At 42.5% G+C, this 72,089-nt stretch overlaps 1 protein-coding gene and 1 long non-coding RNA gene across 3 annotated transcripts; one reads left to right on the plus strand and one right to left on the minus strand.

Annotated features, from left to right (window-relative positions):
- Positions 1-25,746: 25,746 nt before the first annotated feature.
- CENPW (centromere protein W) lies at positions 25,747-36,290 on the minus strand. 2 transcript variants are annotated; one of them, XM_077300082.1, is made up of 3 exons: positions 36,061-36,290; positions 29,331-29,444; positions 25,747-26,948 (listed from the first exon to the last, which is right to left on the minus strand). In XM_077300082.1, the coding sequence occupies exons 1-3, from the start codon at positions 36,148-36,150 to the stop codon at positions 26,922-26,924; spliced, it is 231 nt and encodes a 76-aa protein (XP_077156197.1). In that variant the 5' UTR covers positions 36,151-36,290; the 3' UTR covers positions 25,747-26,921. The 2 variants fall into 2 exon arrangements, with proteins under 2 accessions (XP_077156197.1, XP_077156187.1); XM_077300072.1 differs by lacking the exon at positions 36,061-36,290 and adding an exon at positions 34,767-35,824.
- A 4,150-nt stretch (positions 36,291-40,440) lies between these two features.
- LOC143841498 (uncharacterized) lies at positions 40,441-48,955 on the plus strand. The gene is made up of 3 exons (XR_013232713.1): positions 40,441-40,510; positions 42,989-43,089; positions 46,790-48,955. It is a non-coding gene; the product is annotated as an uncharacterized LOC143841498 (long non-coding RNA).
- Positions 48,956-72,089: the final 23,134 nt, after the last annotated feature.

Below are 72,089 nucleotides of genomic sequence, written 5' to 3' on the forward strand. Positions count from 1 at the left end.
ACACATAAGATCCTTGGAGCCCACAGAGGGCATGTAGTCTCCACATTTTTAAAAACAGCCCATGATCAGAGTGATGGTGTAGGATCTAGGAGATCCAGGTTTATGACTTTAGACCAGTCACACACACTCAATTTAACCCACAGGATCATAAATGTTAGGATTAAAAGGAGGATAAATTTATGTAAATGGCTTCATAATCTCATTAGGAAGAATGGTGGGGTATAAATAAAGTAAGCAAATAATACACATCCTAGCATTTTGCCACATTGGAATATGCTCATCTGTACACAGCCCGTGGCGCCACGGACTGTATAAAGGAGTAAGGGGTGGTGGGGAGGAGTTAGGGCGGGACCGGTCCGGGATAAAAACTCGGAGAGGTCCAATCAGGAGCCGCGAAGCGGCTCCTGATTGGCCCCTCCAAGTGTCCATCCCGGCCCAAGCAGGCAATGCGCGGCTCCCCATTCCCTGCTTCACTGGCAAGGGAGCACCCGCCAGCCGCGCTATGCGCGGCTGGCGGGTGCTCCCTGCCCGGCGGACTGATGCGGCTGCCGGGGACTCCCGTCCGTTCTTCCGACGGACCTCTCAAAATGGCCGCCGCCCCCGACAGCCAGCAGCCGCCGCCGAAAATGGCCGCCGGCAGCTGGCCGCCGCCGAAAATGGCCGCCGCAGCCGCCGGCAGCCAGCCGCCGGCAGCCAGCCGCCGCCGAAAATGGCCGCCGTTACAGCCTGCTAGCCAGCTGCCGCCGCAGCCAGCGAGCCAGCCGCTGCCAAAAATCGCCAACCGCCCAAAATGGCCGCCCCGCCGCCAGCCGAGCCGCTACTGCCGTGACTGCCCCGCTGCCGTCCGTCAATACAGGTAGGCCGCTTCCCCACTGAACACCTTTTGAAAACCTTTTGTGCGTAGCGTTTATCCAAGCTACAAGCCGAGAGGCAGCAGAAAAAAAAACCCTGTAGGAGTCTTTCGCAGCTCCAAGCCGAGAGCCAGCAGAAAAAAAAACCCTGTAGGAGCCATTCGCAGCTCCAAGCCGAGAGCCAGCAGAAAAAAAACCCCTGTAGGAGCCATTCGCAGCTCCAAGCCGAGAGCCAGCAGAAAAAAAAACCCTGTAGGAGCCTTTCGCAGCTCCAAGCCGAGAGCCAGCAGAAAAAAAAACCCTGTAGGAGCCTTTCGCAGCTCCAAGCCGAGAGCCAGCAGAAAAAAAAACCCTGTAGGAGCCTTTCGCAGCTCCAAGCCGAGAGCCAGCAGAAAAAAAACCCTGTAGGAGCCTTTCGCAGCTCCAAGCCGAGAGCCAGCAGAAAGAAAAACCCTGTAGGAGCCTTTCGCAGTTCCAAGCCGAGAGCCAGCAGAAAAAAAACCCTGTAGGAGCCTTTCGCAGCTCCAAGCCGAGAGCCAGCAGAAAAAAAACCCTGTAGGAGCCTTTCGCAGCTCCAAGCCGAGAGCCAGCAGAAAGAAAAACCCTGTAGGAGCCTTTCGCAGCTCCAAGCCGAGAGCCAGCAGAAAAAAAACCCTGTAGGAGCCTTTCGCAGCTCCAAGCCGAGAGCCAGCAGAAAAAAAACCCTGTAGGAGCCTTTCGCAGCTCCAAGCCGGCACGCCCACGAGAGCCAGCAGAAAAACATTAACCCTGTAGGAGCCTTTCGCAGCTCCAAGCCGAGAGCCAGCAGAAAAAAAACCCTGTAGGAGCCTTTCGCACCTCCAAGCCGAGAGCCAGCAGAAAAAAAACCCTGTAGGAGCCTTTCGCACCTCCAAGCCGAGAGCCAGCAGAAAAAAAAACCCTGTAGGAGCCTTTCGCAGCTCCAAGCCGAGAGCCAGCAGAAAAAAAACCCTGTAGGAGCCTTTCGCAGCTCCAAGCCGAGAGCCAGCAGAAAGAAAAACCCTGTAGGAGCCTTTCGCAGCTCCAAGCCGAGAGCCAGCAGAAAGAAAACCCTGTAGGAGCCTTTCGCAGCTCCAAGCCGAGAGCCAGCAGAAAAAAAACCCTGTAGGAGCCTTTCGCACCTCCAAGCCGAGAGCCAGCAGAAAAAAAACCCTGTAGGAGCCTTTCGCAGCTCCAAGCCGAGAGCCAGCAGAAAAAAAACCCTGTAGGAGCCTTTCGCAGCTCCAAGCCGAGAGCCAGCAGAAAAAAAACCCTGTAGGAGCCTTTCGCAGCTCCAAGCCGAGAGCCAGCAGAAAAAAAACCCTGTAGGAGCCTTTCGCAGCTCCAAGCCGAGAGCCAGCAGAAAGAAAAACCCTGTAGGAGCCTTTCGCAGCTCCAAGCCGAGAGCCAGCAGAAAAAAAACCCTGTAGGAGCCTTTCGCAGCTCCAAGCCGAGAGCCAGCAGAAAAAAAACCCTGTAGGAGCCTTTCGCAGCTCCAAGCCGGCACGCCCACGAGAGCCAGCAGAAAAACATTAACCCTGTAGGAGCCTTTCGCAGCTCCAAGCCGAGAGCCAGCAGAAAAAAAACCCTGTAGGAGCCTTTCGCAGCTCCAAGCCGAGAGCCAGCAGAAAAAAAACCCTGTAGGAGCCTTTCGCACCTCCAAGCCGAGAGCCAGCAGAAAAAAAAACCCTGTAGGAGCCTTTCGCAGCTCCAAGCCGAGAGCCAGCAGAAAAAAAACCCTGTAGGAGCCTTTCGCAGCTCCAAGCCGAGAGCCAGCAGAAAGAAAAACCCTGTAGGAGCCTTTCGCAGCTCCAAGCCGAGAGCCAGCAGAAAGAAAACCCTGTAGGAGCCTTTCGCAGCTCCAAGCCGAGAGCCAGCAGAAAAAAAACCCTGTAGGAGCCTTTCGCACCTCCAAGCCGAGAGCCAGCAGAAAAAAAACCCTGTAGGAGCCTTTCGCAGCTCCAAGCCGAGAGCCAGCAGAAAAAAAACCCTGTAGGAGCCTTTCGCAGCTCCAAGCCGAGAGCCAGCAGAAAAAAAACCCTGTAGGAGCCTTTCCCAGCTCCAAGCCGAGAGCCAGCAGAAAAAAAACCCTGTAGGAGCCTTTCGCAGCTCCAAGCCGAGAGCCAGCAGAAAAAAAACCCTGTAGGAGCCTTTCGCAGCTCCAAGCCGGCACGCCCACGAGAGCCAGCAGAAAAACATTAACCCTGTAGGAGCCTTTCGCAGCTCCAAGCCGAGAGCCAGCAGAAAAAAAACCCTGTAGGAGCCTTTCGCAGCTCCAAGCCGAGAGCCAGCAGAAAAAAAAACCCTGTAGGAGCCTTTCGCACCTCCAAGCCGAGAGCCAGCAGAAAAAAAACCCTGTAGGAGCCTTTCGCAGCTCCAAGCCGAGAGCCAGCAGAAAAAAAACCCTGTAGGAGCCTTTCGCAGCTCCAAGCCAAGAGCCAGCAGAAAAAAAACCCTGTCGGAGCCTTTCCCAGCTCCAAGCCGAGAGCCAGCAGAAAAAAAACCCTGTAGGAGCCTTTCGCAGCTCCAAGCCGAGAGCCAGCAGAAAAAAAACCCTGTAGGAGCCTTTCGCAGCTCCAAGCCGGCACGCCCACGAGAGCCAGCAGAAAAACATTAACCCTGTAGGAGCCTTTCGCAGCTCCAAGCCGAGAGCCAGCAGAAAAAAAACCCTGTAGGAGCCTTTCGCAGCTCCAAGCCGAGAGCCAGCAGAAAAAAAAACCCTGTAGGAGTCTTTCGCAGCTCCAAGCCGAGAGCCAGCAGAAAAAAAAACCCTGTAGGAGCCTTTCGCAGCTCCAAGCCGAGAGCCAGCAGAAAAGCATTAACCCTGTAGGAGCCTTTCGCAGCTCCAAGCCGAGAGGCAGCAGAAAAAAAACAACCCTGGAGGAGCCTTTCGCCGCTTCAAGCCGGCGCCCTGGGAGCCCCGGCAGCCGCCCACAGCGCAGCTGCTGGGTGCTCCCTGCCCTCATGGCCCCAGAACACAATGGAGCCGCCGGGAAAGCCGCAGAAGAACAAAAAAATGCAGAGGAGCCGCCACAGCCCAGCGCACCACACCTGGGACTCCCCGGCAAAAACTACGAGACGCCGAGGAGCCGCCGCCCGCCTCCTCTTTCAGGTAGCCTGTCCCTCGCTCTGTCCCTCGCCTGCCGCTTGCTCTGGTCCCCACCTGCTAGCGCCCATTGTCTTCTTCATACAATGGGCTTTTTTACTAGTATTGAATAAAAGAGTTTAAGTCCAATTTTTCATTAAGCCATTTCAAAAGATAGACATAACAAGTCTCTTTAAAGCTGTAAATTAAAATGCTGCGTGATCACCATCTGACCTTGTTAAAAAAAACAACTATCCGATCAGTGTCATGTGAAAGCAAAGAAACAGGTTGTTATACTTTCTATGTAAATTATGTGCATGAATAAAGCAAGTTGGAAGAATACTCAATTTTGTTCTACTTGTTTTACTCAAAGTCAGCATACTTACTTGTTCAATTAAGGTTCTTTAAGGCCTTCAATGGTAAATCTAGACAGCATCCTAAAAAGCAGAGACATCACCCTGCCAACATAAGTGCGTTTAGTCAAGGCTATGGTATTCCCTGTTGCAATGTATGGCTGAGAATGTTGGACCATAAGGAAGGCCGAGCATCACAGAATTGAGGCTTTTGAACTCTGGTGCTGGAGAAGACTCTTGCGAGTCCCTTGGACTGCCAGGCGAACAAACCGGTCAGTCTTAGAGAAGATCAGCCCTGACTGCTCCTAAGAAGGCCAGATCCTGAAGATGAAACTCAAATACTTTGGCCACCTCATGAGAAAGAAGGACTCCCTGGAGAAGAGCCTAATGCTGGGAGCGATTGAGGGCAAAAGACAAAGGGGACGACAGAGAATGAGGTGGCTGGATGGAGTAACTGAAGCAGTAGATGCAAACTTAAATGGACTTTGGGGAATGGTAGAGGACAGGAAGGCCTGGAGGATCATTGTCCATGGGGTCGCGATGGGTCGGACACGACTTCGCACCTAACAACAACAACAACAAAGGCCTTCAAAACTTCTGGAGGTATAGAGGAAAGTAATAAAGAAATTCTGGCCCTCAATTCTCATCAAAACTGACTCCTTTTACCCAGGAAACAGCACATTTGTATTCTTAATGTAGAAGAAAACAGAAAAGGCAGCATATGGCTACCGTGTCTACGGGGGTGCAATGCAAATAACCTTACTATTTGGCCAGCTTTGTCTTAACGGGGTCTCTGCTGAAAGAGGCCACCTTTCACTATAGCTTCATTACCTCCTCCAGGTGATTTTTCTGGGGGACAGCCAAGAGCAGTGGAAGTATTTCCCCATTCGAAGTGAGAAGAAAGAATACAAGCAGGTACTAATAGGACTGACACCAAAACCCTAAAGCCACTGCCCTTCAGCAGTCCTTGCACAAACTAGTTGCTGTCCCCTAAGTAACCACAAGATTTGCTCCACAAAAGCCTATCATTGTCCAGTGGTTCTCATAAATGACAAGGTCGTATTAAAGACTATAAGAAACTCCACTTTGTGTTTGCATTGACATCCTAGTCACTTTTCCCCTCTGACCTTTCAATGGTGCCAAATACTTTATATCAGGAAAAGTAGAGATGTGCTCTCTTCTTTTGAGAGAGATGTTTAGCTGCCCAATACAGCTAGCATTTCAAAAAGAACCAAGGGGCCAGAAGAGGGGAAAGCATCTGATCCAATTAGCTTTTGGCATATTCTTCACTCTTTTTTTAACTCATTACTTGAAGAAAGGATCATGTAAACCTCTCACTATTCTGATGTTCTGTAGTAATCCCGCAAAGTGATGCTGTGCTATGTGAATCATGATACGACTGAATGTCACTGACACATCCGAAAGAGAGAGGTCACATCAAGGAAAGTATCAGCCAAAAAATCTGACAAGAAACAGCTTTCCTGGTGTTAATGGAGCCAAGAAAAGAGTCTGCTGTGGACAATAATAAGACTACTAGTGACCAATGTGTATTACACAATAGTTGCTGGATGATGAGAGAAAAGCCTGCTTAAAAGAGCAAGGATATGATGCAGCAACATGCACTTTGAAGGAAATGTTCTCTTTTTTCCTCATTTTCTTCCAGACCACATTAATTTATTCAGCCTTTGGAACAAACTGCACTGGAAAGTTGAAGGGAGCAGCCCGAAGCATGTCTATGCAGAATCCTGGTCAGCCCTACTGATTCTCATGAGTACTATGAAAATGTTGTTAGGGTTATACTGGAAATCAGTTGCAAATACATTGTGTGCAAAAGTGAGAAGGAGAAATCCTGCCCACTAGAAGGCCATTAAATAGCATTTTCACTCCCACAGAATTAGCTGCTTTCAAAATTTTCATGACCTGGGAAAAACAGGTGATGAGATGAAGAAGCCTCTGCTTGGTACTAGATTCCATTTAGATAATATGAGTAAGTTCTTAAATTTGACTTAAAGAGGCCACAAAATTATCCCTGTCAAAAGATTCTGAAGTGAAAGATAACATTTCAGCATAAATTAAAACAAACTCAGTGTTGGGACCATGGCTTAGTGGTAGAATATCTTGTTTGCTTGCAAAAGGGCCTAGAGAGAGCCAGTTTGGTGTAGTGGTTAGGAGTGTGGACTTGTAATCTGGCATGCCAGGTTCGATTCTGCGCTCCCCCACATGCAGCCAGCTGGGTGACCTTGGGCTCGCCACAGTACTGATAAAACTGTTCTGACCGGGCAGTGATATCAGGGCTCTCTCAGCCTCACCCACCCCACAGGGTGTCTGTTGTGGGGAGAGGAATGGGAAGGCAACTGTAAGCCGCTTTGAGCCTCCTTCGGGTAGGGAAAAGCGGCATATAAGAACCAACTCTTCTTCTTCTTCTTCTAGATTCAAATCCCCATTCCTTTTTTCTATGCCACTGAGGTACCTGCCATATCCAATAGGTGAGAAAAGAAACGATGATAGAAATATAGGGGAGGGGGGGTAGTTAGATATCTAGTTTGTTTTATTAGTTGCTAGATGGAGAATTGATTACATTAGTGTTTTGAATGTAAGAGTTTTAATCCTTATACATTGTTCCTCTTAATATTTGTGAAACAGCCTGGTGGTTGGAGCATGTCCAGGGTATCTAGGTTGAAATAGGGCCAGTCAGAGTGCGGCTCCCTACATTTACTAAATCAGGCTGAATATTGAAATGTACAAGGGATTGTATTAAGACATAGTATATACAACGCATAGTGGAGACTTAAATAACTTATTTTCAATAGATGGTTATCCGAGTACAAGAACCTCCCATAATTAAAATGCAGAGGTTGGATCTGCAATTCACTTGCATATAGGAATCCTTTCTCCTCTTCCCAATTTGTTGAGGCCTGAGGAAAGTTGATTCCCAGGGCTGCATGAGAACAGGCATGAATCCAATGTACAAATTGAAACATAAACAGACTTGCTGCACTTGCACAAGAATTTGTCCAACATTCATGCCAGCATTTTCCGTGCTATATTATTATAGCACCCAGACAACATGGTCATAGCACCCAGTTGCACAAGCCCTTGCATAAATGGCAATGCAACTTGAGATACAAAAAGCCTGCAAGCGGTGCCACATTTTTTTTCGTGCAAGTGCTCGGGAGCAAGTGGAAATTTTGTGGTGGATTCAACCCATAGTCATGCGAGTCGGTGGTCTGTAGCGCAAAAGGAGAGAAGATGGACGGTTGGATTTAGAAAGTTTGTATGATATCATTCACGATTGTTTTAAAACCTCTCCACTTCCTTGTAAGATGCACTTACCACAGGCAAATTTTGTTTTTCTTTTTAAGAAAGGAGGAGGCCTTAAAATGAACCTGGACAACCAAATCACATCCATATTCAAAATAACCTATTTTAAGTAGAGTTATTATGCAAAGTGTGCAGGACATGAATGTAATAAATAATAATCAAAGCAGTGAGGCAAAGAGAGAGAAGGAAAAAGTCATTCAGCTATAGGCCAGGACCCCAAAGGCTACGCAATAAAGTCTGTGCCCCCCCCCAAGAAAAACATTTGTGACTGGTTTGTGGCAGATTGTGATATTTGCATGAGGGCAACCTATTCAAACAAAAAGTTCTTTTTTTTTAATGACTGGTTAGGACCAAGCCCTTATATGTGCTGAAATAGCTCTTTAGATCTTAGTCATAACTTAAACCAATGGCATCATATGATCAGAATTTAATTTGTTAAAAAAAAATAAATGTCAGGGCTCTAGTCTCTCTACAGACACTCCAATCCGAAAAAGCATTTGTATTCCCAAATATTCTTGGAGGGGAAATACACATTTCTCAGGGGAACTATTAACTATTTTACTTTACAAATTTCAAAATGACAACCTGACATTTGAAAACAGTTACCAACTGAGGTTTGGTAAAAAAAAAAATTAAGCCCTGTAAATTAACAGGAATTTTGCTCCCTACATTTACTAATTTCTTCCAAAACTGCTATGAATATGATTGAAATAACACAAAGCTTTTAAATCTTTGCCATTTCATTCTTGAATCAGCTTGAATTATGTTTTTAACTGCCTTATGTAGACTAGGAAAGTGCCCAAGTCCAGTGATTTGACAGGTCCATGAGCATGGGTGATAAAATGTATCCCTCCACACAGATATTTAGACAGCTTTGTGATGACACCACACACATGTGCTGGGACTGTATCCGGCATTTATCCTGCTGGTTTTCCTATAAATCTTTTCTGTGTGGGGATGATGACTAGGGCTGCATAAGAGTTGGGTGGAAAAGTTGAGTAAGGAGGAATAACCACCATTTGAAAGAACTGCCAAGAATCTATTAAAATATAGCACAGCAAAGCTAATGTACTTTGATTATATCAAATATTTCTAAAAGATTCTAGAACTCCAAGGCAACTTGACCAGGCGGGCTGTAAAGTTACTGTAAAGTAAGTACAGGCTGAATGGTATGAGATATGTAAAGAAGCAAACCTTTTAATATACATAAGATCACAAAATGTTTAAATAAATTGGGTGTGTGATTTGATGACCGAAGAGTTCACTGGCCACTGAAAGCTTGTTATTGCCCTCACAACGGAGGGGGCATGAAATAAAGTTTTAAGTGTACTTTCACATGAAAAGTTCAATATTTGTGCAAATTTCTGTATAGGTAAATAAAATACCTGTATAGGAAAATAAAAATGAATGCAAAATATGCTAAGCAGCCCATACAGGATCATGTCTGCTTAGTTATCAACACAACAACCATTTCTTTTACCACCTCGACATTCAACCTAGATCATCTTTACATGGCAGTGGCATTGAAATATATGACATCTACAGCCTGGGCCTGTACAGGTTTACTCAGAAGTAAGTCACCTTGAATTCTTTCCTTGCAAATGGGTCAGTCCAGTAGGGAATGCAATTGGGGCTCACCCACATAATATCAATATTTGGGTGAATAGACAACAGCTTTGTAGGAGTACAAAGAGATTATAATGGTCATGGGATGGCACCATGGCTCACTCTCCAAGTATGAAGTAAACCTTCATTCCATCCAAGTGTGGCTAAAACTGATGCATTAATCTCTACTTTGCCACACACAAAAACAAACAAACCCTCTTCCTTCATAGTCCTTCAAAACAGCATTGGTAGTGGAAATAATTTTGTTTTATATCGGCTTAACATGTCATTTAATTTCCTTCCTTCTTAGAAACTGAACACACTCTTTTTTGTACTTTTTTAATAAAAGATTTTGCATGCCTAAATCAACTATTTTAACCTTTCTTCAGGGAAAAGATGAAGTGTAAAATAAACATAACTATGGCCAAATCTAAAAATGAATAGGCTTTGTTGGAAATGCTGGTAAACGCTAGAAGGGCCACACTTTCTAGAGTTCGGTGTATTATTAAATTAAGGAAATTGTAAAGAAGATTAACAATTTTCAGTGAATAACCAAAGTATGCAAGTCACAATATTAAATGAAAGTTCCGGTAAAGAATAAAACTTTTCTTTTTAAGAATTACAAATGACAGCCGGGTAGACTTTTTTGGTTTGTATGGCTACATTTTGTTGAGAACACTTGAACATCATTCATCCACACACTAAAACAATGGTAACATGCTGCTCCCAGTCTCTTGTGAGTAGTGAGTAGTGCCCAAGACAGACCGTGATGCTGAAGCCAAAGTGAGGATATAGATGAATATAAACCTTCAAGGCCAGCCGTATAGCACTGATAGTCAACAGAAACTCCATGGCTATTTCTTCATAATGGCCCACTCCAGGGCAGACCCTTTTTATAATTGTTGGAATATGCCGGATTCGAACAGCTTATGAAGAATACTCTACAGGGGGCATTGGATACCCTACAGAATACCTTACAGGGGCATTGTAGTTAGCATATTTAATAGGAACTTTCAAGTATTTTTCAAATAATCTGGGCTGAATCTGCACTTACTTTATTCATTCCGTTGTGGATCCTGCTGAATCCAGATTGATTTGAACTCGGGTCTTCCTCTCCCCCCCCCCCATTGAAGCAGAAAAGACAAGCTATCTTTTATCTGGCCAAGTTGATAAAGTATCATATAAAACCGCTCTTTTTGCTTTGGCTGCAAGGAAAATAAGGGCCAACACTGTTAAGGCAGGCTCTTAATACTCTTGCACTTTGTACTCATGTATGCTGCTTCAGTTCATTGGTCTTAAATTTTATATTTTTATACAGTTCTTTTATTCTATTTTACTGTTTATAGGTTTGTATTTTATATTTTGAAAAGGCCTATGGCTATATACAAATAAATATATCTCATAAAAAGGTATCTGACACCTCCCCCCCAGCATCCTAATATGCATATGTATGCATCTTAGTGGACCAATCAGTTAACAATTGAAAACAGCTGCAAATCTTCCAGACGGGATATTTATTTTTAGATGAAGTTTTTTTCCTTTGAGATCACAAAATGCTTGACAGGCAGAGTTTCCCAGCTCTTTTTGGTTCAAATAGAATTAGTCTATTCAAGCTTTATTGCACAGTAAACTGAATTTGAGTTTGTTTGCTCGGGGGGGCGGGGGGAGAGAAGTTATTATTTTACCTTCTTGGGCGAGATGAGCCAAAGGTGGGGAAGGTTGCCTGGGAGGGAAGAAGCAGAGCATGTAGTTAAATATCAACATATTGATGAAATGATATCATCAGGATTAAGTTCTTATGTGGTCTCACTGACTAGGTGTGTAGCCAGCCGCTAGGACGCTTGCCATTTCCTTAAATTGACCCAACAGACACAGTACTCTGCCTTTGCTCATCGGCCTGATCCTCTCCTGGCTGCTGACTTTGCACTATAGCCATATTACTGCAATCAGCTGAAATGTGTCTTTTGAAAATACAGTTACTCTGTACAAGATTTATAACAAGATATTACATGTTAGGCTTGTGTAGTATATAGATAAATGTACTCCAGATGAAATGGATCATCTGGTTGAAAATAGTTAAAGTTGAATTTTGTTCCTTACTCAAGCTGAACTAAGTCTAATAAGAAATGCTGTATTTCTTGCCATTCAATACAAGGTCATGTCACACAGATTGTACACGTATTTTGATTCAAATAGTTGAAACTCTGCAAGAAGTTTGCCATATGGACTTTACATTTCCACCTATAAGATTACATTAGGAACTGGTGGAAATGTGTAATGTGTCTGGGAGGTCTTTTCTCATGATTTCCCCAAGCATTATGCAATCTAACATTTTAGATCAACAAAACAAGTGGTACAGAAATTATATGTTACAGTATCAAAACATTAAAACAATCAAAAACAGCCAGAGCAATCTTTCTGGATTTTATTATTATTTTTTATTATTTATTAAATCTATTACTCACCTCTCCCCAAAGGCTCGAGGCAAGCTACGATGCTTAAAACCCCAATTAAAAACCCCTATACACAATAAAACAGAGTACAAAAATACACAATTTTTTGTGGGGATTAGATGTGGCAGTAAAGAACAATAGCTAACTACAGCCCACCTCAAAGAAACCATTCTGTTCTAGAGGAGAGGGAGACAGAGGGCACTGTTGGCATTCACTGCTGCTACTCCGATCACTCCTATAGTGGGGCCCCGATCTTCCTTGCTGCCCAGCCTCAACCAACAACCTGGCAGAAGAGCTCCGTTTTACATGCCCTGCAGAAAGCTGGACGCTATACTGAGTAGGAAAAGACTTTTTAAAATTTCAAGCAAGCAAAAAAGCAGAACATAAAAAGTCAAAAATACATCAGCCATTTTCTGCTCATGTTCACTGCTATATTAACAATAAATAATAATTTCTATTATACTTTAAAGAAATTGTTTTTGATAAACAGGGGGCAGTTCAGTTGAACCTGGAAAGACATTCCACATTGTTCTCACCAACAGCTTAAGTTTAGCTTCATTTTAACAAGGAACAACTGCTATACAATATCATAAAATAAGCCTAATGAAATTCTGTTTACTAAAGGAGTTGTCTTGTGTTTCAAGGGAAAATGGCCTTAATAGGCTATTTCATGCAATTACGCATCCATTTATTCTCCACCTTTGATGTTCATGTCTTTCCAGTTTTTTCCCTGTTTATTCTCATTGCTCACTTCTATTGTATTGCTTTTTGAAAAGAGGTCATAATTTCTTCCACTACATTTTTTCTTTTTGTTAACTGTTTTCCATTTCTGCAACCAAGCCACAAAGAGCAGTCTTAAACTGAACTTTTTGATTATAAATATGCCTGATTCTTTCATGGTCAGCAACCTTGAGTTTCTTTCCTTTCCTTTCACATTCTCTATACCATATTCTGTCAATAAACATAGATTAAAGACCCCAAATTATAGCCCAGAACCAAGATGCAATGGTTAGTTATTCAGAAAAAGGATTCATTAAATTGCAGGTGTGCCAAATGTACCTTAAAGCCAAGGCATTATATTCCTTCCCCAAATATCATAGAAAAGGACCCTGAAATTGCCTCCATGTCCTACCAAATAGATTCTTTCTTGTTCAATCATGCTTCTTTTATGGAGATATTGCTGCTGTTTTTACAATGGTTCTGCACATCTTTGATAAGATCATACAGTGTTATTGTTTGAGTGCTTAAATGTTTTTAATCTGTAAATTGCCTTGAAACTGTAAACTAAAATGCAATAGAAAAGAGTATGTAATGAAAATGATATTTACAGGGTTCTATGTTTTTTTTGTATTAGTGAAAATCATGAATTCTCCTTCCCTCAGTAGTTCCCCATTGGCATGCCAATACTGTCTGTGGATCTCTTTAACTCCAAGGAAAGTATATTAGGGTATATGGGCTTCAGGGGGAGGGGGAAAGTTCCATTTCATGGACTGAGGTTTCATTGCAGAGAGTTGGACACAGTGGGTTCTGTTCAATGGCGCCCTTCCGCTGCAAAGCATATTTTGCTGAACTAAGGAGCCTTCCATTGTGTTATTTTCTCCAGCAGATTTTTAAAAATTAAAATGAATTTGCTAGATTCAGCTCATTGTGGTTATTAAAGTGTGTAAATTAATTCTATTCCTTCAGCTCATAATAAATATCTAAAATGAGTTTTGCTTAATTACTTATTGATTCTTAACAAATAAAATAAAATAACCTACAACAAAGTCTGTTCAGTGAAATTTATTCACTGAAAACCAAAGGTCAATGTGAAGCAATGAACGGCCAAAATCTTTAGTAGAGATACTTTGGCATTTATTACTAGTTATTGTCAATAAAGTACTTTATATAGTGAACTTTAATTCTGTTGAAATATCCTAAATATCATGAAATTAAAAAACTAGGTTTCATTATCATAACTTGAAATGCTTCTTAAAATTATGGCTACAGGGAGAGGAAACATATGGAAAATAAGTCTGAAATGATAGCCAACTAATCCTAATGCATTTTACAACCTATGACATTTAGGTGCCCAGTGGAAAGTAACAAGATATTTCTTTAAGCAAGGATACTACAGCTATTCCAGTTTGCTTCCAGCAACCATTTAATGCAGCTGAGCTGGCTATATCTAATACGTTTAGATTCAGTAAATATGAAAACCTCAGAAAGGGTGTGATGTTGTGCAGCTTCAGCAGATTACAATTTTAGCAGTTACTGGAATGATGAGATACAGCTAAACCAACTTAATTTTATACTATTATGTAAAGCTGTTATAGCTTAATGGCAGAAGTTTCATGTATCTGGGCAGATAATTCACTGATGGTCACAAGCACAGTCAGCTTTAAAAGAGGATTAGGCAGAATCATGGAAGGCAGGTCTCTTAGCACCTACTGGTCAAGGTGACTAAGGGGAACCTCCACATTCAAAGCCAGTAAACTATGAGGGGATTTCCACACCCTTTAAATATAGTGAGATACTTACCTTTTGTTGTTGTTATATTCCAGCCAACATGCAGTGTCTGGGCAGTAAACGGCCAGCTACATCTTCCATTTTAAAGTGCTAGCTGGTGAATCCCAAAAAGCGGATTCAACTACATATGTAGCACTAGCTAATGAAGAGAAACCAGCAGGTCAACAGCAAAAAAAAAAAAATGTATGGAGGCGAAGAAGCGCTAACTCCGCCTCCACTGTCCCACCCTCACACCCGCCTCCCTCTCCCTTCTCCCAGGGATAGGAGTTTTTTTTTAACTGAACTGCCTGGAGCAATTAATTGGTATTCAATCATGCAGGCAAAGGTATGCACGGAGCTATTGTGCATGTGTTTGGAGTCGCCGAGGGTGCAAACATGTATGCGTGACAGTTCTGTGCAAACATGCATGCGCATGCGCATTTGCACCGGCTGGCATGCCTGTGGCCGATTCCCTCGTGGCCTGGCGAGCTTCTCATTGCAGGGGAGGGCGGGGAGAGGGAGGCACAGCTGCCGGCAGCCCGCTGCTGAGGCTTTCATGGCCTGGTAGCGGCCCGTGGGGTTATCGGCCCCATTCTAAAGTAACCTTAAGTTTATAATGTTGCCTTCATGACATAGGCTTGCTAAAAAGTTTTTGATATCTTATAAATCAATCACTAACTTGTGGCAGCTTCCTTTGGCCAGAAAGAGTAGCTGAACGACTCCAGGTCTTTTTGGACAATTCATCTGCGCTAGGCTCGTTGCAGTCTGGTGCAGGACAGGCTATAGCAACCTTTTCCAACGTTTTGACTGTGGAGGATCCCTAAAATACATTTTGAGGGTTTGAGGACCCCCAGAAGTGATGTCTGCTGGCCATGCTTCCCTGCCATGCCCCTCAGAAATGACAACTCATGGGACATGACATCACCACCTGCACCCTCCTTTCACTCCCTCCACCTACCTTTACTACTACTACAGCAGCTCCACCTCATGTAGGCTGGAAAGAAAAGCATCAGCTGAGAAGACAGCCCGGATCCCTGGATCATGCCACAACCAACTCTCCCCCTTTGATTTTTATACCTACAACCTATCCACTGAGCCCTCTGGGTGGAGGCAGCCAGTTCCTTAGCCAAGTCATTAAGGTAGGAGGAGAAAGGCCGCAGATCCTCTCAGAAGCTCCCGCAGATCCCCAGGGTCCATGGACCCCTGGTTGGGAATCCTTGGGCTATAGGGTAGAGATGGCTTAACTAGCTTTAGTTGATGAGTGTAGGCCAGTGATTCCCAAAGTGGGCGCTACTGCCCCCTGGTGGGTGCTGCAGCAATCCAGGGGGGTGGTGATGGGCCACAGGTGTATTTGGGGGCGATGAATAACTTTAAGGGGGTGGTGAAAGCATAAAAGAAAGAACAGAAGATTTTAAAAAATTAATTTCCAGGGGGCGCTGAGTAATATTTTTTCTGGAAAGGGAGCAGTAGGCCAGATAAGTTTGGGAACCACTGGTGTAGACAAAGGCCATGGGACTTATCTGCAACCTTCAATATATTTATGTTTGGATTTTTATGCCACCATTACCTGAGAGCGCAGGAGTGGCACACAACATGTAGATGATACAATATTGTGGAGATACTTGGTGGCAGAAGAAAGTGCACACTGAATTGGTTCAGATCATTCCTCATGGATCAGACTAGAATGGTTGTTATTGGAGTTCCACATGGTGTAATTTTTAACCTGCAAAACAGCAGTCTTATCCCAAGGCTATAGCTGTGATCAGGGCTTTCTGCTAATGATACAGGTCTTCTTCCTTCACTTTGGCTCCCCCCCCCCTTTAGATATTTCAGTCTGAATAGCCAGAGGAAAGTGAGAGATTGTTTTTATCTGTATTTATTATTTTTTCTCCTTCGATGCTACATCTTTAAATATCATAGTTAAAAATCTAAAATCTAAAACCAAATAATCAAAATATTGTCCATGCAGCAACCAAGAAAAGTCTGACTTCTGCAATTTTAGGGGCCAATATATCACTCGTGCTTAGAAACAAGAGAATACTTCTCCTTGATTAAATATTCCCAATTTCTTGAAAGAAAACACCAGAGTGTACAACACTAAAAAAAAAAGAGAAGCTAAATATTAGGGAAAAAATCACCACCAAGGCCAAAAGCTAAGAAACTGCTGGCAACCGCTATATACATACATAGATTTACATAGATTTTGATGGTTATATTTGGGGGGGGGGGGGGGGAGAGATTTATAACATTTTTTTCAAAGTATGCAAATTATGTAGAATATAATTTTCATATAAAGATGAATACAACCCAACTGTGGCTAATATAGTAAGAAGCCTGACATTGTTTGCCAAAGTATTTTACTCTGAAGATACTCCAAAGTTCCAATTGCTTTGAATCTGGAATAAAAACCTGCCATTATCTGCTTTGAGCGGGGACTTGTAAAGGCCTGAACTTGGGACTTGCCTTTGTGATGCTTGGAACAGACTTATGTGTCGTGTGATGAATTAATTTGTGGTGTTCTTATGTAAAGGATTATTTTAAGTAATATTAAATAAGAAAAAACTAAAAATACATTAAGAGTGTGTGTAAAGAAGAAAAAAGAGCATTGGCATAGGAATAAACTAATCATACTGGAGCAATCCTACGTGGTGTAGGTTTGTATTTGCCAAGTTAATCTGCCAAGGTACAGAAACAGTGAAACAAAAAGCTTAAATCAGATTCTACTGCAGATTTTCTTCTTCAGATTCACCACTGTTTTTTGACTGTTGCAGAAAATATGAATACTGAAGGTCAAATTACCATTTAGATATATTGTAGTGTTTTTTGCCCGAACAATTGATCATTGCAAATTTATTAAAGGGCACAAAAGTAAGCACTGATTTAGTAATTCAGACAGTGAGAAAGGGTTCTAGTTCCAGGTATGGAAGATGCAAATTATAGGAAGGGGAAAGGAATACTTTAAAACATCCCCCAAAAGGGGACGAATCAGAAGGCATAAGGTTGAGAACACAAAATTTATGTCATAGATCAATTTATTAAAAATAATCCAGCAAAGAGTTATGCCCAAATCAAATAAACTCTGCTGTCAAGTAACATGCATTCGGAACAAGCACTTCACATTACTGAACAAAAGTAGATATTAACATAAATGTGCAGCAGCTAGCCAAACTGTCAGGGGCATATATGGTTGTGAGTCCCTTACCTTGCACCTTTAGTCCAATGCTCTTACTTTATTTAAATAAAATGTAAACTATTATCTTCCCCCTACATTGCCAAATCATAGCATCTAGCACAATTCTCATTTTCCATGCAATTCCTGAATCCCAAAATGCTTGCCTGCTCACTTTCCCCTTGCAAATATCCATTTACATTTGAAGCATCCACATCCTGCTTTTTCCTCACAATTCAAAACAAGTAAATACAAAAACAAGCCAAGAGCTATTTAGCTTAAGACCCTGGTCACACTGAGATTAAATACCTGTAACACAGGAGGAAGGAAAGATCAGATATTCCCAGACTTTCTCCCCTGCTACAGGAAGATTTGCACTACTTCTCCTCAGCTCCTCCTCCCTTTAACACTATGCCACCATTGTCCATAGTTCATGTTTACTGGTACACCCTGCTCCATTTTACTTTTGCAAGCAGCACTCTTTTCTACATCTTTGGCTCTTCCTAGCAGCAGTGTTTTGAGTATTGCGGCCCTGTAAGAGTTCTAAGCTAAGGTGACCAGATTGGAGGGACATCTGGGGTTACCTGGCAAATTGCACTTATGTTGAAATTTAAATATATATATTTTTATATATTATTGCGTTCTATGCGTTATATATTTTGCGTTATATTTTTTGCGTTCTATGCATTCTATGAAACTTTCTGTTGCTCCATGTAGACCAAATTTTTAATCAAGACCCCCCCCCCCCCGGTCAATGGTATCCCGCTTTACCAATGTTAAAATCTGGTCACCTTATTCCAAGCCCCATTCTCAAACATTTTAGTTTCTCAGATTCCTTCAGTTTACTATACTTTCATTAGAAGATGAGGGATATTCCGCACAAGGAAAATGCAGCGAGATCCTTATCTAACACTGATGGTTTATTTTCAGGGTTTCAGACGACGACGTCAGTCTCCCGCCTCCTCCCAGCGTTGTTCTTGCTATATCTTCCGATTTGTAGCAAGAGCAGTGTAATTGCAAAAAGTAAATTCACCTCTGGAAATCGCACCAGCTGCTGCACGCAGCCAGCCAAGGCAGAGTTGGGAGTCGACTGCTGAAGTTGTCACATGAGGAGATGTCCCACCCTTGCTCCCACCTCCATTACTTCCGGTGATGGGACTGTTTTAAAAAATGGCTAACGGGTTGTACCAACAAATACTCATTCGTTCAAAATCACCAAGCCATCTTGATTTTTGTTTTATGAAAACTTGCAAGTACTGAGAGCAGCGGAGAAGGGGGGGAAACGGTTTGAAATTTGAGCAACAAAGGAGCGCTCCCCCCACACACACTTTAACGAGGCAAAGTACTGGGAGGCTACACCCAAACCCATGCGACTCCTTGCCCAATGATACTTCTCTGCTGTGCACCATGCACGAAAAATAAGGTTGTGGAAAGAAAACTTACAAATGGAATTTTTAAAGATTACCTATGCATCTCATAGAATCATAGAGTTGGAAGGGGCCATACAGGCCATCTAGTCCAACCCCCTGCTCAACACAGGATCAGCCCTAAGCATCCTAAAGCATCCAAGAAAAGTGTGTATCCAACCTTTGCTTGAAGACTGCCAGTGAGGGGGAGCTCACCACCTCCTTAGGCAGCCTATTCCACTGCTGAACTACTCTGACTGTGAAATTTTTTTTCCTGATATCTAGCCTATATCGTTGTACTTGTAGTTTAAACCCATTACTGCGTGTCTTTTCCTCTGCAGCCAGCAGAAACAGCATCCTGCCCTCCTCCAAGTGACAACCTTTCAAATACTTAAAGAGGGCTATCATGTCCCCTCTCAGCCTCCTTTTCTCCAGGCTGAACATTCCCAAGTCCCTCAATCTATCTTCATAGGGCTTGGTCCCCTGAAGGAGTTGCAAAGCACCTTCCAACTGCCTTCCCTTCCTCTCCCCACAACAGAAACGTGTTCAGGTAGGTAGGGCAGAGACAACAGAAGTCAGACTCACTGGTCTGTAGTTTCCTGGGTCATCCTTCCTCCCTTTTTTGAAGATCGGAATAACGTTTGCTCTCTTCCAGTCTTCCAGGACATCTCCAGTCCTTAAAGAGGTCCCGAAGATGATGGACAAGGGCTGTGCAAGTTCTCTGGAAAGTTCTTTGAGCACTCTCGGGTGCATTTCATCCAGACCAGGGGATTTGAACTCATCCAGTGCAGCTAAATGCCTCTCGACAACCTCTCTATCCATGTTAACCTGCCACCCAGACACTATCCTTTGGCTACGGCCATCTCTAGATGTGCCTAAACACTTTGACCTGTGGGGAAAAACAGATGTAAAATAGGCACTAAGCCTATTAAACTAGGCACTAAGCCTATCTGTGAATAAATGAATTTTCATTGCAATGATTAAATCTGGATTTAAAAATAAAACTCGCGGTTATTCATGGGGTTCTACACGCATGTTTTTCCCACACCCTGCCAAAGGGATCTGGAGTCTGGGTGGGTCTGTTTGGCATGGAAAAGGGAAGCCAGAATGGCAGGGAAGCAGTTAATAGGCACCGGGATAAATGCTAATCCCCTTTCCTGCTCTTTCCTTCCTGAACAGCATGAAATCAGATAGAAGGCAGAGAAAGCTTCCACCTGTTCCCCTCCCCCTCCCACTGAATCACATAACTTGGGAGTGGGGGGAAGCAAAGGTGAAAACTGGTACAGAAATCAATGATCCTGCCTCTTATAGAAAGGGTTCAGCCAAATCCTTTAAGATTTCTTTTGGGGGCAGCCCCGAGGAGGTGGGTACGGGATGTGGAGGTCTGTTTTATTAGCCTCCCTTGGTGCTGCACCCCCCTCTTTCAGTCCTCTTCAGCTGATGCAAGCTGTCCCTGCATCTTGACACCAGCTAGCTCTGGGAGAAGGCAGCGAAGTAGGCTTCTTGCCAACAGGAGTTGCAAGGGGCAGGGGAGAGAAGAAGCAGGATAAGCATCCTGGCCAAAGAGTCGAAGCCTCCTACTCAAAAAAAAATCCTGGAGGAATTGCAGCCAGAGACTGGCGATCCCACTGGTCCTAGAGAAAAATCAAATGGGCTTTCTTTTTCAGAGCAGGAGATTTCCCTACTCCACTTCTTTTCATCCGCAATTTGTGACTCAAGCAGGCAAGCAGCAGACATTGGTGAGGGGTGATACTGTTTTTTCTTTTAAAGAAAGCAATTGGCTAGTCTGGGGTTCTACGTGCATGAGCCATACTGATTGGTTGTCAGGAGTGACTGGCAGGCAAGAGCTGGGGGCAGTGCTGCAAGTTTGTAGCATGTTCCTCACTCCTCGGCCTTAACCGGAAGCAGGTGAGGAATGCTGGAAAAGGAAGGATCACACTAAGAAAATGGAGATAAACATTAGGTATGAAATGACGATGAGACGCTACAAAAAAAAAAGCGCTGGACAATACAACGCTGGTCACAGTGTATTTCCCGTTGTGTGGAATGGCTCTGATTGCTCCTCTTCCTCACCAGTGCTTAAAAATTCAGTGAGGGGAGATGGGGTGGATGTGTTGCACCAACACTGAGGTCATAAAATCAGGAATGGCACTGTTGCCCAAACCCTATGGTGCAATGCCCCAAACCACATCACTTCTGATTTCTGCTGGAAGCAGACACTGCATGCTGACACACCTGGCACCACACTGCAAATTCCCCTGGTGGGTTGCCCATTGCGGCAACCCTTATCCATTGTCTACTGTATTGCATTTCTCCAGCCATCCTGCCCAAGCAGTTCTACTTCTTAAGTGTGATGAAACATTTCACCAAGCATCTGAAAAAGAATTTTTTTTAACTTTGCATGGTGATTGGTTGGTTTACATTCTGCGAAGGCTAAGAGGTTGAGTTCAAACTTCTTTTATAGGTAGTTTAATCAAAAGAAAGTGATTGTTTCCTCCCTCCAGCAACCAAAGGGCTTCAGTCTCGTCCCTTCCCTCCCAGATGAAGTTACTGCAGGAAAGACTGGGAGGTGCAGGAAGAAGCACTCCATTTAAAGGGGTGACAGCAATTATTTCAAAGATAAGAGACATTTAAAGAAACTTTGTGGGGACCCTGAAGGAAAAACACAGGGTCTAAAGACAGCTGGACAAATGGGAGGACGTAATATGAAATGGATAGAGGCTGAACAAAAAAACCTGAAACTATTAAAATATTTCTGCCTCTTGTTAACATCACTATGTTGTACAACTAGGTTGAAAGGCATTCCTTCCCCCCTACTTTTTGCTGTTCAAAGGTATGCTTTTATTCATGGATCCATTGATTATATTCTTAAATTTAAATTATTTGGTCTTTGCAATCATGAAAAAGTAGCCTAATGCTTTGGTTCATGCTTGTCAAACTACAAGAGAATTAACTTGGAAGGCCTGTTTAACTGAGCATATAACTAGTGAGGTTTCAAGAAGAAAAATACATATTTTAAAATTCAGTGTTACTTTTAAATACTCTTAATCTAAAAGCCTTCTTGAGTGCCCCGCATCTGACAACTTGGGTCAGAGTACTTCTGGCATCAATTTTGTGTCCAGAATTCAGGATTGAAGGGGAGGGGGAGAGAGAGGAAGAGGGGGGCCTTCCTGATGTCCTATTGTGCTGCTTATGTTGGCCTCAACCATATGCCTGATGGAGGAGTGTCATCTTGCAGGCCCATTGGAACTTTGTCAGCTCCAAGAGGGCCCGAGTCTTGGTGGGCTTCTAATTCTACCAAGCTGGAACCAGGGCCTATCTGGTCAAGGGCAATCACACCTCTTTGCAGCCAGGGATTACCAGTGTTGGAGTTTTTAGAGCTCAGCATTCTTCAGAGGACATACTCAAGAGGCAGTCCCACAGGTATGCAGGTCCCAGATTGTGTAAGGCCTTAAAAATTAAAAACAACACCTTGAACTTGATCTACCTCACAATGAATTCCACTGGAAAAGAGATCAGTTTTATACCATAAGTAATTGTGATAGCTATATTAGGACAATATTCCAGGGTACTTCTCAAGCAATTACAAGGACTGAATTACTGGAGCCAGCAACCAATAAGAATGTATTGCGGCTGTTTTTCAAGGCTTTCAGGAAACTAGGTAGGTTTCACATCTATTTTATTTATTTATTTCTACCTGATACTCAAGACTATGAGCTCCCATTCTTCAAAAGAACATGAAGAAATCCACCGTTTTAGAAAACTGAGATGGCTAATGGGAATATGGAGACACTAGCAGAAAAGCCAGTTGAATCTCTGAATACAATGGGTGCTAGTCCCCCCCCCCCCCAGGGCAAGCCAGCCAATGCTTAGAGACCTCCGCAGGCCTTTTCAGGGAGGGGGGCAGTCCATTTCCCCCACTGCTGCCTTCAAAAGGCCTGCTAAGGCCTCCCTTTCCAGGGCAGGGAGGCGCTGGTAAGCAGTCTGCTCCTCCTCCCACTGCCCCAGCAAGGCCACAGCTGGAACTGCTCAGGGTGGCAGGAGCATTGGCGGGGGCTCCCTTCCTCCACCCCCCCAGTCCCAGCTCCTGCTTACTGGGCTGAAACTTCTTCCAAATGGAAGAAGCTGGAGGGAGATGTGTCCTGGAGCGGGATATCTTTCCTTTTTGGCCGGTTCATTGGATGGATGGATCTTTACTATGAACTTACAGGTCTCCAGAACCTAGTGTAAGAAATTCTTATTTAAGTCTTAGGACTTTCCTTTTCATTAAAGTTATTTATGTAGGTACTTTACAATGAAAAGGAAGAAATGCAAGTACAAAAATGGAAATAGAAAAGATGCCTTCAGTTTTCTTGATCCTGAAAATGACTATTTTTTTCTCATCCTCTTAGCGTTTTCTTCCCCATCCCCACCCCCATAATCATTTTCTTTTGGAACCAGTAGGAAATGAAATATGATTTAAGGAAAGTACAGCGTATACTCCTATAGATGATTTTCTAATGAAAAGCAAGCAAATAAAACTATCCAAAAGCGATGATGTATTACTTCATGTCTTGAAGACTGCAGGGTTCCAATAGCTTACTATTCTCTGGCACTCATTAGCCATGGACTTTTCAAGCTGGTGAAGTAATTCCCTTTACCCTATAAACCATAGGATATTCTCCTGTTTCATGTTTTAACATTACAAAAGGTCAAAAAGAATTCTAGACAATTCTAGCCACTGCTTAAAGTGGAGATAAAAAGAAACTCGTATTAACTCACAGCTCCAGCATCTCAAACCCGTACAAACATCTGTGCATTGCCAAAAGAAAAGGTGCTGCATAAACTTAGTTAAAAACAACATACCACAATGAGTCAACATCTTGTATTATCATGAAAAAATGGACGTTATATACATTTCATTTTTATTTAGAAATGTTAGCATCTGTAAGCAATCCATTTGTGGTATTATAGTCTGCAGACAATTAACTGATTTCTGATATTTATATCTTTTTATTTTCATGTTAAAACCTTGTAACAGAAAACCCATCACTTTAAAATGTACCATTTAACCTGCTTTTACAGGAAAATAGAAATACAAATAAATGTTTACATGGATCACATATGGAACAAACATTTTCAAATGCCTTCTATAATACTTGATTCCTTTCTTAAAATAAAAAAGATCAGATAAATTGGGCTATATAGCTGTGGCATGCTAATTTATGCCTTGACATTCTCTCTTGGGAATTATTACATTTATATTCATGCCAACAATCAGACACTCATGTGGATTATGTGTTAGAATTTACAGCAGAGTAGTGAATGCTACCTGAGCTACTGAAGTGCTAGAAGAAATTTAAAATCTTCATAAATGGAAGTAAGTCCCACCATATTCCACGGGGTTTGCAAATAAATGCTTTTAGGATTACATGCTCACTAAAGCACAGAACCTTATCCTTTGAACAAGAGTATATGCCTAATTTTGTTTAAACTCTAAACTACCAGTCTCACTTTTACCCTAGTAGTATGGGAGCCACTGCAGTATGGTCCCTTCTATGATTTCTGGACAATGCTAAGATGAGAAGCCATGGTGCCACCCCTCACATAGCCTCAGGACATGGGAAATATCTAGGTAGCAGCAGCTTCCATACTGGACATAGAGTTCTCACTAGCAGTGGATCCTTTTGCACTTTCCCTTCTTATATTGTACTTTTATATGCTATTAAAGGCTTGTTGTTGTTGAGTACCTACACAGGAATGGCTCCAAACATTGCAAGAATCATCTTGGGACTGATAGGCCAAAGCAATTAAACTTTTCATTTGAAGCACTCCCTCATACTACTTTAAAAGATGGACAATGATCAAGGTCTTCAAACATGCAAAAAATCAAAGCAGAGGCAAAACTACCCAGAATGAAAGCAGCCATCACAATTCATCCAAGAAAAACCCATACAAGCCACAATAAAAGATATCAGTTAGCAATTATCTGAAAAATGGACTGGCCATTCTGGGGATATGTTCAATCATATTGGGAATTTCACCTCCATATCAAGCAACATTTAATTCTGATAATTTTAAATATGTTAACACAATGCCAGAGATGTATACAGTTAGTCTTTAAAAATTATGTCTATATTTATAAACTACAAAATAAGTCCTTTAATTACTCTATATTATAAACACATCTGCACTGAATTAAAATAACGTTTAGTTTTAAATACAACCGTAACCTGGGAAGTGTTGATCAGCCACTGTTTATTAATTATGCTGCATGACTGGGAGATGACACCTGTTAGTGTGGAAAATGAGATATCTTCAAGATGCTGTCAAAACAGGCCAGTTAGCTTCTCTCTTCTCACACTCTTCTCACACTTAATTAACAAGACATATGAAAGCTCAAAAGTTGTTTTCTTCCTCTGTGTGAAAAATTTAAAAATGAAATCCTTAATTGCCCTACATCTGTCAGCAATAAAAACTTGGTACGTTTCGTGATTGTTTGTGTTATAATGTAAAATTATAGTTCTGGCAAAGAACAGGTTTCTTAAATAGAAACGATTCAAAAAGAAAAACACATGGGACTCTTAACTCTATCTCCATCTTATGGTAAGAAAAGGAACATTCATTCTGGGGAAAATCTTCTGCAAATAGGGTACATGTAGTCTTCCAAAATTAAACATAAAACTAAGCTAATGCATAGTTTCAGGAAAGTAGCTGTGTTGGTCTGCAATAGAAGAGCTAGATTCAAGTCCAGTAGCATCTTAGAGACCAACAAGAAGTGCTTAAAAGTCAAAGCTCCAACTTGTTAGACAGGTCTCTTACAAAAGGAGTTTTGACTCTCAAAATCTGCTATTCGAACAAAACCAATTTATAGTAGAAGAGTTCTTATATGCTGCTTTTCTCTACCCAAACGAGGCTCAAAGCAGCTTACAATCGCCTTCCCTTTCCTCTTCCCACAACAGACAGACACCCTGTGAGGAAAGTAAGGCTGAGAGCACCTTGATTACATTATATTTTAAAAAGGCTCAGATACACAGGTCTGGTTTTTATATTTTATTAAAATAATTCAAGTGTAACACGTAAGAGGTAATTAAAATAAAAGAGGGAAATCATGTCAGTGCAGAATTTAAAAAAGGGAACCAACTTACATAGGAAAACCATGGGAAGTTCTATGCCTTTTACTGATCAAGACTGGTAATACATACTTCTGGTAATTTTTCTATATGGAAGGATTTGTACTTCATCGTGATTTAGAACAGTATTCCAAGTAATAACAACTAGACTGAGGGTAGAAGTCTTGTGTCTGGTGCTTTTGGGTGGTGTTAGCTGTGGACAGTAAAGCCATGGGCATGGGGCCCAAGGTCTGTACTTATATGGTCTGTATTTTCTGCTTAACAGAACAAAAAGGATAACAGCTTTGTCTCTTCATCCAGAAAACAAATGGGAGAGAAAAAATAGTGCAGGGTTTCCCATTCTTTTAGCCATATATAGTACCAGGAATTGTTTTGGTGAAGAAGATGGAATGTACCATATATACTTTTTCCTAAGAACTGCTGCTGAAACTGATATTTGCAGTTCATTCTCCCCTTAAATTCAAATATGTCTTTTTTTCTCTTAATATACAAAAAAGAGAAATTAACAAGAAAAAAGGAGACAGGAACAACTTTATTACTAAACATAATTTTACAAGGTTTCTGAAACTTCTAGTATTCTTTTTACAGCACGGACATGTTTCCCATTGCAAATTCTCTATATTAAGCAGTTGTTAACAATAACATGTGAGTATTCCCCGTTATATTATTAAAAAATACCAAAAGTTTATAAACAATTGAAACATGAAAATTTACAACACTCCCCCTGATATTCTCTGAAAGATAAATATTTTTTTTAAAAGAGTTTTTGTAAGATGCACAACTTCCACTTAAATATTTATAGAAGCCCTCACAAAATGAATCTTACAAAGTTTTTAAAATCCCTATTTTTATCACTTGTCATCGCTAATACATGATTTCAGATAACAAAAAAATAGCAACTTCCTTCTAAAGAAAGATTAATTTCATTTTTGAAAAAGTTAGTGACCACACAAGCAGTCACACATTTCTCATATATGGAGGTTAAAAATTCTTATGATGTGTATTACTAATACAAAGATACCATCTGAAAAGTAAGTCACTGCATACATATCAACCAAGGAATGAAGAAGTACAGTTTCAAATTAGCCGCGACTCTTCTTCAAAATTTTCTGCAAAAAAGAAAGCACAACCTTCAGGCACATCATACATTGGTTTACTTCAATTGTTGAGACTCAAGACACAACAATTTTTTAAAAATTAATAAAACTATATGACTATGCAATAAAACTCATTACAAATTCTGGAAAACAATGCAATAAAAACAGAACAGTACATGCAAAAAACAAAATACTCATGATAAGAATTTCCCCCATGAATATTAAAGCTACAACCTTATTCCCCTTTACAAAAATATCCCGTTAAACTGTACTATTAAATTCTTAAATAAAAGTGCAAGAGACTTCCTAACCACAACAGGCAGGCTGTTCCTCCAAGTAGGAGGCCAAACAGAACGTAGTCCTCCACACAGAAGTAGATTATTTAACAGAAGCCGCTTAAAGCCAGCAGCCAAAAGCTACGAACTCTTTTTCTACATGCTTCAAAATCAACATTACTAATAGTGATCTTGAATGTAAAACAACTTAATTGCATTTTGTGCCTTCCCTTCTTTCTAGATAAAAACTCACTTTATTATTTAAAGTAGTGATCATAAAACTTTACATAGGACCAGGATCCAAAGAACCATGCAGCTAATTCTGCATATCCAACCAACCTTTGGGTTTATACTTCTTTAATAGCAACTTTTGAAACTGAGGAGACTTTCAAAAGCAGTTTGTGACACTGTATGTGGATCTATCACTTAGTCTCACCGAATATATCCTAGCCACAGGAAATGCTAACTTTTTGCATCATGTCCAAAAGACTGTGTAACTGCATATGGGTTGAGAACAGGAGTCTGTGGAATCACCCCCTGCTCTCTCACATCCAGGCTCATGACAATACAGGTAATGTGCACAGAAAAAAAATTCAAGCTACTTCAGATTTGAGCTGAGCTGATTCAGGTTGAATTAGAAACAGTCTAAAGCACACTTGCTTAGCCCAAATTCAGCCAAATCAATTTGGCTCCTGTGCAATCAGGGAGGGAGATGCAAGCTTTGTAGGAAGATTGCAGAGGGAAAGAGCACAAAACAGCTGATCTTTGCAGGTCAGCTGTTTGGTGTGCCCTTTAAATGCCTCCCGCTGCTTTCTCAGGCAGTGGAAATAGCTGCCTGAAAAAGGAGGGGGGAAATTTAAAGGGTGCACCAAGCAGGGGTTGGGGAGAGCAGGAGTGGGATGCACCATGCTCCCACTCTCCCCAAGCCTTTGGCTGCTGGCAGACAGTGGGAATTGGGGAGAGCAGGTGGACATGTCCACATGTCCACTCCATCCCTGCTATCCCTAAACCTTCAGGCACCCCTTTAAGATTTAAAGGGTCCAGTCTCCAAAGTGTTGAAATGCAGCCAAATCAAGATTTGGCAGTTTGAACAAGGCTGCTTCATAAAGTTTAGGGAAATGATTATTCATACTGGATTCGGTAGAAAAGTATCCAAATCAACACTGATTTGGGTACTTTTTGAACTATCTGATGCAAATCACACATGCATAATTACAAGTACAAGGCAGTGTATGTAGAGGTGAAGTTAAACTGAGGTTATTGGTCTCACCTCTCAACCATGACTCTGCCTCTTATGGATCTGGCTCCTGGTAACTACTGTGACAACATGCATATATTCAAAAGTATTCCTAAGCAAATGATATGCGTTAGCATGCACAGAATGGGGACGAAACATGCTAGCTTGGCTTTGGGTTATGACTGTACTAGACTCCTCTGATCACCTCACATAGTATACCTCACTGGCAGTCTTCAAGCAAAGGTTGGATGCACACTTTTCTTGGATGCTTTAGGATGCTTAGGGCTGATCCTGCGTTGAGTAGGGGGTTGGACTAGATGGCCTGTATGGCCCTTCCAACTCTTTGATTCTATGATTCTATGATTCTATACTGTTTCATGTATATGCAAAGTGTAAACATGTAGGCTCCATCAAACTGAGTGTACAGTGACTCTGATTCTATTAGTGAACATCTGAATTATTTTTTATAAAACTTTAAAAAGTTTCTAGATCTATGAAAGGAAAATGCATAAGTGGAACAGGAGCTTGCCTATAATATGATACCTGTTTAATGTTCTTTGCTGGTTTTATATTGGTGTTCTACACTGTTATTCTAGTGTAATAATTTGTTTGGTTAAATAATAAAATCTGACTATTTAAGTTGTGTGAGTGCCTATACATTAGCACATTTATGATACTGTTATAAAAAGAACAGCAAAGCTTGATTTTCTAAAATTAAATTACCTAGTAGCACAATTAATGTTTTATTTGTAAAGTAAAATGTAGTAAAGTTAATGGTACAAAAAGACTCATTATAAACACTTGACATTTAATAGAAATATGTCCACATTTCAGTATTGCTAAACTACCCAGTGAGGAATTTCTGCTTACAACAGTTATTACCTTTGCTGAAGTCAGAACATGTTCATATTTAATTGTTTTGCTCTTGTCTGCGATAGCCTTGGTTCGGGTTTCTTCAGCTAATCGATGTAGAAACAATAAGAAGTTCAAATGCACCTTTAAAGAAGCAGAGATCCTAACATTATTACAAAAGTAAAGGATGCTTTCCAACAGTATTACAAAAGTAAAGAATGCTACCAACAAATGGCTTAAAAGCTGCTGCATATGATTTATTTTTAAAAACCCTCTGAACCAATGATGATAAATTCTTGCACCAATGCTTAATTTGTATATTAAATACACTATATACACCAAGTCAACTAAGACCCATCTATGGGTACTTAAATCCACACATCAGGGTTACATTGACAGGAGGAAGATTTTTCTCCAAACTAACAGCCCCCCCCCCCAATTCAAAAGAGAGATCCGTGGTCTGTGCCTTTGCAGAACTGTCATTGACACTGTCTCCCTCACCACTGCTGACACTTATTAGCAGCACCTCTGTGAGCTGGGAAGTTGGTGGAAAAACTGCAGGTGGGGGAGGAGAAACAAGACCCATGGGTGGAGTTGCTGCCACCATTGCCAGTTCCACCATCAATGTCTCTTCAGCAGCAGTGCTGTGGGTTACCATATTCAGACTGGAACACTAAGGACACTTTCCTGGAAGAAAGCTCCACTGAATAACATGAGCCTGAAAAAAAGAGTTGGTCTTGAAAGTGATGCAGTGTTTAGCAGAAACTAGCATGCATTTATCAACAGCAAATCCTGTCAGATTAATACTACGGCCTTTTAAAAATTATTTGCCTAGTGGATAAGGGAATGCTGTGATTATAATATATGTATCTTTCAAAATACCTTGTTGACACTGAACTTCCCCATGATAATTTAGGTTAGTAAGCTGTTTAAATGCAAAGTGATTTCAGGTTGTACACACAGAGGTATACTGTCCAGGTAATAAGGGGGAAAAGTTTCACAGTACTCTGAGCTAGTCAGATTTCATTTGAAGCACTGTTAAGTTCTGAATGCTGCTCTATAAGATGTAGACAGAGAAGGGCAAAAAAGATGGTTGGAGGTACAAAACTTAGCCCCTATACTAAGGAGTAGACCTAAAAGGCCTGTTGCCACTCTGCCCTTATGTAACATCTTCCAAGCATCCATAGTCATCAGGAACAACGTTGCCATGTTCTTGTTTGATTAATATTCTGAGTAATTTGAAGTAAATGGTTATATTTAGCTTGTGTATGTGTAACCTCAAGAAGACTGAGAGGAACCACAGAACTTACAGACAGGTATATGAAAAGTGTGGCTGTCACATGGAAAAGGGCAAAGACTTGTTTTCTGTCACTTCAGTGAACAAGACTAGATCTAATAAGTTGATACCAGCAGGGCCGGTACCAGCCTTCGTTGAGCCTTAGGCAAGGCTAAGGACTCATAACCTTGACCAGGCAGATTCTCCAGTAATAGTCCCATTTGCTCAAGCTGTCTAAGGAATTTCTGAACAAAGGCACCTCTAGTCTGCTTTAGCAGAACAAATCCTAAGAAGTGTTCTTTTATTATAACCTCAGGCTCAAACATCTCATTATCTGACGGATGACATCAACATAACATGCAATCATTGTCATTTGTTCAACTGACTAACATCAGGTGTAAAGTACAGAACAACTGAGTAGTAATTGGCTGAGTATTCACATGCTAAAATTTTCAGATTTATAGCACCTACTAGCTAGAAACTGTGTACTTTGAATAAGCAGTGAATCATTGTTCCTTCAACTTTAACTCTGCATGAATGTTCATTCATGACCGGATCAAAAAGAGCTAAATTATTCCTTTCTTTATGGGCAAAGAAGGCAAGGCTGAATCAAGCCTCCTCTCTAGATTGGGGGGGGGGGGGGGGGAGGAGTTCCAAGTAAACATTACTCAAACAGTTCAAAATTTCAGACTAGAATAGATGGGCTGCCCTGATGGGGGTTTGCTGCTATGTCTGGGCTCTCAGCTTGCCTTTCATAGTCTGGCTGAAGAGCTTTGTCTCTTATTACTGGCAGTCATAAAGTCTATATTTATTCACCACATTACTACAAAACTGGGCAATGCAATACTCGGAAGCCTTGAAATATTTAGGTTATATATAATGTATCCTAGCTCTTTGAACTCCCTCCTCAAGAAGATAGGAGACAAATAAAATGATCCTTTTCAGGAAGTTGCTTAAGTTATTGGAGTAGCTGATTTTTATATTACCTGCTTGCTTCTATCAATGAAGTTGCTTTTGATTTTTAATTCTGTTATTTACTGTATTTAAATTTTCAAGATACTGATTGTGCTACTTTAAGCTAAGCAACAAGTGGGGTAAAAGGAGAAAACAATCAAAAAGTGTTTCCTTTGTATCATGCTTCACTAAAGAGATTCAATATACTAGAAACACTGGCAATAAGAACTGCACAGCTACAGAAGAACAAACAGATGCATTGGTCAGACCCCACCTTGAGTACTGTGTGCAGTTCTGGAGTCCTCACTTCAAAAATTATGTGGACAAAATTGAGAGGGTGCAGAGGAGAGCAACGAGAATGATCTGGGGCCTGGGGAACCAAGCCCGAGTGACTTGGGAATGTTCTGCCTGGAAAAGAGGAGACTGAGAAGGGACATGATTGCTGTCTTTAAGTATTTGAATAGCGATCCCCAACCTGTGGGCCGCGGACCACATGTGGTTCTTCGACTAATTGGAGGTGGGCCCCGAAGGACGCCTTCTCGCCCCCCCCCCCGGCCCTTTACAACACACTTCGGGTGTCATTGTCTCCCATCACTCCCAGATGGGACTATCTCGTTGCAGAGAAACAAGCTCAGGGTTCCCATTGATTTGTCATTGTCATGAGTTAAAATTTCCATGAAAATAAAATGTTCCTTATATTCATTGTTGTGGCGTGTCTGTATCTTATTTTGAAGGGATGTTTAAACATTACCATAGCGATCAGAGAGCGTTAGGGCAGTGGTTGAGAGTAGAGGAGTAAACTACCCCCCCACCGGGCCTCAGTAAAAGGCGTTGAGTGGTCCCCGGTGATAAAAAGGTTGGGGACCACTGACTTAGAGGAGGACAGGGAGCAGTTCCTGTTGGCAGCAGAAAGTAAAATCCGCAGTAGTAGGTTTAAACTACATGGAGTACAATATCAGCTAAATATCAGGAAAAAGTAGTTCAGCACTAGAATCGACTTAGGAGGTAGTGAGCTCCCCCTCACTGACAGTCTTCAAGCAGCAGCTGGACAGATACTTATCCTGGATGCTTTAAGCTGATCCTGCATTGAACAGGAGGTTGGATTAGATGGCCGGTATGGCCCCTTCCAAATCTATGATTCTATTTTTAAAGCTTAGTATGTCACAGGAATAAATAGTTTTCTAATGCAAACAGCATATTGTTCATAATACCAACGTATATATTCCCTGTAGGGTATGTTTCAAGGTACCAATTCTGTTTTTATTCCTATTACTCTGTATGCATGAGTTGCTAACATTTGAAGCATAGGAATGGCAGTAAAATAATGTTCAGTATAAAAAACAGGATTATTGAATATGGAGGTTGTCTTAAAAAAATATGTCCAGGTATTTTTCTCTTTGAAATGCATAAAGATCAATTTGCATGTCATGCCATTTACATGTATTGGTAGCAGGTTCTTCCTATTGAATCCCCCCCCCCTTTATTAAACTCTGAATCATAAACTTTTACTTAGCCATGGTCCATGCTTCAAATAGCCTTTGGGATTAATTATACATTCTTTCTGAGAACTATATTCCCAAAGCGACAGTGTTGAAAGTGGAGGATTGTGCAACATCTCTTTGCATTAAGCACGCCAGTACTCCACAGGGAGGGCAGTAGGCCTAGCAAGCTACAGAGGTCAGTTTCCTCTGCATCCTCCCCTCTTGGCTGCTCAGCTTCTGTCTGATCCAAACTGCTATTCTCAGGGACTTCCTTCCACCTGGCTAACATCTTCTGATCCTGCTCCTCTGGCTAACCTCTATGAGGGCAAGGTGCACAGTCATCTCTCTCCATCCTGTAGTCATTTAGGCTTTCCTATCACAGTATGGATTTCCAGGTGCACAGCCGTATTGGTCTGAAGCAGCAGGACAATGTGTGATTCCAATTTGAGTGAAGATCGACAATGTTTTATTGAAGCTTTTGTGTGCATGCACACTTCATCACAATGGAACAAGATTCCCTCAGCCATTACATATAGGTAAGACAGAGAGGAGGAAAGGTTAGCTGACAGAAAAGTCAACATGCATAAGTAACTGGTAGCATAAGCAGCTGAGTTTAGATTTAAAGTGGTTGGCAAGATCTGTGAATAGCAGTAAATTAGAATTCAGATGCAAGAGCTAACAAATAGATGTGAGAACTGAGTTAGAGTTGAGTGGTACCTCCATGACCAACAAAGTTCATGGTTAAGGACATCTTGTTCCACTGTACCTGAAGTAGTGTGCATGTACACAAATGCTTATACCTCAAATAAAATATTGTTGGTCATAAAGGTGCCATTAGACTAAAACTTTGTTCTTAATAACAAAGAACATTCATTGATTTCCTAAAACAAATCTCTGCGTACTCTATTCCTAAAGCAGCATCCTCCTTTCCAGCTTCAGCAACTGATAGTATAAACTCACCAAAATGATTGATTGCATATTAAATATGTGTAACTGATTTGCTCCAATAGGAACCTAACAAAGCGTATATAATTCCTTCTCCTCCATTTTATCATCACAACAAACTTGTGAGGTAGGTTAGGCTGATATGCATGACTGTCCCTAGATCACCCGGAAGCTGGGAATCTGGGAGTCCCAGATCACAGTGCACCACTCTCATTTCTATACCATTCCAGCTCTCCAAACAGATCCCAAGTCAGGAAAAAGAAGTGAAACCAAGAAAGTGACCATGAATGAAATCTTTTTCTCACTTATTGCAGAGGATACCAAGTGAGAAAAGTTTTGGGAAATAACATATGATAAAAACTTTGCTATTTGATATTTACACAAAAAAGGTTTGCTGTACTTCAACGAGTAAGAGACAATTTTTCCTGTCCCAAGTATGGGTAGAAAGAATTCATATGTTCCCCCCACATACATACACACACAAAATCCTCAAAGTCTGCAACAGTCCCAAGACAAATAGCATATCAAATAGGAAAAATGTAGTTTCCAGAAAGCGATTGACTTTAAAGTTTTATCATTGCTAGTATATAGCCACTTTCTATTCAGCGTAGCAATCATGATGGGAAGTTCTCTACAGCCTAAAGGACACAAAGTAAAACTTGAATTATGCCTGATTCAGTGCTGACTGGAAAGGACCAGTAATCTGATTCTGGCAAACCCACAGAACAGCCATATACCATGCTACTTTCAAAGAGACTTTATAGCCATGCCTGAATAAATATCATAATATCACAACACATGTGAAAGTACCTTTTTTCTTTCCCTAATGAGCAACAACAAACAGTCCATACCAAATGGAAAAGTTTCCACGTCAGAGGTATCCAGTAGCCATGAGTACAGAGAACTATCACCATCATGAGTACAGAGAACTATCACTATCATCTGGCACACAGATCTAAGTGTGTTAACACAAAGCCTTATATGATGCTAGGGGCGGGGTTAGTGTGTATATGAAATTCACACAAACTAATGAATAATGGTCAGGATTATGAAACTACGCCCTCATGACCAAGAGGCAGAATCAACAGTAGATGCTACATTCTTTAGCACATGTCAGAGCAAGCAACCTGGGTTTTTTTGTAACCCACTTTTCAGCACCAAAAGAAGTCTCAAAGACTCCTCTCCCTACAATAGATACCCTGTTTGGGAGGTGGGGCTGAGACAGCTCTGAGAGAACTGGGACGGTTCAATGTCACCCAGCTGACTACATGAAGAGGAAGAGGAGTCGAGAATCCAACCCAGCTCTCCAGATTAGAGGCTGCCACTCTTAACCACTACACTAAGTACTCATACAGTTCCCTATTTCTGCCTTCTTCTGGATGGGATAACTCTTTCTACAAAACCTCCAGACAAAAAGGGTATATACGTAACATCTTTCCAAAGCCGCTCTTTCATTTTTATCAGATAGACAAAACCCACTCTAGCCCACAAAACCTTTGGGCCAGAATAAGAACTTGATAGGGATCTTCTTGCAGCTGAAATGCTGCACACAACCAAACCTTTCTGCCCATCAAACACCAACCACAAATACCTAGGTGGAAGTATGTTGCCAGGGTGACCATGCTAACTGGGGCCCAGTCACCCTGAGAACCAGGTCATTTTCTGCTCCACAGCCTTCAGCCCACGCCATACATCCGAGGTCTTTAAAGGTTTAAGCCAGAATGACACAAGACTCCTTCCACTGAAAGGCACAGAAGCAATTACGCCACCCCCTCTTCGCCCCTTTCACAATCAAGGGGGAACAGAGGGGGGGCGCAATCATACCCACGAAGAACTTGGCCCTTCAGTAGGTGGCCACATTCACCCAGCGGCTCCCTCCCTCCCCCCCCCCCCCCACACACCCACACCCACACCCACACCCACACACTCTCGCTCCCTCTCACGACTACGGCACCCCCCTTCCCTTCCCTTCCCTTCCCTTCCCTTCCCTTCCCTTCCCTTCCCTTCCCTTCCGAATGCCGAGCAATGCCTACAAGAGGCGGCGAAGGCAGCCCCGCAGAGCCGTCGGGCAGCGGCAGCCCATCCCAGCCCGGCCTCCCCTCACCAGCAGGTCGATGTTGGCGGTCATCCGCAGGTGGGGCTTGTGCCGCCTCACCAGGCCCTTCAACACTCGGCGCGGCACGGTGCGCTTCATCCCTCGCGGCGACGCGCTCCTTCCGCGGAGAGGGCAGGAAACAGCGGGCCTGACGGGACTCCGCAACGGCCTCGGCGGAACCCACCGCGCCCGCGCCCAGGGACGTTCGAATCTGGCGCCGCCGTGTGTGCGTCACGCGCTGCCGACGCGTCGCCTTCCCCGTTCCGCTCCTCCCCTTCAGGGCGTGGGGGGGGGGGGGTGGCGCTGTTCCTCAGAGCGCGGGGGGAACAGGCGGAGGCGTCTGGTGCTGCTTGTTTCTGCGCGCGGTTCCCTGCCTTGTTTCCCGGCCACTACTGAGCGCTATTGCCGCCATTTCAACAGCTTTTAAGTAGCGTGTCTCAGATTATGAGCGAGAGAGAGAGACTTCTTAAGTATAAAGAAGGGTCTGTTTTTTTTTTTATTAGAGTTGCCATTGTGGTTCAACTAAAGACGAAGAATAACCTTTATTAAGAACAAATTTAGAGCCCAGTGGCAAGACCAAAGTTTTATTCAAGGCATGAGCTTTGGTGTGCACACACTCTTCCAGAGACACATTGTCAGTGTCATTGGATCTGAGGAAGTGTGCGTGCACATGAAAGCTCATGCCTTGAATAAAACTTGGTTGGTCTTAAAGGTGCCACTGGGCTTTATATTTGTTCTGCTCCAGACCAGCATGGCTGCCCACTTAAATGTAGCTTTTATTAAGGTCAGCCTATAGAGCATGCAAAATTAGTTCTCCTCTTGAACTAATCTATGTTTGCTAGTCTGGCTAATGTCCTTACTTTCCCATGCACAATTCAAGCTTATCATGGCCAAGTGGGCATGCTTTGCAGTTCTTCAGGATTCTTTCTCAAGATGGTTGTGTTTGTGTACCTCCCATATTTAGCCTGACAGAGTTCTGGATTAATTCAGAAGGTTATATGCTGTCCTATACTATATTGTTCTGTCTTAATGAAAGTTATTATATGGCTTTTGTTTCTGGATTTTGTTTTGGATCAACATGGCCATCTGATAATTTCTGCCACTTTCCTTGGCTATTCCTGTGCCTTTAACAGCAACCCAACATAGAAATTTAACCAGCACAACTCTTCCATGTCTCAGTTTGTGCATGTCAGGAAAAACATCAACTGGTAATGTTATTTAAAAAGTAGCAACCCAAGTCACAAAATGTTTGAGCAATACAAGGCTTGTGCAAGATATTTTGGGTATTGGTGTTTAGGGTAGAAAATATTGTTGCACCAACTCCATACATCCGCTGCTTATTAGAGCACAATTCTCGGGAGCACCCTTTAGAAAACCCCAATTTATATACACAAAGCAGACAATAAGTCTCCCTGCCCGTGTGTGCAATTGGCCAGATTAGCATAGATTTGTTTAAACTGATTGGTCAGTTATGTGTCTGCTTGGATTATGCCTTAGACCTCAAGCTCCGTCCTCAGCAGATCCACACACACAACAGGTTTATTCCAAAACTATTTTCTTGAAGGACCAAGAATGATCATGGGGACTTATTATGAAGAAGTTTTAAGGAAACTGAAAGCTCTATTGATAAAACAAAAAGGCACGAAAGTGGCACCAATGAATTTTTTCCCCATTGTGACCATGTGCCAGCTCATTCTTCGAGAATACCAAGGACTGCACTATGAGAATTTCATTGGGAAGCTTTACCTCATCTACCCTACATCCCTAATCTTGCCACTTCAGACTTCTTTTTGTTCCCAAAACTCAACATTTAAAAGGAACACAATTTGAGTCCCTCAAGAATGCCAAAATTGCTGTTTTCATGTAACATAATTCCCAATACATAGAATGCAAAAACAAAAAGGGAAACCAAAACCCAACCTAATCAGAAGAGTTAGGAACCCAAAGGTTGAGCTGCACAAATAATTTTTTAAAATCTTTTTTAAAATTCCAAAAATTTATTACATAAAGTGCATTAGGTCAGAATTTTGAAAACATCTATAAATCACGAAGAAGTATTCATCTCAGCTGCCATAAAGCCCACCATGCAAGGCAGCAAATTCTCTAGAGGAAAAATGATCTGTGTGATTTGGATTTATTTTTTTATTTATTTTGTAATTTATTATTATATTTATATACTGCCCTCCACAAAGGCTCAGGGCGGATGTGTTCTGGGAAGATCCCCAGGCAACACCAGGAGGTTGGCAATCCTGGGACCTGAAAATATATTTTCTCAGGGTCAGAAATGGCTGCCAGGGCAAAGGGAAACCTAGGAAGAAAGGAATCCTTATGCAGGCTGTGCACAGTCTTTGCACTGACTCCAGATGTAGTAGGTCTTGGCTAGGGACCTGACTCCCTTTCCTTTGCAAGTTCACCAGTTTTAGGCAGAACACCCCCCCCCCCCCAGCTCTCTGCCTTTTTCCTTGCTATGGGGCATACAGCAGGAGAGGAAGCAGAGGGACTGGCTATGGGCGGTTAAGAGCCAGCCTCGTGTCTGTCTCTCCCTCCCCCACCAACATCACCACATAAACCTTGGCCCTCTTTCCTTCACAAAGCTCATCAGTTTTATACAGAAAAATGCCCCCCCCCCCCCGGCTCTCTGCCTTCTCCCTTGCTATTGGGGCATGCAGCAGGAGAGGAAGCAGGGGGAGGGGCTATGGGCTATTATGAGCCAGGCCTCCCTCCCTCTCTCTCTCCCCACCACCACCCACCCCACACAAACCCTGGATCCTGTTCCTTCCCAGAGCTCTCAGTTTTAGGCAGAAAAACAGAACCTTCCAATAGCACTGCAGGAAAGGAAAATTCTCCAAGGAGCATAAATACCAACAAGCAAGCTTGATGAGAACTGTGGGCGGGGGAGAGACAGTAGGCAGTTTAAATTGGGAATAAGTATATAGGCTACATCTCCACCCAGCCGGGAAAACCATCAGCAAACAAAACCACTCATGCTTGGAGGAAAAGGGTAAGGTGGACAGTCCCGCATTTTAGGCATTTGCCCCGTGTCCCACGGCATTCTCCAATTAAAAAATTTTTTTTATTGTTTTGGCCGCGTGCCCAGCAGGCAGCCCAGCAGGCAGCCCAGGCTCAGGAGTCCCCCACGCAGGCACCCGGGCTCAGGAGGCCCCCACTCAGGCGCCTGGGCTCCAGGGCGGGGCTTCCCGGCCGGCTCTGCTGCCACCTGCTCAGGTGGCTCTTCCTGGGCCGCCGCTGTTCTGAGGCCAGTCGGGGGGGGGGGAGGGCCTGCCTGCCACCGCCACCTCCGCCATCGCTATCCTTCTGAGGCCAGTTGGGGAGGGGGGAGGAGGGAGGGAGAGGTCACCTGCTGCCGCTGTCGCCACTGCCGCCGCCCCGCCACTGTCCTTTGAGGCCAGTCTGGGAGGGAGGATGGAGGGCCCACCTGCTGTCGCCACAGTGGCAGCACGTCCGCCTTGTGGCTCTGGTCACATTAGGAAAGGGGAACGAGGGAAATGGCCAAGCCTAGCTAAAGCAGCAGGGGAAATCCCAGAGACCCTTCCAACCCTCCTCCCTACAGACCCCTGATGGTCCATGGACCCCTGGTTGGAAAACACTGGGTTAGAGAGATAGAAACACTGCCTTCAGAAGTGTATCAATGGAGGATGTGTCAAGAAACAATAGCTTCACAGTTTGATATTTTTGTTTAATACAGGTTTCTATGGTTTTGTAGCAATACTTTTTGACTTACCCTTGTATATAGGAGAGTGATTTGCCTGTCTCCCACTTTTAAGACATCTGAATTCACTACCAGCTTCATGTAGAGCCAGCTTGGTGTAGTGATTAAGAGCAGTGGCCTTTGATCTGGAAAACCAGCTTTGATTCGCCACTACTTCGCATGCAGCCTGTTGAGTGACCTTGGGCCAGTCACATTCCTTTCAGTGCTTTCAGTCCCACCTACCTCAAAGGATGTCTGTTGTGGGGAGAGGAAGAGTAGTGATTGTGAGAGCTTTGAAACTCCTTTGGGTAATAAAAAACAAGGGGAAAAAAACAGTTCTTCTCTACATGAAGTGGCTACCCAAGCTGGTAGGTTTGTCTCTGATAGATTCACCAGGCTATTCTGAGCAAATAAGTTAGAAAATATATATATGTTCCAGCTCTTACTTCTGTTGCTAGCAGCTATGCTGGCAGCTTTCCCATTGCCTGTGAGCTTGGACAGGGGCCCTTGCTTGTTGGCTTCCAACAACCCTGTGGAGCAACCACAGACAAATCCCAGCAGCAGTTTTCTGTCTGGGGTTTACAGAGCAGCAAGGCTGGATTATTATGCTGTTTTTTGCTGGGGATCTATTAGATATGCTGGGAGGAACATTGTTGGCCGTGCAATCATTCATCTAGAGAAAGCAATCCTGATGCATATCAAGTACTGCTGTAACAGGAATATCACTAGTCCTGTGTCTGTTGCATGTAGGTCAGTGGAGTTTTATTAACCTGTCCTCAAAGTTGTTTGTGGGTTATAGATATTTCAAAGCAGAAATTTTCCTTTGTACTGTGGAAGTCAGCAGATCATTCTGTGAGCTAAATGATGTACATAACACTGTGGAATTATTGCATGATTATTGCTAATTAATGGAATTGGTAATTTTAAAAATGTCACCTTATGATGCATAAGTACTTTCAAAGCATGATCATTTAAGGTATATAACTAGCTGTTGCTGTTTTTCCTAAGTAAGCCCTGTAACAATGCTTTCTACAACAAATGAAATATTTGTCACGCAATCATGTTGCTACGTCTTATAAAACTGAAGTTGTACATGTTAACATGCAAACAGACTTTTGCCTGGAGCTTTGCTTTGATCTAATGACTTAGTACTTGAAAGGTTTATATTTCTCAATAGTCAATGAATTTCCCCCCCAAAAGCCTCCCACAAAGAAATAAACATATGATAGCACTTGAGATTAAATGGCCTGTGGAAAGCATACTACTAGAAGGTGAAGCCATTTGCTGAGGATGAATCCTCCTTCATAAATTTGTTTCCATTCCCCTTTTAAAATTTGATGTTCTAGATCCCATGCTCTCAAAGTTTAAGGTACAACTTTATAGTTTTATTTTTGCTCAATCCAAAAAAGTCTCAGAGTTATAATCCCTTTGCAACAAAACATTCTAAAGAAGGTAAACTGAATGATGGACTACACAGTACATGGGAAATAATTTCGCAGTATACTTTTAAATGTTAAAAGCAGCCATGTTAGGGTTATAACAGAAGACTTCCCAGCAGTCTTTTTTGTTGCGCATGGTACCTGAAGCACTGGTGAGAGGAACTAGAGGGAACATGGGATTGCACACCAACATCACTCTGCCATCTCTTCCACTGTCTGCCTACATCCCTCAGAAGATCCTTCACTCCTCCAACACCAACAGGTTGGTGGTCCCCGGCCCGTGGGAAGTCCATCTGGCCTCAACTGGGGCCAGGGCCTTTTCAGTCCACCTGATGGGGAGAGCTCCCAGAGAATCTCAGGGTCCTGACAGAGCTGTCTCAGTTCCACAGGGCCTGCGACATGGAGCTCTTCCACCAGGTGTATGGTTGAGGCGAAAAACATCTAGGGGCTCCCCTTGCAAAACTGCAGCACCTCCATAATAAATCATCTATCTCAGCTATAAAGCATTGGGTTACTGCTGATTGTTAATGCTTTTTTATAATGTATTTCATTATGTTTTAACTGGTTGAAATATATTTTATTGTATTTGTATGAATGTTGGAAGCTGCCACAAGCTGGTAGCCCTGGAAATGGAAATATAATTGTTCCCAGGGATTGCTGGGTGCAGCCTGACAACCATAAACTATTGGAATGCAATTTGAATCAGGGACCTGACATAAGGAAAAGACAGGGTTAATCTTGTTCCCCATACTATTTTGCCTATAGAAATCACATGTACTCTGAGTTGTTATTAGGTTGAAATGGGAAATAAAACCAGCACCCATCATCTTTCTCATACCATCATCATTTTCCCCATACCAGTAGTTGAGAGCAGTGGTCCCCAACCTTCTTATCACCGGGGTCCGGTAAATGCTTGACAATTTTACTAAGGCCCGGGGGAGGGTAGTCTGTTGCCAAGGGACATTGCCACCGCTGCCTGAGCCCCTGTTCTACTTGCTTTCCTGCCGGAGAGCACCAAAAGTGAGCCGGCGGCAGAGTGGCAAGGCAGCCCCCAAGGCAGCAGCTGGGGAGGAGGACGAGGAGGAGCCGCAGCCTGGTACTGACTGATCCATGGACCGGTACTGGTCCCTGGACCGGGGGTTGGGGACCACCGATTTAGAGCATGTACCTGTGTGTTTGAGAGCCAGCTTGGTGTAATGGTTTAGAGCAGCAGTTTCTGATCTGGAGAACTCGGTTTAATTCCTCACTCTACATGCTGCCTGCTGAGTGACCTTGGACCAGTCACAGTTCTCTCAGAGCACTCTCAGCCCTACCCACAACACTGGGTGTCTGTTGTGGGGAGAAGGGTCCTTCTTTCCACTGGGTCTTCTTCTTTCCTGATTAGGATGCCTATCCCTCTGATGGCTTCTTTTTAATATTAAAATATATTGAGAGGCAAGATACATGTAATGTTTCTAGGGGGGTCTCTGGATCCATGCCTCCTCTAACTGAAGGCCCTGTTGGGCAGGCTTACAGTCACCTATCCCTTCTCTGGGGTCAGGGCAAGGACCCTTCTCCTTGCTAATCAACAGAAAGAGTAGCTTTTAATGTTAAAAATACATTGAGAAATCTGGTCTACTGGCCAGGAGACAGTTTTCCCATTTGTTGTTTTCAACAGGGTCTGCTACATTGACCATGATATTTTTCTAAATCACCTTGAAGAAATGGGCCTAAATGGCAGTCTCCCATTGGTTTTGATCTTTTCTTGAGGGTAGATTCTAGAAGGTGTTGTTTTTGTTCTGCCCTTTAGGAGTGCCTCACAGTTCCAGTCTGTCTGACAGGTCATGTAACACCTGAAACCATCTGAACAATTGCTCTGGAGATTTGGTCCAAGGTGCCATTAGTATGCAGGTAATATAAAAATCTATCTTTTTCAGCTCAGTCAAGGGAAACAGTGGGAATACTTAACCAGGAAGGCAACAAAGAACTGTAGAATGGCGAACAAATTGAAGCTTAATCAAAACAAAATGTTTGGAGAACTAGAGAACTCTTGGATTCCATGGTGTCCAAGGAGAGACAGGTATCTGAAGAGATCAAAGCCCTTTCTGAACTCCCACAGTTCCACAGGGCCTGTAAAAGAAAGCTCCTCCACTAGGCATTTAGTTGAGATCTGATTGACAACAACAACCGTTGATACCCCAGACACCCCCTCCACGACCTGAACCCAAACTGACATCCCAGTGGGTTCGTGTTTAGAGACATATGGTTGTAATATGAATTGTTATAATACTGTTGTTCAGTTGGAAACCACTGTTATGGTGGTGGTGGTTGTTATGCGATGTAAAAGGTAAAGATAAAGGTATCCCCTGTGCAAGCATCAGGTCATGTCTGACCCTTGGGGTGACGCCCTCTAGCATTTTCATGGCAGACTCAATATGGGGTGGTTTGCCAATGCCTTCCCCAGTCATTACCATTTACCCCCCAGCAAGCTGGGTACTCATTTTACCGACCTCGGAAGGATGGAAGGCTGAGTCATCCTTGAGCCGGCTGCTGGGATTGAACTCCCAGCCTCATGGGCAGAGCTTTCAGACTGCATGTCTGCTGCCTTTCCACTCTGTGCCACAAGAGGCTCATGTTATGCGATGTATATCCCTACCTTTTGTGTAAAGCCAGCTTGGTGTAGTGGTTAGGAGTGCGGACTTCTAATCTGGCATGCCGAGTTCGATTCTGCACTCCCCTACGTGCAGCCAGCTGGGTGACCTTGGGTTTGCCACAGCGCTGATAAAGCTGTTCTGACCAAGCAGTGATATCAGGGCTCGCAGCCTTACCCACCTCGCAGGGTGTCTGTTGTGGGGAGAGGAAAGGGAAGGTGACTGTAAACCAGTTTGAGCCTCCTTCGGGTAGCGAAAAGCGGTATATAAGAACCAACTCTTCTTCTTCACTGCCCTGAGCCTTATGAGAGATTGCAATGTATATCCCTAGATTGGTGTGTAAACTACCCTGAACGTTATGGAAGGGCAGTAAAGAAATATAAGTAAACTAGAAATATAGCCCATTGCAGTCTGAAATGCAATGGGCGCTAGCAGCCCCCAGGAGTGAGAGTGGGTATTGGGGGGGGGGGACTACCTGCAGTCCTTGCTGGAGTCCTGGGCTTTTGGTGGCGGCGGCCTGACGTTTGAGTCTGGTTGTTATGGGGTTGTTATGTATGAAGGCTGAATTTCACATTATATGTAAGAGTATGACTTGAAAATTTCTGACAATATGCCTTGTAAAATTAACTAAAGGGGGGGGAAATATGACATAATGAAACTGTGCCTGTTTTTGAAACATTGAAATCTCCTAATAAGTAGAAATCTTCATCTGGTTTGTGGGTGGCTTTCTTATCATAAGTACCAGCCACGTAATTATCAGATATATAGTGATGAAGAATCATGAAGGTGGTAGGGAAGTTGAATTCTTTCTGAGGCTTCATATGGAAATTTTTCCACTCTCTTTTTTGTTTTAATGGACACTGAATTGTTCTCAACATTCCACAAACATTTTCAGTACTTATCAAGCCATTTTCAAGGCTCCCCCCACCCTTTGATCTATCCACAAAGCCATATGTGGGTAGCTCCATTATACAGCTTTAGTAATCCACCAAAAAGCAACTACTGTTGTATTAGATATCGTGGTAATTGCCTTTTATCCAAACAATGAGTGATACGTGTTGTTAATCAAATTGAAAGTTATCCTACTCGTCATTCAGTACTTCAACACGAACTCTATATTGGTGTTAACTGAGCTTAACAGGGCATAAAGAGCAGCTGCTGTGTCTCATTCACCCCATGGAAATGCCTCACTGGGTTAGGGGGTATTTTGTATTTTTATTTTTGCCAAAGGAAACAAAGAAATCCCTGTCCCAATTCTCTTCTTACCTTGTTCTTTCTGGCATCCACTGTGTTTGTGTGCAGCTGGGAAAGCAGGGAATGCTAAAGAGGTGATTGCAGAACAAATAAGGAACAACGACAACAGCTCCCTGCTACTTGGTGGGCAATCTGGTCAAATGCCTCATCAGAAGTTGCTGGAGTCACGCTGCCTTGCAGAGAGCCGTTTTAAGAACGTCTCCAAGGCCCGGGGAAGCCGATCCACGCCCTCCCCAGGGCTCGAAGAGCTTTTTAAAGTGGCAGCGCAGTTTTAAGAAGGTCTCCGAGCCCCGGGGAAGGCGATCCACGCCTTCCCCGGGTCTTGGAGAGGTTTTTAAGGCGGCAGCACAGTTTTAAAATGCTCTCCGAGACCCGGGGAAGGCGCGGCTCGGCTTCCCCGGGTCTCGGAGAGGTTTTTAAGGCGGCAGCACAGTTTTAAAATGCTCTCCGAGACCCGGGGAAGGCGCGGCTCGGCTTCCCCGGGTCTCGGAGGGGTTTTTAAGGCGGCAGCACAGTTTTAAAATGCTCTCCGAGACCCGGGGAAGGCGCGGCTCGGCTTCCCCGGGTCTCGGAGAGGTTTTTAAGGCGGCAGCACAGTTTTAAAATGCTCTCCGAGACCCGGGGAAGGCGCGGCTCGGCTTCCCCGGGTCTCGGAGAGGTTTTTAAGGCGGCAGCACAGTTTTAAAATGCTCTCCGAGACCCGGGGAAGGCGCGGCTCGGCTTCCCCGGGTCTCTGAGAGGTTTTTAAGGCGGCAGCACAGTTTTAAAATGCTCTCCGAGACCCGGGGAAGGCGCGGCTCGGCTTCCCCGGGTCTCGGAGAGGTTTTTAAGGCGGCAGCACAGTTCTAAAATGCTCCCCGAGACCCGGGGAAGGCGCGGCTCGGCTTCCCCGGGTCTCGGAGAGGTTTTTAAGGCGGCAGCACAGTTTTAAAATGCTCCCCGAGACCCGGGGAAGGGGCTGCGAGGCCGCTCCGCCGGCCGAGAGAAGGCTTCCCGGACCACCCCCCAGCCGAGGCTCTCTGGAGCCTTCTGCCGGCCGACGCTGCGAGGCTGCTCCGCCATATTCCCTGGGCTGCTTGGGGTGGGATTGACACTCGGAGGGGCCAATCAGGAGCCGCTTCGCGGCTCCTGATTGGCCCCTCCGAGTTTTTATCCCGGACCGGTCCCGCCCTAACTCCTCCCCACTACCCCTTACTCTTTTATTCAGTCCGTGGCGCCCGTGGCGCCACGGGCTGTTTACAGATAAATAAATCTTTCCCCAGTTTAAGATGGTATGTGGCATGAACAGTAAACTGCCTTAGGTCCAAAATTAATGAACAACCACTGCAGCCATATGAACTTACCCAAGATGGGAGTGGAGCCTGCCTGTTAGATTAGTTCTTTTTTGTTCCCTCATAATCTAAATTTGATGTCTGAAAATACATCAAACCATATTGGGGGGGGGGGTAGGTGATCACATCTATCTTCTATACAGTATGAGGAAATCAAATAATTGGTTTATTGATTTAACCTATGGGAATGACAAATAAATTGGCTTGGTGTTGTAGGGGTAGGAATGGAGAAGAGGGAACCATTTTCTCTGCACTGAATCCTGATAGAAATTAGCTGCTAGTGGCCACAATAGGGAAAAGATGAGTACAATATGCATTCATGTCTTTTCTCCCTGCTGTGACTAATTAAGGTCTCCCATTATTTATTTATTTTAGACAAAGAAATAAATTGCAAGGCTCATAAGAACCATCTGGCCAGCAGCAAAAATACATTTGTTTTCTCATCCTGTCCCCTTTTTTATACCCAAGCCTTTTGGGTGTATGACTTGCAGATACCATATTGCCAAGATTTCAATTATTATATGTTTTGGATACTATTTTATTTGGAGCTATAAAGGGAATATTACTGTTGAAAAACTGGAAATTACTGTTAAATGTGTGGTAATCTCTTGCCCAATAAAGACATTTTTGTTGACTCCTTTGGTCATAAAATGCATATTAAAAAGTTATTGGTGCTAATCCAGTTTAAATTGTTGATGAAAGATTTTGAAATATATGCTGGACATAAACTCCAAAGCCTTAAGCCTTTGATGGTTTTTCACTGATGAAGAGATATCTCCGAAACAGAACAGAACAATCCAGCAGATGTCATGAAGATGTACATGATATGTTTGATTATACCAATTTCAGTTAGGTGATGAATAGCTCAGTTTTCTATTTCTTTTTGCTACATATTTTTCTTTTCTACTTTTCATGAATAATTATTTAGGCGTGTCTTTGAGCCTTGCCTAATACAGGAGATAAAGTATATTTAAAGAGGAAAATGTAACATCCTTCAAAAATCAGTATTAAAAGCACAGTTCTGGTAGGGAAGAGTTATTAATAATGATACATTTTCAGTTTTTATAATCCTCATTATACTTTTGTACCAAGAAGGGGTGGGTGGGGAGGCTGGTGCTTTCCATTTATCTCATATGTGTCTCACAGTTAGCCTCTGGTTGTACTAATCTATTACAGAACAATCATCTGAAAACTTATGTTAGTACTCAAATGAAGCAGACCAGCTCAGATCTTAAAAACCCACGTTCCAGACAGCTGATGCAATTTATTAATCTGAGAAGAGAGATTGTTTTCATATAACTCACAAGAAGTGAAAACCATTTAACAACAGTTGGATGAAGGCCACTTCCTGAGAAATCAGTAATATGCATTGCTAATTTTTCAGAATGTGCCCCATGAGCATCAGAGTTGTACACTAGGATTGCCAACTGCAGCTTGGGAAATGATTGGAGATTTTGGGGTGGCTCCTGGAGATAATGAAGTTTGAGGAGAAAAGGGGCAGGACCTTTATTTCCTTCAGGGAACCCGTAGCTGGAAAATCAGTTTCAGTTCTGAGAGAACTCCAGGCCCTACTGGAGTTGACAGCCTTATGACATGTTCACACTCAGGCTCCAGTAATCATCCAGATCTAATAGTAAAGTTGACCAATCTTTGGATACTTACACCCAGTGACTGGAGTTGTCAGGCAAGGCAGATATTTCTGCAAACCTGAAAAGGACCCAGGTTTGTAGAAAAATGTGAAATCTAAAACTGGATGTGAATTGCTTCAAGGGGCTGTTGCAAGGAAACCACAATATTCTAAGCTTGGTTCTGTCAGTAAAAAGAAGGGGAAGGGATCAGAGCTTTTTTTCAACTGTATTTTGACCAATGAGAAAAAACTCCTTGGGTAAGGTGATCAGATATCTGGCCCTGCAAGGTGGGACGCGCGGCCCAAGCATCAGCTGTACCACTGGGGAGCAGACTGCTCCCCACCTACAATACAGCTTCAAATGCACATTTTGTTCCCTCCTTTTTTTCCTTCTTGAGCCTATTGGTTCTGAAAAACTTAAAATGTATTTTTTATCTTGTTAAAATTGTTTTCTAACACCCATCTGGTGTTTGAATTTCATGCAGTGATTTGTGAATATAATGTAATAAAATCGACTTGTGTTTACTCAGTGGGATCGTGTATGACAAGAGCAGATTGCTTAACTTGTAACCTGACTTTAAGATATTTGAAATTATGACGGTGCACTTTTAAGGGTTTGTTTGTTTTTTGCCAAACTTCTTGTTGAACACCACACATTAGCTTTTCTTGTTTAGCCCAGTTAATGGCTGGAGCACGATTGTATGTTGTGGAAGTTAGACTCTTTAGGGTGCAATTTTTGGAAGCGATTCCCTATGTGGAACAACTAACCATACAAAGTAATTGGAGGGTATTGTTTTGTTGTTTATGGTGTTCCATCTTTCTGTATCTGTCTCTATGTATGTCTCTCCATTTAGAATTATTACAGTGTATGTTCTTACACCATATCTGATGAACACGAAACAGAGCCTCAATCCGGAAACTCTGTCCCCTGCCTTTTTACAAAATAAAAGAAGAGACTTTTCCACAAATTTTCTTGCATGAACTTTATTTCATGTTTGAATCACAGAGCCAACGCAGGTTCTTGTTTTTGTTGCTTAAATGGCTGGCAGCCATTTCAGTGGTACATTGCATTTCCCCTAGCTTGGAAGGGGATCAAAACAGACAGCTGATAAGTATAGCTGAATATGGCCAAATAAAAGTCCCCCCAGGTGTGGGTGGAAGGAAAGAAATCAACTTTTATTCATGTAAGCTATACTGGCAGACAAAACAGATCAGAGAATCTGTATAAAGCTTTAAAATAACAATAAAATACCCCTATTTTTCTGAATCCAGTAGCACCTTTAAGACCAACAAAGATTTATTCAAGGTGTGAGCTTTCAAGTGCAAGCACCCTTCGTCAGTATTTTTCTGTATTTTTTCCATTTAGGTAAACCAAATGCATACACATAAACATAATACAGAAGCATGAGGAATTGTTCTCTCTGATCTTTCTGGTTCTTTGGAAAAAATACATAAGAACTTAAATATTCAACCTTGGTTTGTACATTATTTACAGATTCAAATCCATATACTATGGTGCAAGTAAACAACATGTTTTATGTTACTGAGGAAGAAAAAAGTGAAGAAGAAAAGAACACAAATCTGTCTAATCTGGGATTGGTATGAGTATGTGCCAAAACAATTATGGAACTAAATAACGTGTAATGTTTGCACATTTCAAGTCAAAAGATGACAGCAGAGTGCTTTTTATGTTAGTACTAGAAATTAAGCCCACTGTAAACACAATACAGCGGGTGCTAGCCCCCCCGCACCCCGGTCGCAGCCGTCCCAAGGCCGGTGGGCAGGGCAATTGCCCTGCTTGGCCAGCTGGGAAGGGCTTTCTCCCCCCCCCCCCAGGCAGCCGCCTTTCCCAGCTGGCCGGGCAAGGTGATTGGCGGCTCTCTAAGCCGGTGAGCGCACTGGCCGGCCAGCTGGAAAGGGCTTTCTCCTGCCCGAGCAGCGGCCTTTCCCAGCTGGCCAGGCAGGAGAGGAGCCTGCTTTGGGGCCAGGGAAGAGTCAGGGCCGGCGCGCTTCCTCCCCCCCCCCCCCCCCGCCTCCTGGCTGAGGCCTGTTGTCTACCTGCTGTGTCGGCGGGTAATGGTGACTGTGGGCCAAAGGGGGCTGTCGTTGGGTGGGTGGGCAGGTTGGGAGGCATGCCGTGCCTCCCAATTCGTCAGACTGGTGGCAAGGGACCAATCGCGAGCCGCGCTGATAATCGGAGGGCTTCGCACCTGCCGATTGGGGTCCTCTGATTGTCAGTCCGGGGAAAGAGGCCAAAGGGTACCCTTCCTAATCCCAGACAGGGCCCACCCTAAGAGCCATTACTCTTTTATTCATACCACTCCTGCGGAGCGGTTAAAGATATTCAAGTTGCACATCTGTCTTATGGTAAGAATGCCTGCAAAATTACCAGCTCTAACCCTTTCCTGTGCATCTTATGATAGATTATAGTACATTCAATATAGAAAAAGCCAACCAAAATGACAAACTGGGATAGGGTTCAAATAGCATTTTTGAGGGGGGAAAGTTAATGTTGAGTACTCTGCTTGTTTGTGAACAACAAAAGAGGAAGTTAATAACCCAACCTGTGTATGGTAGTTAGAAACCTTAGATGTTGAGCAGCAGAAGAATATACTAAATATTAAGATACAAATATTTATTCTATTCATGTGCACATTTAAAAATTTAAAAATATCAACATTAGTCTCACACTATTGCACTAATCCGGAGCATATTGACACATGGATAAGTGACCTGATACCAAAAAACAAATGCATTTCAGCCACTCTTGGGGGTTCCTCAGTGGTCTAATATTAAAATATACTCACGTATTGTAGCAATGGGCACTATAAATTGGTAAAAAATATTAAATAGAAAAAATATATTACAAAGAGCATTGTTGCATAATCAAAATTTATTAACTGTTCATTATATATTTATCTGTGTGTATACACTTAGGATGATGATTACACCAATAAAGAAAGAGGCTCCAACACTTATAAAATGTGTCTGAACATACCTTTCTTAGAGCCCCCCCCCGTTAAAAGATTTGTTCTCCAAAATTCCACCCGATAAAAAATGAATTTAAAATTTAATTCATTATAAAAATCCAAAGAATGCTCCTATTAAAAACCACTGCATGCATATACACACCTTATTATAGTCATCTCTCAACCTGAGTGCTTTCTCATGTGTAGAATGAGAATGTAGTGAAAAAAGTCACTGGAAGAAAAGAGTTTAAATTCTATCTGCTGTAAGATGTCCTTGAAGTCAATTAGCTGCCTGGCTATGCAGCTGCAACTGTATGGAGGAGTGAGGAAAGGTTACTGAAAGAAGAGACCAAAAAAGAAAGTTACTATTTGAGGCCACTAACAAGAACTTGCAGAAGAAAAACTTAAAATTGAAAAAAACTTTTTTTCCCCAGAAAATCACCCTGTTATCACTTCAACAAACAATTCAGTGTTTTAGAAAACAGCCATCTAGTCTATATCCTCATTTAGATTTTTAAATACGCACAAGTGGAATAAATATTTGTATTTTAATATTTAGGAATTATATTCTTCAGCTGTTCAACCTTTAAGGTTCCTACTCTGTTTGCTAGACAAAAATCATGTTTTATTTATCTGTGAACATGATGAAAGAAAGGAAGAAAACCCCAACACAGAGCAGACAATAGGTCTCCTTGCCTGTGCATGTAATTAACATAAAGGTAAAGGTAAAGGTATCCTCTGTGCAAGCACCGAGTCATGTCTGACCCTTGCGGTGACGCTCTCTAGCATTTTCTTGGCAAACTCAATACAGGGTGGCCTTACCAGTGCCTTCCCCAGTCATTGCCGTTTTACTCCCCAGCAGCAAGCTGGGTACTCATTTTACGGACCTTGGAAAGATGGAAGGCTGAGTCAACCTTGAGCCGGCTGCTGGGATTGAACTCCCAGCTTCATGGGCAGAGCTTCAGACAGCATATCGGCTGCCTTACCACCCTGCGCCACAAGAGGCTCTTCTGATTAGCATAGATTGGTTTAAATTGTTTGGTCAGTTATGTGTCTACTTGGATTCTGCCTTAGACCTCAAGCAGATCCACATACACAACAAGTTTATTCCAAAACTATTTTCTGGAAGGACCAAGCAGTCAAGCTGTACAGAATCCTAACCCTAAATATAATAATAATAAAATATAAATTGTAACATTTTCAATTAGTAAAGATCATAGCAGGAGATGGCATTGGTTTGTCTTACTGTTATACCTCTTATATTCTTACACATGTAATGTTACTGATATGAAAAGCCTGATTATATTCCATGGAGTCTTGTGTATATCATTACAAAATTTGTCATAACTATAACTGGATTCTGAAATAGCCCACTCTTCTCAGCCTTTAAAACTGTATGTGCATTCAAGGAGTTAATGAAAGGCCACAGAAGCTTGGAAGGGAATCAACATCCCCTGGCAAGATCAGTATCTTTTGAGGACTCCTCTTCAGTCCTGGGATAAGTGAACATGCAAATTGGTTGTTATCTCTTGGTGGATTTACAGTTCCAAAGAGAGTTTTTGAGACATGTGACTCAAAGGGTGGGTGGCTGAATTGCCCTGGAGTTTGTTGTATGGCTGCTTCAAGATAACAAGTTTGAGGGGAAGGGAAATAAATCTTTTATTGCATAAACAAGCCCTGAAGTCTGCGGGCTGATAGATAGCCTATTTATGCAGCATCCATATTTGAGGTTCTACTGATTTGATTGTATTGGTATATATAGGTCACAAAAACCATGCAGAGGAAGCTGCAGATTTATACCACAATCCAATACACAGTAAAACATATTAACTGGGTATAAGCTCACAGTTTTGTGGCAGACTGTGGCCAGAATCAATATGGATATGTATACAAAAGGTAGTGAGAGGCATTAGAATCCTGTTTCAGCATGTATACTCCTTCATTTCCTTTTCAACAATAGATACTGGAGACCTTTCGCACACAAATCAGGTATTCTACTACCAGACAGAACTGTGAATACTGAAATACACGTAATCTGATGTGAGTGATACACTGGTGGTTTCAACTGCCTATAGTCCACAGATTACAGAAAATTTGGTAGGATTTTAGATTATGAAAAGGGAGAGTGGATATATATTTATATAACACAATCACTATTGGAAGGCAACCCAAGGTATGTCTAGACTTTAGTAGCCAGGGTTGTAAAATATGTATTCTTTTTAAAAATGTTAACTCAGATTTTCATAGAATAGAATCATAGAATCATAGAGTTAGAAGGGGCCATATAGGCCATCTAGTCCAAACCCCTGCTCAACGCAGGATCAGTCTTAAGCATCCTAAAGCATCCAAGAAAAGTGTGTATCCAACCTTTGCTTAAAGACTGCCAGTGAGGGGGAGCTTTTCATTTTTCTGACCCAGATGCAGAACTTTACACTTATCTTTATTAAATTGCATCTTGTTCTCATTTGCCCATTTTTCCATTGTGTTCAGATCTCGTTGAACTCTGTCTCTATCTTCTGGAGTATTTGCCAGTCCTCCCAATTTGGTGTCATCTGCAAACTTGATGAGTAGTCCCTCCATCCCCTCATCTAGATCATTAATAAACATGTTTAAAAGTACCGGGCTGAGTACTGAGCCCTGAGGTACCCTGCTACTCACCTCCCTCCAGTCTGAGGAAATACCATTGACAACAACTCTTTGAGTGCGGTTCTCTAACCAATTCCCTATCCACCTAACTATCTGAAAATCCAGATTGCAGTCCTTCAATTTATCCATCAGAACATCATGGGGAACCTTATCAAAAGCTTTACTAAAATCCAAGTAAATGACATCAACTGAATTTCCACAATCCAGCAAACCTGTTACTTGGTCAAAAAAGGAAACCAGGTTGGGCTGACAGGACCTATTGGAGACAAATCCATGCTGACTTCCTTGGATCACCAAATTGTCCTCCAGATGTTTGCAGATCACTCCCTTTAATATCTGCTCCATTATCTTCCCCACAACAGAGGTCAGACTCACTGGTCTGTAGTTTCCCGGGTCATCCTTCCTCCCTTTTTTGAAGATCAGAATAACATTTGCTCTCTTCCAGTCCTCCGGGACATCTCCAGTCCTCAAAGAGGTCCCGAAGATGATGGACAAATCTTTAACACTGCTGTTTCTGCATTGTAGTTCATCAACCTCAGAATCACATTGATCTCTGTGACAGATAGCACTAAAATAAGGTTCCAAGTGCTGAAGTAACAGCAACAACTAAGTGAAGGGTTAAAATTCCTCACTAAGAAAGACCTTGAGTGACAGGCTGCTCCAAGCAGTCTGATTCACCAGCAACAGCCAAGAGAACTGATATAGTAGCTGTGTGCCAGAGGGAGATGAGTGAGATTCTGACAAAACCTGCATCTATGGAAAACTGTTTTTGCTTAGCTGAACATCTGCTCTGAAGAGAAATCATAGTTTAAAAAAAACTTTACAAAGGTTGAAAGCAGATCTAGACAGTGTCTAGAGAACTGGGACTGTTATTTGTCAATGGGAATTTAGGCAGCGAGGAGATACTCCCAATTCAGGCCAAAGGATAGGAGGGCATTTTTTAAAGGTGAAAATGAAGACTCCTTCACAGTTAAAAAGAGGAAATCAGGCGTGAGGATTTCCTTAGACTTGTGTGAGAGAAATCTGACTCCAGGTTCCTTAAAAGTTTGATGGAAACTGATACTCTGCCTTCTAGAAACCAGGGAAATTCAAGGGAACTCAAAGACAAAAGAAAAGCAAACATGTTTTGGGATAAAACAAACATGTTGCAGACCTCTCAGAAAGCCTGTAACTAAGAACTTTTAACTGTAAGATATCTGAGTTGTATGAATTCCTGATTCCCACTACCAGAATCATAGAATAATAGAGTTGGAAGGGCTCACCTGGGCCATCTAGTCCAACCCCCTGCACTATGCAGGACACTCACAACCCCATCACTCATCCACTGTAACCTGCCACACCTTTGCCTTCACAGAATCAGCCTCTCCATCAGATGGCTATCCAGTCTCGGTTTTAAAATTTCCAATTTACCCTTTCCCTCTTTGTAAAATAAATCTTTTGTTCTTGGAAGATAATGAAGCCTCAGTACCATTCTGACAAGGGTATGAGAATAGTCAGTTCTCATAACTTCCCAGAAAGTTCCAGGCCTGAGGAAAGCCAAGAAGTCTGTCAGGGACAGCTAGGTGGCAGCTTTACTTTGTAACAAAGAAACCACACTATGGGGGCAGCTTTACTTTGTAACAAATAAACCATGCTATGAGAGAACTACATTTTAATTTTGGAAGAAAATTTTTTACCTCAGGGTAAGGAAAAGTATGTGTGGGGTCATCAGACCTCCCTACTTACAAAATGTTTAATATATCAGGCTATCGTGAATATTCATTGTCATAATTACTGTTTTGTTGATAGAAAAAATTAAATGTTGCCATTTTCAACAAAAATGAGCCTTCTGGCAAAGAAATTTGTATTTTTCGCCTAGGTGAGCTTTGCAGCTGTCTTTTTGATTATTGTGCAAGGGTTCTGTCCTCTGTGTTTTTTAAATGGAAACCACAGTCATGTCGAATGCATTAGTATCTCAGAGCACCATTCACAATGTTATCACTTTTTCTTGGCTTGGCATAGAAGGAGGCAATTAATCAATCAGACATAGGCTTTCTTGGTCTGGTCTTGATTTATGCGACAGCTATTCTGTTTTATTTGCAGTAACCATGTCTTGTTTGGTCTCAGAAGAACTTATATTATGGTGACAGGAAATAATAAGAGTTTTCAGTAGACAGCAACACAAATCTATATACTTTTTTCTACATCTGGGCACACCACAAATAAATGAAAAACAGTTTTGTTGAAGTGAGAAGCAGAGTGGCAGCAAAATGTAGATATTATCTCAATACAGAATACTAGAGACTATGTTTTAATTATTCTTTCTTTTAGACTTTATTTTTCTTCTTATAAGTCTAACTGCAGCGGTGTAGTCCTGCCATGACCTGAAGGCCCTATTCTACTATGCCCTCTAAAGTTTTTCCAACACCTGAAGAGAATTTTTCCTCTCTGTGTTTATCTGTCACCACTACCTGGCTTTTGTAGGAAATTCTCACTGGAAAGGCCAGGACTCCCTGCTTTCCTTCCAAGTTCTGAGGCTTTCCTGTGTGTTTCCCACTACCTATCAAATGGCTACTACAAAGACAACATTAGCTTGAACACTACTGTGGGAGTTGCCACTTGTCAACTGACAGATCTTCCCCCTTCCTCCTGGCATTCCTTTAAAAGTAGCATCTCTAAGATGGTACACTGAACCACTACCAGCATTTATTTAAAAGAAAATGTTCAGTTTGGTCTGAAATACTGTTAATAATTTTCTTGTTGTAAAAGAAAATGCTCAGAAGCATACTCTTAGCACATCACCAGATTGAGCAAAGGGTTCAAAAGAAAGGGGCAAAATGCAATTCCTGTATCCCTCCCTTCATACATGCCCTAGGTGATATTAAATACTAGGGGCAAAGCCTGTTGCACCCAGGAATACAACGGGTGCTAGCACATACACCGGCACTGTAACCTTTCTGGGTTCTGGTCCCCCTCCCCCTGCTCTCAGCTCAATCTTGAGATCCAGTGTGGTGAAACAGTTAAAGAGTAGCAGTCTCTAATCTCAAGAGCTGGTTTGATTTGAAGGCATCAGTTCTCCTGAAGAAAAAAGCTGCTTTGGAGGGGCCCTCCCACTACCAACCCTGCACAAGAGTGTCTATATAAGTCACCACTGTCCCCACCTTCCCATCCAACCCCACATCTCCCAAAGGCCATCTGGGCAGGCCATGGAGGGTTGGGCTGCCACTTTCCTCCCTCCCACATATCCCAAAGGCTGGGTTAGGCAGGGAAGGCTGCAGGGGGGCTGCATCCTTCCTGTCCCTTCTTCCACATCTCCTAAATGCCAGGCTGGGTGGGCAAGGCCTTGGGGTGGGGGCTGCCTCCTGTCCACCCATCTCCATCTCCCAAAGGGCAGGGCAGGCAGGGAAGGCTGTGGGGGGCTGCCTCCTTCCCACCCCCTATATCTAGTAAAGGCCAGGCTGGGTGGGGATGGATGCTGGATCCCACCAGCCCCTCTGAGGAGGCACAGGGTGGGAAAAAGCAAAGAGCACTCCAATGGCCAGCTGCAGGGCCGTGGGGAGGTGAGCCCATATAATGTTAGGGAAGACTCCTCACAGAAAAGACTTTGCCAGGAGCTCCCAGCTTCATCTGAGCCTCAGCTGGATGGGACATGTTCAAAAGGCAGAGAGCTCTGACCAGCATGAGGGAATGAAGCTGTGGACAAATAAGGGCTTAGATTCCAAAGTTGTTGTAGGATCTCCTCATTCTTCTGCCAACCTCCAGCTGCAGCTCTCTGCCTTGTCAGCCCATCTGAGCCAATTAAGCAATGCCAGCTATATGCTAGAAGAGAGCTCTGGTCTAAAAGGCACCACACCATGTTAGCAAGACATTTGCTGACTCCAGAAAACAGATTCATCACAGAGTGAGGACTGAGAGACTGCTGACAGCCTATATTAACTTGAGGCTGGGAGGCTTCGGTTGTGAGTACAACCTGTGACCTACTCCTTCTGCTGATGCCCTTGGACTCCCTGAAGGAACCCTTGACTCACTGGACTGAATTTTAAAAAATCATTACAGTCTGTCTGTCCCTTGGCATTCTTGAAATACTGATTATCTCTGCTTCCCTTGCAGCTTATCTGTGCTTCCTTCCAGCAGAGAGCTTAAACTTGAGACCAACATAGGAGACAAAGAAAGCAGCTGGCTTCCCTCCCTTGCCTGGAGGATGGGAAGAGGCTGAGATTAGAGCAATTTACTAGCAGCAGGGCCTTTCAGAGAGGCCAGCATCTCTTCCACCCAGCAAGCACCAGGAAGAGGAAGAAGAGGCCAGATAAGCCCATGATTGGCTCTCATTGGAAGAGTGCTCTCTCTCTATTGGTGGCACAACCCCAGGAAGGGCCAATCAGGCAGGCAGAGCATTGTCTACATGCAATTTAAATTAATTGGTCCTCACTGGCAGAGTGCAATTTGAATTGATTGGCTCTCACTGGCAGAGAGGTATCTCCCTATTGGCAGCACACTCCCACAGACGCTGGATACATGGTCCTACCATGGCTTTGAAGGAACAAGAAAGAGTGGATGATTCATATGACATTTTAGGGTCCTTTAAATATTACTATAGCTGCTTTCTATAAATGTCTCCATTACATTTGGAGCAAATGACCCAACACATGGCTTTGTTTAGGAAACAGTTTCATGGGACCCCCATTCCCCATATTAGACCTTTCTCAAGCAGGGTGCTAATTCCATTATTCTGACCTGCATGATCATTCTTTGCCTACACTGTTGAATAATTTAAAAGTTATAACAGATGTATGGTAAAGAGGATCCAACATGTCTATGGTAACATTTAAGGGATCCCATAGAGAAATGAGAGGATAGGCCTTGCACATTAGGCTGAAGACTGATATATTTTAAAAGCTCCAAGTGATATGACTGTCATGCCCATGGGTGTGTCTCTTGCCTCACTGTCACCCTCTGCTATCTTGTTCCTGAAGCAAACAAGTCAGTCATACCATCTTGATAGTCCAACTCCTCCTTATTTCTTTATGCAGACTTCCTATACAATGAACCCATCTAAGCTGCCTGTTCACTCACAGTACAACCCCAGCCCATTTCTCTCTTCCCCTTTTATCCTTCCTTCATCGCCCCACCCCTCCTTCTTAACCCATGACTCCACCCCTTCCACCCAGTCTGCTTCTCTCCATGCACCTGTCATAACTCTGAGTCTCTTGTCTGGCTAGTATGCCTCCTTTGCCTCCTTCTTCCAGGTCCAGCAAGGCTTCTGCAGCAACTGCCCTTTGGTTCTTTTCTTGTGGGACCCTTTGACAGGGCATGGGAAACAAGGATGCTTTGTTTCTTCCCGTACCTGCAGGTAAGTTCAGTTTTTTTCCTGGCCTCCCCCAGTTTCCCTCAGTCTTACCCCCCTGATTCTGAGAGAGCGCTCTCTGCCTCTGTGGCAAAGGCTCCTGGCTCAGTGCTTCCTCTCTCTTTTTGCCAGCCAGTCCATCCTCCCTCAGCCCCTCTTCAGCCTCCTCATTTCACCTGCCCTGGCCCTGGCCCTTTTCGCACTGGCAGCCTACAGATGGCTCGAGGACTCATTGCAGCCTCTCCTTCAGTCCAGGAATGAAGGCATCCTTGCCAGTTATTCTAGGACAATGAAACTCCTGTTGGCTCTAATTTGATATTACAGCAGCCTATGACAAACCAGCAAATCAAATGAAGATATGCCATTCTTTGCCCATTTCTGCTCATCCATTTCTGTGATTGCTACTGCTGCCACTTGCTCCTCTTCCTCCAAAGGGCAAACAAAGGACACTAATACTAGGTAACTGAAAAGGAAGGAGGATCCAATAGCAGTAGTGCAACCAAACTCCTTGAACCATGCAGATGAAACACCCAGAGAAACCCAAGAACCAGAAGGGGATGCAAAAGCTAAGGTCAGAAAATCAACTGCAACAAATAAAGGCATACCAACAAAAGGACTCTCCCATATAACTAAATCAGATGCTGTGGTAGAAATTTCCATATGGGAAAAATAGAGAAGATGCCCAACAATCAAGGAACACAATGGAAGAAGATTACAGTAGACGAAATTGAAGCTCTGATTAAGAATGAAATATGGACACTCACAGACCTGCCCCCAGGTAAAAGGACAGCAGGACACAGATGGGTTTTCTAAGAAGAATCCCAGCAAACAGAAAAAGATGAACCTCAAGGAATGTATAAGCTAAATCTTAAGAAGAGGTGCTGGAACTTGCAAGATCTGTAGTGTGCATGATTCAACAGCCCACTAACTGAAGAATATCCTACAGGTGGCATTGGTAGAGATGTGTAGTTAGCATATTTAGACCAGTAACTTCCTAGTATTTTTCAAATATGCATGTCTTGTGTCCTGAATGACTCATTTGGAGACTTCCTGCTGCTTGGAGCATACTTCCTCCCCATTTTCTTTCAGATGAAGAGAACAGTTAGACTGTTAGGACTTTCTCCTTTCTCTTTACAAAGTTGTTTCAATTCTCAATAAAGTGATTTATTTTAAGCAGCTGATGCTTAACCCCTTTGCATATTTAAAGTCTACCAGCAATAGGATATGATAGTTGATAGATCACTATCAGGCTTAGAGTTAGAGTGGAATCTAGGTCACTGCTTTGGGAAAATATTAGATTTGGGGGGGGGGGGGGAGATCAAGCACAACAATATTAAAGAGATGTGGTGGGTAATCTGAAAGAAATGGTTGATCAAATTATGTCCCAACGTTTCCATCAATTGTCTATTTGGTTCTTTCAAATACCATAGTAAATCTGACCATTGAGAATTGACAGGGAATTTATTGACAACACGAAGGATAACACTAAGACAAAAGTGGAAAATCTATACAGGTCTTCTTCTCTCTGAGAACCTTTTCCTAGGAAAGCTCTGGGCAAGTTGTATGGTTCCTGCTGAGCCAGGCACACTTATATGGTGGAGAACTTCAGGGATTTGTGGGTAGGTGCCTCACTTTCCCCAGTCTCCTTTCCCCACACCATTTCCTATTTCCTGGCAGCTTCTGCATCATCACCTTTCTTTGCTTCCTTGTTCCTTTCCATGTACCAAATAGCCTGCCTTTTATATGCCCCACTTCTTCAGCTATATTTATTTACTTCATTTATATGCCACTTTCCTTCACAATGGACCTCAAAGCAACTTACATCATTCTCCTCTCCTCATTTTATTTTCACAGAACTTCTGTGATAGTTGATAGGTTGAATGTGTGTGACTGACCTGAAGGTTCCCATAGAGTGGGGATTCAGGGCCATTTCACACCTCTAAAAACATAGTGGTAAGCAACTGCAATAGTTTAACGCTGTAAAAAATGTCCTCCCCCACCATTTCTCACCTGCTCGCTCTCTCGTTTTCTTATCCCACTTTCTGCCGCTTCCAGGCACTCCGCACAGTTGATTAAAATGGCTGCAGTGAGGGACTCGCAACACCAGAGTCTCCCCTGCTTGTCAATAATGGCAGCCAGCCAATCTGCTTGCTCCTAGTTTTAAAGGGAAAGTGATCTCTTTTTTTAAGTAAAAATTCTCCATTGCTATGCCTATGCATATAAACATAGATGCAAAGTGCATAGTTTAATGCCAGCCAATGCATATAAACATAGATGCATAGTGCATAGTTTAATGCCAGCCCGTTTTGGAAGTTTGACACTTAAAGATGAGCAGAAGTGATTTTTCCCCCAAATTTTTGGGGGGAGGGGCATTGAGAGGCTTTGTGTGCCAACTGGTGGGTAGGAATTGTTTTTTTTTTTCTGTATCTATGGACCAACGCGTATTCGTCGCTACAGGCAGCTTGCTACAAAAAAAAGTGCCCCCATTCCAAGGAGAAGTGAAAGGGAGGCGGACACAAGGGTGGGCGCTTGAGATGGAGATCATGCTACTTCTGGCCATTTTTGTTACACACAGCCATTTTGTTAGTGGTTGCTGGTTGCTCTCCTTCCGCTCAGGCAATACAGTAGTGCTTTAAAATGGAGGATGTATCTGCTGGTTTGCTGCTGGAACACTGGATGCTGACGACGTCATGTGAAATGTAAAAAAAAAAAGTGTCTGCAAGAGGTTAGCCTTTCACTACATTTTCTGGGTGCGGAATGGCCCTAAGTATCTGAGCTCTTCTTCTTGAATCCAGTCATCCACTTCTGAATTTCTTATTCTACAGATCCAACTCTGACCACTACAATACACTGTTCTTTTGTGGAGTGCCTGCTTTGAATAGTACTTCAGAACTGGATTACTGGGTCGAGAAGAAGAGCTCAGACATTTTCTCCCAGTATATCCCCTTAAAATATAATCATACCACATACAGTTTCTTCATAGCACAAGTTACTTTTTTTCCTACTGGTATGATTCCCTCAGCTTTTTGTATGCCAGTATTTTAAAAACCAGGTGTTAATTTACAGGGGGATTGGAAATTTTTAGTGAACTGCCAGGGCTAATCTAGCAGTCAGCAGTAAATGCTGAATAAGCTTCAGCACAAAATTTGTACCATCTGTTTCAAGGAGTTCAAAGCCAAACGGTGAGACTACCTCTCTCATATCCAAAGAAAATTCTTATTTTTTGTTTTAAAATATATCAAACTTTATTTCACTTTATTAATCTCAATTTAAAAAAAATATATAAAGCACAGAAAAAACACAAAAAGATCTTCTTGTAAGTATTCAAGATGACTTTTTGATGGATTTTTAAAAACAGCCTGAGAGCATAATCAGCACAATTCACTAGGCACGATTGATGCACAATTATCATTCATTGCTCTGAACCTCACTTAAACTCTATGTAAATTAATGGAGCTTGGCAGCAACAGTGACTGGTGGACTTCATCTTACATTGCTGAGAATAAGAACTTTCTACAATCCTCTTATGGCTTTGAGAAGTGCCAAGTAATCATCATCCATGTGGGAATATGCAAGATCTGTAGTGTGCCTAATTGTGCAGAATATAAAGGGTGCCTGCAAGGGTCTTTGGAGAAGATGTATATTTAGCATAGATAGGACGGGAACTTCCTGGTGAATTTCAAATTAACTCCTCCAGTGTCCTGATAGGCTCAAGAGGGGACTTCCTGCTTCTTTTAGCACACTTCCTCCCTGCTGGCCTCCAAAATAGCTGTAGAAATTGGCTTTGCATCACATTCCAGGAATTCCCCAAATCTCTATCGTTTTTACAGTAGCGATCTGGGAAATTTCTAGAGTGTCATACAACACCATGACTTCACTTCTTGATATGACCATGGAGACAATTTAGTGTACTGGAAACAAGATATACTCCCTAAAACTGATGCATGGATTGTTAAAATTAAATAAATTTATAAACTACTCAAGCTGACTGCTTTAGGAAACGGAATGGACACACAACAAATCTAGGTGATTTGGGAGCTCTTAATTCAAAGATGTGAAGAGTTTTCTCAATAAAGTCCTGTGAAGTGGTCAAGTTGTTTAGAACTTTGCAGCCTGTCATAGTATCTGTCCTTTGTGGGTCATCTGCCATTCTTACCTTACTCTCCTTTAGGCCAACACATTTCTTTTAATCCAGATTTTATATATCGTGCCATCCTTACCTTACTCTCCTTTAGGCCAACACATTTCTTTTAATCCAGATTTTATATATCTTGTTAAATTGTTTTATGATCTGTGTTAAATTCTGGTCAGGGACCAGAGTTCAGCAAGGGACTCTGTAAGGATGGGAGGAAACAAGTTTATCCCCAGATTGTCCATTTTTGACCCAAGACTGTTTTAGCAAGATTATTTGGATGCTGTCTGTTGTTCAGGCTGCCTTTTCAAAATGACGACGTCATGTGAAATGTAAAAAAACTTTATTTCTATATAGCCAGAGGCCTTTACAAAATATAAAGTACAAATTTATAAACAGTAAAATAAAAGGAATTGTATAAAAATATAAAATTTAAGACAAAAGAACTGAAACAGCATACATAACTACAGAAGTGCAAGAGTATTAAGAGCTTGCCTTAACATTGGCCCTTATTTTCCTCACAGCCAAAGCAAATAGAGCGGTTTTATATGTTACATTATCAGCACGGTCAGATAGAAGCTAGATTGTCTTTTCAGCAACAGAGGGAAGGTTAGAACCCCGTAAGATCTCATTGAGGAATTTGGCCCTGGGTTGAGCGTAAAGTAAGCAGTCAAATACGTAATGGGGTAAATCCTCCAAAGCTTGTGCACCATAGATACAAAAATGCTGTTTGTTTGTTTTTTGCATACAGCTAAAACGGCCAGCCAATACCTCTGTGGGCATCATTTCAAATTGAAGTGATGTGAAAGCTGCTCTGAGATTATTGTTAGTAATCTTAATTAGATAGGATCTACGGTGGATCCTCTTAAACCACTTAAACTATGATGCTGACTTAATTTTCAAAATTTGTGCTCTGTCTAAATGGGCATCACTTTTGAACATCCAGTCTCTAAGGTGAGAGTTATTAACTAATGGATCTAGGAGATCATCGGGGATGGAGTAGCGTGGGAGAAGGCTATTAATAAGGCCTTCAAAAGGCTTAATATCTACCCTGAATAAAACATGCTGGATCCTTAGATAGCATTGTAATAAAGGACTGATGACTAAATTTGTTTGAGTTGGCTAACCTGAGATTTTCCCACAATTTTAGAATTGCAAAATGTACTCGGGCACTAAGAGAAGGTAGACCCATTTCTGCCCTCATGAAAACAGCAGGAGTTCCCCTAGGTAGGGACAAAATGAATAATAATACCTGTATACAATATTAAAATATTTAAATTTACAATAAAACATACCCAAATGAATCTGAGCTTATTTCAATCTTCCCAAGTGCATAAGTGAAAAAGATGATCCTCTCATTGCCAGTGTCTCATCCCCCACACACACACCTTGTGACTGCTAACAATACACGGATCAATCTTGAATAGTAAAATCATGTTGAAAGGGAGAGAATTATCTTCTTTTCCCCTCCCTACCTCCATATTTCATGGTCCCATGTAGCTGCTATTAGAGTTTTTAAAAATACTAGGGAAATCTGATCATGAATCTCATGGTTACACTATTATTTTGTCATTGAGACTTCTTGCTTAGCAGTGTATATGAAAGTTGTCTCTCACTACTTTACACTCCCACAACTCCTTCCTAATAATAATGACACCTACAATGCTCTTGTGTTGTGTGTCTTCACAATGGTATTAAGAGTTCTGGTTCATTATGAATTTACCTTGGAGGGCACTGGGTCTAATCTGCAAATCTGTGCCATGAAAGAGAAACAGTAAGGCTGAAGCCTGGAAAATGTAAATAATGGTATAAATAGAAAATAGACTGATTTTTAAAACCCTTTTTATTATTCTGATGCACTGCTTAGAAGGACAAGGTTCAAATGTATAATGTTCAGGTGAAGTGTTTGTTTTAATATAGTCACTCCCTTATTCAAGACTCCTCTACTTTTTTCCCACACTTGTTTTAATGCGGCTGAAAGCTCACCTCCCCAGCTAAACTTCAACAGCTTTTAATGAAGATAGTGTAACAAAACCTACTCATCTCACTCTATGGCCCACAGAGTTTCTCTGCTCTGCACAGCCTGATTTATGGCCAGGTGGTTAAAAAATCACTCAGGCTCTCAAAATCCCCATTCAAGTTGAGCCTGTTGCACTTTTGTCTGATTTTTCACCCTTAAAATAATTTCTGTTTCAGGAAACTGTTTAAACTGTTGTTAAAAGCTGCTAATTTGCAAGTTTTGTATAAATTGGGAAAGAAATTCCATTTGAAAGCCTACATGATAGAGCCAGAACATTATGCAGTAGATCTATGATCAGATATCCAAAGATTATTTTTTGAAAAAATAGCTGCTGGGCATTGCAATTTGGATTGGGCATACTGTATTTCCCTTGCACATCATTTTCTCCTTGCCAATAATCACCTAAATTGCTTTTAACTATTGTAGATGAAAAAGACTGCTACCTGACAGACCAAAATGTGAGTCCAAAGGCACCTTTAAGACCAACAGAGTTTTATTCATGATGGGCATCATTATTTTCATCTCCCCCTGCCCAGATTGCCATTTGCCAGTGGCAGCAGACAATCTCCCACATCTACTATCAGTCTTCTACCCTCTCTAATTTTAGTAATGGGGGAAGGGGTAGGAACTAGTGCTGATCATGGTACTCTAGGAATTTCTCCCTGATTTCCATGGTCTTTATCACAGAAATTATTTTTATGGATTTTTTTTTCACTATAATCCACCATAAACCGGGAGGGTCAGGGACTGGTGGTCAAAAAAAGCAAATATAAATAAATAAATTGGAGGAATTTCCTAGAAATGTCATCACAGCCATTGGAACCCACTGCACCCAGAAGTGACAAAGAGATTTAAAAAATTCCTAGATGGGTATGGAAGAAATGTCACCCTCCGTAGGCACTGCTCCCAGATCTCCTGGCACTTGTCAGAGCAGGGTTGGCAACCCTCTCTCAATACTGGCTAATAACTGCTTGAGTAAGAAGAAATATTTTGGTGAAGGAAAGAGCATATGAAAGTGATTAAACTCCTAATCTTACTTAAGAGCCCTCCACAACAGCTTTTATTCTGAAAGAAAGTGTCAGAAGATATAATCATGGATCTCCCACATAGCATAATTTAGATCTATGGCTAGAATGAGAAAGGAATTTGAAAAACATCTAGAGTTAGTTTGAAGGAGATTTCAGTCCTCCAGTAAATGCATGCATCTCTTTTGTCCCAGGGTCTCCAGTGGTCAACCAGACATAATACAATGAAAAACCTATACCTGGCAGGCTGCCAAGATGTACCTGAACAAGTGAAAATAAATCAAAAACTCCTACAAGTTGACTGTTTTGCCATGCCAAAGAGAGAACATTAGGATTAGAGCATATATCAGGATCCCCCTTCTGCTGTCTAATATAGTAAAAGTAAGAAAAAGAGCCCTGTACAGTGCAGATGTTCACAATCTTTGAAAATACAAGATCTATACAAAGCATGCCCCAACATCTGGGTCCTAACATTGCATCCAACAGTAATAAAAGGGCTGGCTCCAAGTCATGTTTAAAGGTCAAACTCCTAATTCTTTTTTGTCCTTGTCTGAGAGGAGATGAGGATCTTCTGTACGGTGCATTAACACAATTGTTGCCAAAGGTTGAAAGACAACTCTGTGGGGCCTGTTATGGCCACCCAAAAGAAAAACAGAATTATTGGTGAACACTGCTGCTCAATAACAATGACCGATTATTTACCGGGTTTCTTTGAGGCTCCTACAACTCTATGACCCGTAGTCAGGCCATTTAAGTAGTAGTCCATATATTTGTATAATGCCTTACATATACCAACAGGTAATGGGGATATCAGCACAGAAACAGCTGCTTTCAAAACAATGTAGAAACCCATTCAGACTCATAGAGCCACCATGATTTCCAATAGGCTATATCCATTTCATAGCATTTCCCATCTGACAGCAAAAATACAAATTTCTCATTAGCCAGGATGGTTATTTGCTAAGGATCTCCTCCATATTTTTTGTCCACAGGATCAAACTTTAACACAATGAGTAAAAACTGAGATTTAATCATGTCATTCATCACAGTTCTTTCATAGGGATCTTTTTTTCATGCTACTATAGTTTTGTGAAGTATGTTAAACTGAAACATTGTGAACTCCAGTTCATATGTTTTCAGCACATGAAAGGTTAAAGCTTTACATAAAGACTTATAATATTTGAGATGAGAGGCTTTTGTTTCAATGTTTTCTAAGCACTCCAATATACTTTCTTAAATTTAGAATTCAGAAGGCACGGATACACTATCAATTATCCACACTTCTTCTCTAAATTACTCCACTCATAAGAGCTGTCTCCCTTATCAACTGTGCAGGGAATCACTTCTCTAACAAGAAGATCAAATCTATCAATTTTTCTGGTCTGAATGGGGGTCTTCACCAATCCTCCCACTCCTCCAACCTTCCAAGTTCTCATTCAGTTCTAGAATTTCTTCAGTCAGCCCTAAAATTTCCTCTGTCAGTGCTAAACTCCAAGTTCTCTTCAGTAGTCAGTTCTCAAGTCTTTCTCCTCAACTGTCACTAACCAATCAACACCCTTTAATAAGGTGACCAGATTTTAACATTGGTAAAGTGGGATACCATTGACCGGGGTGGGGGTGTTCTTGATTACAAATTTGGTCTATATGGAGCAACAAAAAGTTTCACAGAACACATAGAAGACAAAAATAGTATTGTAATATACATATACATTTGTTGTTGTTATGTGCGAAGTCGTGTCCGACCCATCGCGACCCCATGGACAATGATCCTCCAGGCCTTCCTGTCCTCTACCATTCCCCGGAGTCCATTTAAGTTTGCACCTACTGCTTCAGTGACTCCATCCAGCCACCTCATTCTCTGTCGTCCCCTTCTTCTTTTGCCCTCGATCGCTCCCAGCATTAGGCTCTTCTCCAGGGAGTCCTTCCTTCTCATGAGGTGGCCAAAGTATTTGAGTTTCATCTTCAGGATCTGGCCTTCTAAAGAGCAGTCAGGCCTGATCTCCTCTAGGACTGACCGGTTTGTTCGCCTTGCAGTCCAAGGGACTCGCAAGAGTCTTCTCCAGCACCAGAGTTCAAAAGCCTCAATTCTTTGACGCTCGGCCTTCCTTATGGTCCAACTCTCGCAGCCATACATTGCAACTGGGAATACCATAGCCTTGACTAAACGCACTTTTGTTGGCAGGGTGATGTCTCTGCTTTTTAGGATGCTGTCTAGATTTGCCATAGCTTTCCTCCCCAGGAGCAAGCGTCTTTTAATTTCTTTGCTGCAGTCCCCATCTGCAGTGATCTTGGAGCCCAGGAAAATAAAATCTGTCACTATCTCCATTTCTTCCCCATCTATTTGCCAGGAATTGAGAGGGCCGGATGCCATGATCTTTGTTTTGTTGATGTTGAGTTTCAAGCCAACTTTTGCACTCTCCTCCTTCACCCGCATCAACAGGCTCTTTAGTTCCTCTTCACTTTCTGCCATTAGAGTGGTATCATCTGCATATCTGAGGTTATTGATATTTCTCCCTGCAATCTTGATCCCAATTTGTGACTCCTCTAATCCCGCATTTCTCATGATGTGCTCTGCATACAAGTTAAATAGGCAAGGCGACAGTATACAGCCTTGCCGAACTCCTTTCTCAATTTTGAACCAGTCAGTGATTCCATGTTCAGTTCTCACTGTTGCTTCTTGACCTGCATATAAATTTTTCAAGAGACAAATAAGATGCTCTGGTATTCCCATCTCTTTAAGAACTTGCCACAATTTGTTGTGCTCCACACAATCAAAGGCTTTAGCATAGTCAATGAAGCAGAAGTAGACGTTCTTCTGGTACTCCCTAGCTTTCTCCATGATCCAGCGTATGTTGGCAATTTGATCTCTAGTTCCTCTGCCTCTTCGAAATCCTGCCTGTACTTCTGGAAGTTCTCGGTCCACATATTGCTGGAGCCTAGCTTGTAGGATTTTGAGCATAACTTTGCTAGCATGAGAAATTAGTGCAATGGTGCGGTAGTTTGAACATTCTTTGGCATTGCCCTTCTTTGGGATTGGAATGTTAACTGACCTTTTCCAATCCTGTGGCCATTGTTGAGTTTTCCAAATTTGCTGGCATATTGAGTGTAGCACTTTTACTGCATCGTCCTTTAAGATTTTGAATAGTTCAACTGGAATGCTGTCACCACCACTAGCTTTATTGTTGCTCAGACTTCCTAAGGCCCATTTGACTTCACATTCCAGGATGTCTGGCTCCAGGTCAGTAACTACCCCACTGTGGTCATCAGGGATGTTAAGCTCGCTCTTGTATAGTTGTTCTGTATAATTTTGCCACCTTTGTTTCATCTCTTCTGCTTCTGTGAGGTCCCTACCATTTTGGTCTCTTATCATACCCAACTTTGCATGAAACGTTCTCTTCATATCTCCAATTTTCTTGAAAAGATCTCTGGTCCTCCCCATTCTATTGTTTTCTTCTATTTGTTTGCACTGTTCATTTAAGAAGGCATTCTTATCTCTTCTAGCTTTTCTCTGGAATTCTGCATTCAGTTGGGTGTATCTTTCTCTTTCTCCCTTGCCTTTCACTTCCCTTCTCTCCTTAGCTATTTGTAAAGCTTCCTCAGACAGCCATTTTGATTTCTTGCATTTCTTTTTCTTTGGGATGGTTTTAGTTGCTACCTCTTGTACAATGTTGCGAACCTCCGTCCATAGTTCTTCAGGCACTCTGTCTATCAGATCTAATTCCTTAAATCTATTTGTCACCTCTACTGTGTATTCGTCGGGGATATGATTTAGTTCATACCTGAGTGGCCTAGTGCTTTTCCCTACTTTCTTCAATTTAAGCCTACATTTTGCAACAAGAAGCTCATGATCTGAACCACAATCAGCTCCTGGTCTTGTTTTTATTGACTGGATAGAACTTTTCCATCTTTGGTTGCAGAGCACATAGTCAATCTGATTTCTGTGTTGACCGTCTGGTGATGTCCATGTGTAGAGTCGTCTCTTGGGTTGTTGGAAAAGAGTGTTTGCTATGACCATTGTATTCTCTTGACAAAATTCTACCAGCCTGTGTCCTGCTTCATTTTGTACTCCAAGGCCAAACCTGCCTGTTATCCCGGTTATCTTTTGGCTTCCTACTTTAGCATTCCAATCCCCCATGATGATACGCACATCATTTTTTGGCGTTGCTTCTAGAAGGTGTTGTAGGGCTTCATAGAACTGATCAACTTCATCCTCTTCAGCAGCAGTGGTTGGGGCATAGACCTGGATTACTGTGATGTTGAATGGTTTGCCTTGGATTCGAACTGAGATCATTCTGTCATTTTGGGGATTGTATCCCAAAACTGCTTTTCCTACTCTCTTATTGATTATGAAGGCTACTCCATTTCTTCTGCGAGATTCTTGTCCACAGTAGTATACCTGATGGTCATCTGAATTGAATTCACCCATTCCTGTCCATTTTAGTTCACTGATTCCTAAAATGTCGATGTTCAGTCTTGTCATTTCTTGTTTGACCACGTCCAGCTTGCCTTGATTCATGGATCTGACGTTCCAGGTTCCTATGGAATAAAAATCTTTACAGCATCGGACTGTCTTTTCGCCACCAGTTACTTCCACAACTGAGCGTCCTTTCGGCTTTGGCCCAGTCGCTTCATTCATTCTGGCGCTACTCGTACTAGCCGTCTGCTCATCCTCAGTAGCATATTGGACACCTTCCGACCTGAGGGGCTCATCTTCCAGCGTCATATCGTTATGCCTATTGGAACTGTCCATAGAGTTTTCATGGCAAAGATACTGGAGTGGTTTGCCATTTACTTCTCCAGTGGATCACCTTTTGTCAGAGCTCTCAGCTATGACCTGTCCGTCTTGGGTGGCCCTGCATGGTATAGCTCATAGCTTCACTGAACTACGCAAGCCCCCTTGCCACAACAAGGCAGCGATCCTTGAAGGGGGATACATATACATACATACATACATACATACATACATACATACATACATATATATATATATATATCATAGAATCATAGAATCATAGAGTTGGAAGGGGCCATACAGGCCATCTAGTCCAACCCCCTGTTCAACGCAGGATTAGCCCTAAGCATCCTAAAGCATCCAAGAAAAGTGTGTATCCAACCTTTGCTTGAAGACTTCCAGTGAGGGGGAGCTCACCACCTCCTTAGGCAGCCTATTCCACTGCTGAACTACTCTGACTGTGAAAAACTTTTTCCTGATATCTAGCCTATATCGTTGTACTTGAAGTTTAAACCCATTACTGCGTGTCCTCTCCTCTGCAGCCAGCAGAAACAGCATCCTGCCCTCCTCCAAGTGACAACCTTTCAAATACTTAAAGAGGGCTATCATGTCCCCTCTCAACCTCCTTTTCTCTAGGCTGAACATTCCCAAGTCCCTCAACCTATCTTCATAGGGCTTGGGCACTTGGCCCCAGATCATCTTCGTCGCTCTCCTCTGTACCCTTTCAATTTTATCTACGTCCTTCTTGAAGTGAGGCCTCCAGAACTGCACACAGTACTCCTGGTGTGGTCTGACCAGTGCCGTATACAATGGGACTATGACATCTTCTGATTTTGATGTGATGCCTCTGTTGATACAGCCCAAAATGGCATTTGCCTTTTTTACCGCTGCATCACACTGCCTGCTCATGTTTAGTTTACAATCCACAAGTACCCCAAGGTCTCGTTCACACACAGTGCTACCTAGAAGCGTATCCCCCATCCAGTAGGCATGCTTTTCATTTTTCTGACCCAGATGCAGAACTTTACACTTATCTTTATTGAATTGCATCTTGTTCTCATTTGCCCATTTTTCCATTGTGTTCAGATCTCGTTGAACTCTGTCTCTATCTTCCGGAGTATTTGCCAGTCCTCCCAATTTGGTGTCATCTGCAAACTTGATGAGTAGTCCCTCCACCCCCTCATCTAGATCATTAATAAAT

Source organism: Paroedura picta, chromosome 1 (assembly GCF_049243985.1).
Source record: "Paroedura picta isolate Pp20150507F chromosome 1, Ppicta_v3.0, whole genome shotgun sequence".
NCBI classification, from domain to species: Eukaryota; Metazoa; Chordata; class Lepidosauria; order Squamata; family Gekkonidae; genus Paroedura; species Paroedura picta.

What these genes read in the sequence shown, in the direction of transcription:
- CENPW (XM_077300072.1), bottom strand. Translation starts at nt 34,898, where the DNA reads ATGATAGTGATAGTTCTCTGTACTCATGATGGTGATAGTTCTCTGTAC. An exon ending in TCATTAGGGAAAGAAAAAAG is followed by an intron (nt 29,445 to 34,766) that starts GTACTTTCACAT and finishes GCTTCTTTAAAG; the next exon opens with GTGCATTTGAACTTCTTATT. An exon ending in ATGTTCTGACTTCAGCAAAG is followed by an intron (nt 26,949 to 29,330) that starts GTAATAACTGTT and finishes TCTTTTTTGCAG; the next exon opens with AAAATTTTGAAGAAGAGTCG.